Raw genomic sequence first — 72,089 nt, 5'->3', positions numbered from 1 at the left:
AAGCACAAACCATTGTTTATTTTTTATATATTATTTTATTTTCATTTATTATTATTTTTTATTTACCTATCTATTTTTGGTCAATTTCTCTGGTTGGGTGTGATTATTGAAGTTGTCCCCAGTTATACTTATTCTTTCTCTTCCTCTCTATTCTTTCTTTATATGCTATTCCATGTTTCTTATATTAAGACCATGGCGTTTTGTTTTGCTTTTTTGTTTTGTTTTGTTTTGTGTTTTTTCTGTATGTTTTTGTGGGTTTTTTTGTTTTGTTTTGTTTTTGGTGCTTATCGTTATTGTTGGAGTCCTCACTGGATATTTGACACTTCTATTTGTACTGGTGGAATGTTTCACCTTTTTTCTCTCCTTCGTTTCTCAAACCGATGATGAGAGCCTCTAGAAGAATTCTGCTTATTTTCGGCATATTAGACTTTTACCCCAGTTTATGACTTTTCTCTTTTTCAAACAAAACCACGTAACTTGAACTAGCTAGTCCTGCCCCCCCACCCAGTTAGAGGGGGAAATAAGGGAGGCACCAGGACCAAACAGGTGCAAGACTATTAAGTAGTAGGCTAGATACAGAGGAGACCACATATTCTAGCAACCCTAGGGGTGAGGGAAGAGGATATGGGAGGTAGGACAAAAACGGAGGTGTAGGGAGGACAATTTGGTGATGGGAACCCCCCTGATTTTATGTAAATATGTACCTAAAATATTATTGTCAACAATATGTAAGCCACTATGATCAAAATAAAAATTATATTAAAAAAATAACCCTTCACCAGAGCAACTTTCCCATCCCCAATAGCTCAATTTCCAGATTTTGAAGTAATCTCCATATCACTTTCCATAGAGGCTGTACTAGGCGGCATTCCCACTAGCAGTCGATAAGAGTTCCTTTCTCTCCACATCCCCGCCAGCACTGATTGTTCTAATTCTTTGTGATGTGCGCCAATCTCTGCGTTGTTTTGATTTGCATCTCCCTGATGATTAGTGATGAGGAGCATTTTTTCATGTGCGTTTTGGCTATTTGTATTTCCTTTTTATCAAAGTGTCTGTTCATTTCTTCTCCCCATTTTTTGATGGGATTAGATTTTTTTTTTTGTAAAGTTCTGTGAGTGCCCTGTATATTTTGGATATTAGCCCCTTATCTGAGAGGTGTTGGATGAATAGTTTCTCCCACTCAGTGGGTGACTCTTGTATCTTGGGCACTATTTCTTTTGAGATGCAGAAGCTTCTCAGTTTAATGTATTCTCATCTGTTGATCTCTGCTTCCACTTGTTTGGAAAATGCAGTTTCCTCCTTGAAGATGTTTTTAGTCTCAATGTCATGGAGGGTTTTACCAACGTGTTGTTCTATATACCTTATGGTATCTGGTATGATATCAAGGTCTTTAATCCATTTGGATTTTACCTTCGTACATGATGTTAACTGTGGTCTATGTTCGCTTTTTTGCAAGTGGCTGACCAGTTTTGCCAGCACCACTTGTTGAAGAGATTTCCCTGCTCCACTTAGATTTTCTTGCTCCTTTGTCAAAAATTAGGTAATTGTATGTCTGGGGACTGTTCTCTGAGAACTCAAGCCTATTCCACTGATCTGAGGGTCTGTCTTTATTCCAACACCATGCTGTTTTGATAACTATTGCTTTGTAGTACAGTTTAAAGTTTGGGAAAATAATGCCTCCCATTCTCCTTTTCCCTAGGAGTGCTTTAGCTATTCGATGGTGTTTATTGTTCCAGATGAACTTCAAAAGTGTTTGATCCACTTCTTTGAAGAATGTCATGGGTATTTTTAAGGGGATCACATTAAATCTGTATAATGCTTTGGGGAGTATTGCCATTTTAATTATGTTAATCCTGCCAATCCATGAGCAGGGTATGTGTTTCCATTTCCATGTGTCCTCTCTTATTTCTTGGATCAGGTCTTTATAGTTTTCTTTGTATAGGTCCTTCATGTCTTTGGTTAACTTGACTCCAAGATATTCGAGTTTGTGTGGCACTATTGTGAATAGGATTGCCTTCCTGACTTCCATCTCTTCCCTATCATTATTGGTGTATAAAAGGCCATTGATTTCTGTAGGTTGATTTTGTAGCCTGCCACCTTGCTATATAAATCTATTGTTTCTAGAAGCTTTTTGGTAGAGTCTTTAGGGTTTTCTAAGTAGAGTATCATGTCGTCTGCAAACAATGAGAGCTTTTCCTTTCCTATCTGGATTCCCTTGATATCTTTTTCTTGCCTGATCACTATAGCAAGCACTTCCAATACTATGTTGAAGAGGAGTGGTGAGAGCAGACAGCCTTCTCTTGTACCAGAATTTAGAGGAAAGGCTTTTAGTTTTTCTCCATTGAGGATAATATTTGCCATTGGCTTGTGGTAGATGACTTTAACAAGATTGAGAAAGGTTCCATCCATTCTATTCTTGCTGAGAGTTTTGATCAAGAATAGGTGTTGGCCAAAAACCAAAAAAAAAAAAAAAAAAAAAAAAAAAAAGAATAGGTGTTGGACCTTATCAAATGCTTTCTCTGCATCTATTGATATGATCATGTGATTTTTATTTTTCTTGTTGTTGATGTTGTGTATGATGTAATAGATTTATGGATGTTAAACCATCCTTGCATTCCTGAGATGAAACCTACTTGGTCGTAGTGTATGATCTTCTTGATGATGCATTGGATCCTATTTGCCAGGATTTTGTTGAAGTTCTTTGCATTAGCATTCATCAGGGATATTGGTCTGTAATTTTATTTTTTGCAGGGTCTCTGTCTGGTTTTGGTATCAAGGTGATGTTGGCTTCATAAAAGCTGTTTGGGAGTATTCCTGTTTTTCAATTTCATAGAAGAGCATGGCTAGGATTGGAAATAGCTCCTCTTGAAAGATTTAAAAAAAATTATTAGGAAAACCATCTGGGCCTGGGCTTTTCTTTTTGGGCAAATGTTTGATTAAAGTTTCTTTTTTTTTTTAACACCACCCATCACCAGTGCAACATTCCCATCACCAATGTCCCAAGTCTCCCTCCTCCCCACCCGACCCCCGCCTGTACTCTAAACAGGTTCTCAATTTCCCTCATACATTCTCATTATTAGGACAGTTCAAAATGTAGTTATTTATCCAACTAAACTCATCACTCTTTGTGATGAGCTTCCTGAGGTGAGCTGGAACTTCCAGCTCTTTTCTCTTTTGTGTCTGAAAGTTATTATTGCAAGAATGTCTTTCATTTTTCTTAAAACCCATAAATGTGTGAGACCATTCTGCGTTTTTCTCTCTCTCTCTCTCTGACTTATTTCACTCAGCATAATAGATTCCATGTACATCCATGTATAGGAAAATTTCATGACTTCATCTCTCCTGACAGCTGCATAATATTCCATTGTGTATATGTACCACAGTTTCTTTAGCCATTCGTCTGTTGAAGGGCCTCTTGGTTGTTTCCAGAGTCTTGCTATGGTAAATAGTGCTGCAATAAATATAGGTGTAAGGAAGGGGTTTTTGTATTGTATTTTTGTGTTCCTAGTGTATATTCCTAGTAGTGTTATCGTATAGGGTATATGTACCACAGTTTCTTTAGCCATTCGTCTGTTGAAGGGCCTCTTGGTTGTTTCCAGAGTCTTGCTATGGTAAATAGTGCTGCAATAAATATAGGTGTAAGGAAGGGGTTTTTGTATTGTATTTTTGTGTTCCTAGGTTATATTCCTAGTAGGTGGATCGTATGGGAGCTCGATTTCCAGTTTTTGGAGGAATCTCCATATCGCTTTCCATAAAGGTTGAACTAGACGGCATTCCCACCAGCAGTGGATAAGAGTTCCTTTCTCCCCACATCCCCGCCAACACTGTTTATTCTCATTCTTTGTGATGTGTGCCATTCTCTGTGGTGTGAAGTGGTATCTCATCGTTGTTTTGATTTGCATCTCCCTGATGATTAGTGATGTGGAGCACTTTTTCATGTGTCTTTTGGCCATCTGTATTTCTTCTTTGTCAAAGTGTTTGTTCATTTCTTCTCCCCATTTTTTGATGGGATTAGATGTTTTTTTCTTGTAAAGTTCTGTCAGTGCCTTGTATATTTTGGAGATTAGCCCCTTATCTGATGGGTATTGGGTGAATAGTTTCTCCCACTCAGTGGGTGGCTCTTGTATCTTGGGCACTATTTCCTTTGAGGTGCAGAAGCTTCTCAGCTTAATATATTCCCATCTGTTAATTTCTGCTTTCACTTGCTTGGAGAGTGCAGTTTCTTCCTTGAAGATGCCTTTAGCCTCAATGTCCTGGAGTGTTTTACCTACGTATTGTTCTATATATCTTATGGTTTTGGGGCTGATATCGAGGTCTTTAATCCATTTGTATTTTACCTTCGTACATGATGTTAGCTGGGGGTCTAAGTTCAATGTTTTGCAAGTGGCTACCCAGTTTTGCCAACACCACTTGTTGAAGAGGCTTTCTTTGTTCCATTTAGGATTTTTTGCTCCTTTATCAAAAATTAGATGATTGTATGTCTGGGGAACATTCTCTGAGTATTCAAGCTTATTCCACTGATCTGAGGGCCTGTCTTTATTCCAATACCATGCTGTTTTGATAACTATTGCTTTGTAGTAAAGTTTAAAGTTGGGGAAAGTAATTCCTCCCATATTCTTTTTCCCAATGATTGCTTTAGCTATTCGAGGGTGTTTATTGTTCCAAATAAATTTCAAAAGTGCCTGGTCCACTTCTTTGAAGAATGTCATGGGTATCTTTAGGGGGATCGCATTAAATCTGTACAGTGCTTTGGGGAGTATTGCCATTTTAATGATGTTATCCTGCCAATCCATGAGCAGGGTATATGCTTCCATTTATGCGTGTCCTCTCTTATTTCTTGGAGCAGAGTTTTATAGTTTTCCTTGTATAGGTCCTTCACATTTTTAGTCAAGTTGATTCCAAGATATTTGAGTTTGTGTGACACTATAGTGAATGGAGTTGTTTTCTTAATGTCCATTTCTTCCTTATTAGTATTGGTGTATAGGAAGGCCATTGATTTTTGTGTGTTAATTTTGTAGCCTGCCACCTTGCTATATGAGTCTATTGTTTCTAGAAGCTTTTTGATAGAGTCTTTGGGGTTTTCTAAGTAGAGTATCATGTCATCTGCAAACAGTGAGAGCTTGACTTCTTCCTTTCCTATCTGGATTCCCTTGATATCCTTTTCTTGCCTAATCGCTATAGCGAGTACTTCCAGTGCTATGTTGAATAGGAGTGGTGAGAGAGGACAGCCTTGTCTTGTGCCAGAATTTAGAGGAAAGGCTTTCAGTTTTTCTCCATTGAGGACAATATTTGCCTCTGGCTTGTGGTAGATGGCCTTAACTATATTGAGAAAGGTTCCCTCCATTCCCATCTTGCTGAGAGTTTTGATCAAGAATGGGTGTTGGACCTTGTCAAATGCTTTCTCTGCGTCGATTGATATGATTATGTGATTTTTATTTTTCTTGCTGTTGATGTTGTGTATTATGTTGATAGATTTACGGATGTTAAACCAGCCTTGCATTCCTGGAATGAAACCTACTTGATCGTAGTGGATGATCTCTTAATGAGGCATTGAATCCTATTTGCCAGGATTTTGTTGAAGATCTTTGCATCTGCATTCATCAGCGATATTGGTCTGTAATTGTCTTTTTTCGTAGCATCTCTGTCTGGTTTATGTATCAAGGTGATGTTGGCTTCATAAAAGCTATTTGGAAGTTTTCGTTTTTTTTCAATTTCATGAAAGAGTCTTGCCAGGATTGGTAGTAGTTTCTCTTGAAAGGTTTGAAAGAATTCATTAGTAAATCCATCTGGGCCTGGGCTTTTGTTTTTGGGCAGACATTTGATTACTTTCTTAATTTCCTCAATAGTAATGGGTGTGTTTAGATATGCTACATCCTCTTCATTCAATCGTGGAAGATTATAAGATTCCAAAAATTTATCCATTTCTTCCAGGTTTTCATTTTTAGTGGCATAGAGTTTCTCAAAGTAGTTTCTGATTACCTTTTGAATCTCTACCATATCACTAGTGATCTCTCCGTTTTCATTCCTAATACGAGTTATCAAGTTTCTCTCTCTTTCTTTCTTAGTTTTGCCAGTGGTCTATCAATCTTGTTTATTTTTTCAAAGAACCAACTTCTGCTTTCGTTGATCTTTTGGATGGTTTTTCTGGTTTCCACTTCATTGATTTCTGCTCTCAGCTTTGTTATTTCCTTCTGCCTCCCTATTTTTTGGATCCTTTTGTTGAGCACTTTCTAATTCTATGAGCTGCGTCATTAAGCTATTCAGGTATGCCCCTTCTTCTTTCCTGATGTGTGCTTGCAAAGCTATAAATTTTCCTCTCAGTACTGCTTTTGCTGTGTCCCATAGGTTCTGATAAATTGTGTCTCCATTGTCATTTGTTTTCAGGAAGGTTTTGATTTCCTCTTTGATTTCATCTCGGACCCACTGATTATTCAGTATGAGGCTATTTAACTTCCAGGTGTTAAAATTTTTCTTCTGTGTCCCTTTGTAGTTTATATATAATTTCAGGGCTTTGTGGTCAGCAAAGGCAGCCTGCAAAATTTCTATCCTCTTGATATTATGGAGATATGTTTTGTGTGCTAACATGTAGTCTATCCTAGAGAATGTCCCATGTACATTAGAGAAAAATGTGTATCCAGGCTTCTGGGGGTGGAGTGTCCTGTATATATCTACTAGGCCTCTTACTTCCTTTTCTCTCCTCAGGTCTAGTATATTCTTGTTGGGTTTCAGTCTGGTTGACCTGTCTAGTGTTGACAATGCCGTGTTGAGGTCTCCCACAATTATTGTGTTGTTATTGATATTATTTTTTAGATTTGTCAACAGTTGTATTAAATATTTTGCTGGCCCCTCATTCGGTGCATATATGTTTAGGAGGGTGATTTCTTCCTGCTGTACATATCCCTTGATTAATACAAAATGTCCATCTTTGTCCCTTACAACTTTCCTAAGTATAAAGTTTGCATCATCTGATATTAATATGGCCACTCCTGCTTTTTTTTGGGTGTTGTTTGCTTGGATGATTTTCCTCCAGCCTTTTATTTTGAGTCTATGTTTGTTCTGACTATTCAGGTGCGTTTCCTGTAGGCAGCAGAAGGTTGGATTGAGTTTTTTGATCCATTTAGCCACTCTGTGTCTCTTAACTGGTGCATTTAGTCCATTGACATTGAGAGAAAGAATTGTCCTGGGAGTTAGTGCCATCTTTATATTAAAGTTTGGTGTGTCTGTTGGTAAGCCTTGTCTTAAAGTATGCCGTTCAGTTTTTCTTTTAAGAATGGTTTTGAGTCTGTGAAGTTTTTGAGCTGTTGTTTGTCTGTGAAACTATGTATTGTTCCTTCAAACCTGAAAGTGAGTTTTGCTGGGTGCAGTATTCTAGGCGAAGCATTTATTTCATTGAGTTTTGTCACTATGTCCCACCACTGCCTTCTGGCCTTGAGTGTTTCTGGTGACAGGTCTGCAGTAAATCTCAAGGATGTTCCCTTAAATGTAATTTCTCTTTTCGATCTTGCTGCTTTCAGAATTCTGTCTCTATCTATGGGATTCGTCATTGTGACTAGGATGTGTCTTGGGGTGTTTTTTCTGGGGTCTCTTTTAGTTGGCACTCTTCGGGTATGCAGGATTTGATCACATGTATTCATTATCTCTGGTAGTTTCTCTTTAATGATGTTCTTGACTGTTGATTCTTCCCGGAGATTTTCTTCCTGAGTCTCTGGGACTCCAATGATTCTTAAGTTGTTTCTGTTGAGCTTATCATAGACTTCTATTTTCATCTGTTCCCATTCTTTGAGTAATTTTTCCATTGTTTGATCATTTGCTTTGAGGCTTTTTCCCAATTTCTTCTGCTGTATGTAATTGTTATGTATCTCATCTTCCAGTGTACTGATTCTATCCTCAGCTGCTGTTAACCTGTGGGAAATCTCAAACATGTTTTTCTTCAATTCATCTACTGAGTTTCTCAGACCTGTTATTTGATCTGAAATTTCCGTTTGGAGTTTTCTCATTTCTATCTTCATATTCTCCTGATTCTTTTTAGTTTTCTCTTCTATACTTTGTTTGAGTTCTTTGAACATGTTCCATATTGCAACTCTAAACTCCTTATCTGAGAGACTGACTAGGTGGTTGATCATGTTCAAGTCATCAGAGTTGCCATCTTCATTCTCTATGTCTGGCACTGGCCCATGTTGTTTCCCCATTGTCACACTAGTACTGCGTGTTTTTCTACGTGTTGTGATTGTATTCATTGGCTAAATGCTGTGCACCGTCGCGAAGGGGAGCGGAGCAACCGTGCTCCTCTGGCTTCTCCCTTTCTGGGCGTGTCGACTCACCTCCACGGAAGGCTCACAGGAAGGCAGGCTGGCAGATGGGCCACACCCAGGATGAAATCAGGCCAAAAATGCAGGACAGCAGAGTAGAGAGGCAGAAGGGTGCTGGCATCTGAGATCCAGCGAAGTTCAGTGGCTCCTCCCTTTCTGGGTGTGTCGACTCACCTCCACGGAAGGCTCACGGGAAGGCAGACTCCCCGGAAAGTTCACAGGAAAGCAGGCTGGCTGATGAGCCACACCAAGGGTGAAATCAGGCCGAAAATGCAGGACAGCAGAGTAGAGAGGCAGAAGGGTTCTGGCATCTGAGATCCAGCAGAGTCTGATTACAGTTTCAATTTCCTCAGTAGTGATGGGGGTGTTTAGATATGCTACATCCTCCTTACTTAAATGTGGAAGGTTATAAGTGTCCAAGAATTTTTCCATTTCTTTAGGTTCTCATGTTTTGTAGCATAAAGTTTCTCAAAGTAGTCTCTGTTTACCCTTTGGATCTCTGCAATTTCTGTCGTGATCTCCCCCTTTTCATTTCTAAAACGGATTATCAGATTTCTCTCTCTTTCTTTGTGAGTTTTGCCAATGGTCTATCAATCTTGTTTATTTTTTCAAAAAATCAGCTTCTGCTTTCGTTGATCTTTAGGATTGCTTTTTGGTTTTCCACTACATTGATTTCTGCTTTCAGCTTTGTTATTTTCTTCTGTCTCCCTATTTTTGGTTCCTTTTGTTGGTCATTTTCTAATTTTTTGAGCTGCGCCATTAAGTTATTCAGGTATGCTCCTTCTTCCTTCCTGATGTGTGCTTGCAGAGCTAAAACTTTTCATCTCAGGGCCGCTTTTGCTGTGTCCCATAGATTCTGGTAGTTTGTGTCTTCATTATCTGCTGTGAGCCAATTCTGTTTGCAAGACGCCAGTGCCTGCAAACAGATCCTTTATGTGGTTCGGGAAAAAATCCTCGGGGAGAGAGTGGGCACACGGAATGGCGAATGATGGAACAATATTGTAGAAATGAATGAAACCACACAGATTGTATGGGGACTCGCATCTAAACAGATGAAGACAAATTTATTTTTTTGAGCTGGCTGCTTTTAAAAGGCTGAGGCAGGGAAAGCAGGTGCAAATTCTTGACATCAAAGAAACTGGGGAAAGAATGAAGGACCCTGGCTTAAATTAGCATATTAAAGAGCCGATACTGAAGGTGAAAAGGCAGTTTGTTTTGGGTTCGCTTTGTTTTGGGTAAATAGAAGAAACCAGGTAATTTTCAGGGAAGTGGGAAGAGAGAGGAATGTTTTAGAGTTTTAGGGAGAAAACTGAAAATTACCTTGTTTTGAGTAAACAGGGGAAAGACTGAAAATTGCTTTACTATGAGCTAAGTTTTGGGAAAAACCTGATCTTGGCTCCAAAGTAGGAAAAATTACAGGGAGCTGTTAAGAGGGAGACTTTTGGCGGGATTGTACTGTCCTCATGTGTTAGAAAGAATTTACTAAGGCCTAATTTCTAATATAGGTTAAAAATAAAGAGAGAGATAGTTACAGCCACTATTGGAATTATGGCCAAACAATCCACGCAAAGGGTCAAGTGATTTTGACTGCTCTAAGCGGGCCTTTTTGGCAAATAATTCCTTTTCAGGAGGGCACTATACCTTGTGGTGTGTGCCTCTCCTGAGTGGGATGTGGCATTTCACACTTTTTTTTTTTTTTTTTGCGTGGGCACCTGGTGGCAATTTCAAGCTTTTATTGGCTGTGAGTTCAGAATAGCCTTTTGCACACTAGGGACCAAATAGGAGTTCGAATTACTGTTTTGCATGCGAGGCAAAACGCCTTACGTATGCTATTTTTTGTTATAAGTTCAATTAGAAAGAATAGAGACAGTACCAAAAGAGCCAAAAATTATAAGTATTTTTTGTAAGGTGGGATTAGGAGTATGATACACTTAGCTAAATAGGGTATAAAGTATATACTATTTTATGAAAATTAAAATATAGGAAGGTTATTGTAAAAATAAAAATTGAGAATGTGCACTGGCACTGAGGAATAAAAAACAAATAAGTAAGATACTATAAGTGAGAGAATTGTAAGGAGAAGGAGGATTAAGTAATACTACATTATTAAGAAAAGTTAGAAATAAGCATAGAAAGGTTGGAAATTAGAGGACAATTTAAGCAATAATAATAACATGGCATATATGAAACAATTTTCCTGGGAAATATTTGGAAGGGGAATTGCTGGTTTGCAAATTATAAACACATATAAAAAATTTTTTTGTTACAAATTACAATGATAATAAAAGTTTTGTTGCTGCTTTCAAGAAGGTAGGCTAAACAGGAAACATATACTTAGAAGAATAAAAGATGATATTTTGTTGAAGAGTTTATAAGTTCAGTTTTTAAATTTTTAAGAGTTCGTAAATTCAGCTGCGGGTGTGACGTCATCTGTTTCCAGGCAGTTTTCAGGGGTCAGCAGTGCTGGCGTTTTTGCAGAAGTCACAGGACTGGGGGTTGAAAATGCAGCTGGAGTTGTCAGGTGAAGTCAGCAGGGGTGCTGAGTCTGTGAGCTTGTCAGCTTCTGCAAGAGGGAGACTGATTTCTCAGGCAGACAGCGCTTCAGCATTAGTAGTTTCTGTGAATTTTTTTGAAGAAACTGGAAAACTTAAGTGAAAAATTTAGTGGGGGCATGGTAATTGTTTTACTTTGACTGGGTTCCAGAGAAACTTTTTAGACCTGTAGGGAAATTAAATAGCTTTTAATTATGCCTTGGGGGAGCTATATGCTTCCCTTTTGGACTTTATGTTGTAGAAGTTCTATAAAACAAAGGTTGTTAGGAGAAAGTGAGGGTAGAGAATTTGCATTATTTGTTTTTAGGATGTTAAAGGAGCTGTATTTCTTGCCTATAAGAAAGGAAGAAGGAAAGATTTTTGTTACTTTGATTGCAAGGGAATGCAATTGACTGGTATAATTTTGCAGTTTCAATTCCTGAAAAGGATTAAATTGATTAGTGGGATTTGAGCAGATTAGATTTAAAAACTCTAAGATTGTCTTAGAGGTGCACGTGTTTTTGTTTCTGTGGGAGGATAAAAGTTAATTTGCAATGAAAAATACGAAAATTAAGTAAAAGCAATTACAATATTAATTAGTACAGATTGGTTATAAAGCAAGGTAAATTATGTATGGTTATAATATTTAAATGCATTTTATAAGCAAGTAAATAAGGTAGTGGTGGTAGGTATTTTTAGAGGCTAGAAATATAAGGAAAAATAAAAGAAGCAAAACTTTTAACATAGTAGCAATAAGATTATGAAGTAATGATTTTATACTTAAAAAGAAGAGAAAATGTTTAAGAAAACTACGTAATTGACCTGATTATACTATATACATATTGAAATAAAAGAAAACAAATTTATAGAAAAAATTATAGAAAGAATAGAGGGAAAATATTTTTGAGTTATGTAAATGAAAAGTTATGCAGCAAACAAGATGTAAAAATTGATGTAACTTATTTTGATTGGCATTTGTGTGAAGGCACACCTCCAGTTTTAGGAAAAAAAACTTTAATGATTTTCTGGGAGAAAACACAGCTGAATATAACTGTTAATTTGTTTACTATAAATTTTTGGGTAAGAGTTACCGTGATAAGGTAGAGTAATTAGTACATGAATAAAGTTTGTTACTAATGACCAGTTTTTTGTAGTTATTAAGTAACTTTTACTTAAGTATTTTTTAAATGCATATAAAACAAATACAGAAAGTAGTTACCAAATACATGTTAACTAAAAATTTTTATTTTAGATAGTTGAAAATTAAAATTATATTTTTAAACATATATATTTTTAAGATTGGAGAAAATTTTTCTTTTTGGGGCAGCCACTGAAGGCTGTCTGCAAATGTGGTTTGCAGAGAAGGCATTCTTGTTTATACATATGCAAATTAAGGTAGCCATTGAGTATAAACAAAAGATAAATTTAAAGATTTTAAGAGGCTGAAAGCACAGAGCAACAAGTAAATTTTTGAAATTGCAATTAGTAATTTAAGTTACAATAAGTTATGTAGCTCTGATTTTACGAGCACTGTAACATGAGGTTAAAAACATGCTTTATTACTAGAATTTTACCATATAAAGCATTAGATTAGTGTTTTGAAAATAATTTGGCACTAATAGACTGACAAATGAAATGGCCTGATTAATTAATTGTTAAAGTTGTAGACTTTTGGGAATAAGTCCCCTTTTACCAATTAAAGGTACTAAAATTTGTGAAAATTTGAGGGCATTCTTTGTACATGAATTACACCTCAACTAAATTGAGACCAGTGCTGACAGGTGGTATATGCCAGCTATTTGTTAACATTTGAAAACTTTTATTAAGGCTTAAAGATGGAAATGATGAAAATTACTTTTAATTATTATAAAATATAAGTAAATAAAATGCTAGATGTTATTAAAGATGATTGAAAATTAGTTTTTAGATGCATTATTATTTTTGATAACAATAAAGAATTAACACAATTTGATACCAGTTTTAATATTATTATGACCAATGATAATATCACACAGTAATAAATTTATGTGACCAAGAAAAAAAATTTTTTTCTTAAAATTAAGTTGTAAAAAATATTAAGCATACACAAAATTAATATTATGGTTAAATCTTAATTAACTGTAACATTAGACAATTTTGATTTATTAAAAACCTTTTAGAAAGAGAAAATTTGGAAACCTTGAGAAATTCAGACCTTATTCTGATGATCAAAATGGGCTCTGTGGGGGGGAGGGTTCCTTCCCCCTCAGGGCCTAGAAGCCACTTGAATTCAAAGCGCAAACACATTTTTTTTTCTTTGCTTTTCTCTGAGGCGAGGTTTGACCTAGGAAAAGGCTGTTTTTTCAAAATTGCACATTTGTAATATGCTCAGTTATATTAAAGAAGCACACATTGTCTTCAGACACACAATTTTCAGACATACAATTTAAATGCACACTTAGACAAACTTTTAGATTCACACAGCACATAAATTGACAAACATAAAGGTGAGTTGCAGGTAAAAGATGAGATGAGAAAAATTGTGGGAAATTTTTGGACGTCTCCAAATTATTCCCGCCAGATTTTTGCTGGCTATTAATAAAAAAAATTGTTTTAGGAAAAGATAAGAAAAGGCCTTTTTAGAAGAAAATAGAAGAGTCGACTCTTAGTTAAAAAGGGAGGTTTTTGAAGAGAAATAGAAAAAATTAAGTGCATTTGTTTACCTCTATAAATTTCTAGTCGGCAAATTTCTACTTTTGGTGCATTAGATATGACCTACAACTTTTACGGATACACACATATTTATTATTATTTAAAGAAAACATTTGAGCAGAGACTTATGAAAAAAATTTATGCATTAGATATGCAAAAATGTTATTAATCATGATTTTTAGACAGTTTTAAGCACATCTTTTCCCCATATAGTATACGATGAGTGAGGTAGAATATAGGGCTGGAAATTTCCTTTGCTTACACCATTTTTCCAAGGTAGGACAATAGCACTTTTTAGAACACTTTTAGGCAATCCTAGACCCCTCAAAGGGAATGGAACGTGTTCCACCGCCCAAGAGTGGGGCCAGTCTTTTCCAGCGATGCAGGAAAAGTCTGCTCCAGTATCCACTTGGCCTAAAATATCTTTGTCCTGAATTCTTATAGATGTTACAAGTGGTTCTGAGGTGTTCTCATATTTCTCAAACATTACAGGAGAACAAGACTCAGTAGCATGAGAAGATGCAGCATACAGATTGTTTAGTTCTAAAAATTTTTTAACTTTTTGCACAGGAGAAACAGTAGCCAAAGCTAATTTTGATTCATTTTTAACTTGGTGTCTTCTGGGGGATTCTTTTGTCTCTAAGTTTAGAGATGCTATAGAAGGAAACGGCTCTTCAGTTGTTAAAGGTTCTGAGCTGTCCTTTCCTCTATCAAACCCCTGATCGCTAGTTGTCCTGTTAAAAGTTATATTGGTCTTCTGCTTGGACTGCTGACCATGATTATATTCCATCTCTGCCCTGGTAGTTTGGGCTGATTCTTTTCTATCATCAATCACCTCCATAACCTCTGTCCAAATTGTATAGATAAGATTTAGGTGGGCATCAGGACCATACATTTCATATACATCCTGGATATCCTGCTGTACTTGTAGCCAATCTTCCAAACATAGAGTACCTCTCTCAATAAACCAGAGGCTATAAGTTTCTAAGAATAGAATAAATTGCTGTGTCTGCTGTGGAGATATGGCATAACTCTTAGCTCTTAGAATATAGTTTATAGTATCAGAAAAAATTTGTTGCTTAGAATAATTTTGACCCATGTTCTCGTATACCTTCTTGCCTTAAAACCTGGTAATTTCCAGGGGTTCCTAGGCAACCTTGACGAGGTCCAGTTCCGTGTCCTGAAATATGAAAAAGAGAAGGAAAAAAAAACGATAGAAGAAAAGACCAGAGATAGCTTACCCTCTCCGAATGGCCCCTCGTTGAAGCACCAATTGCTGTGAGCCAATTATGTTCGCAAGACGCCAGTGCCTGCAAACAGATCCTGCAAACAGGGAAAAAGTCCTCGGGGAGAGAGTGGGCACACGGAATGGCGAATGATGGAACAATATTGTAGAAATGAATGAAACCACACAGATTGTATGGGGACTCGCATCTAAACAGATGAAGACAAATTTATTTTTTTGAGCTGGCTGCTTTTAAAAGGCTGAGGCAGGGAAAGCAGGTGCAAATTCTTGACATCAAAGAAACTGGGGAGAGAATGGAGAATCCTGGCTTAAATTAGCATATTAAAGAGCCGATACTGAAAGTGAAAAGGCAGTTTGTTTTGGGTTCGCTTTGTTTTGGGTAAATAGAAGAAACCAGGTAATTTTCAGGGAAGTGGGAAGAGAGAGAAATGTTTTAGAGTTTTGGGGGAAAACTGAAAATTACCTTGTTTTGAGTAAACAGGGGAAAGACTGAAAATTGCTTTACTATGAGCTAAGTTTTGGGAAAAACCTGATCTTGGCTCCAAAGTAGGAAAAATTACAGGGAGCTGTTAAGAGGGAGACTTTTGGCGGGAATGTACTGTCCTTATGTGTTAGAAAGAATTTACTAAGGCCTAATTTCTAATATAGGTTAAAAATAAAGAGAGAGATAGTTACAGCCACTTTTGGAATTATGTCCAAACAATCCACGCAAAGGGTCAAGTGATTTTGACTGCTCTAAGCGGGCCTTTTTGGCAAAAAATTCCTTTTCAGGAGGGCACTACACTTTGGTGTGTGCCTCTCCTGAGTGGGAAATGGCAATTATCATTTGTTTCCAGGAAAATTTTGATTTCCTTTTTGATTTCATCTCAGACCCACTGGTTGTTCAGTAGCAGGGTGTTTAATTTCCAATTGTTAAAGTTTTTCTTCTGTGTGCCTTTATATTTTACATCTAATTTCAGAGCCTTATGGTCAGCAAAGATAGTCTGCAAGATTTCTATCCTCTTGATTTTATGGAAGTATGTTTTATGTGTCAGCATTTAGTCTATTCTGGAGAATGACCCATGTACATTGGAAAAGAATGTGTATCCAGGATTTTTGGGATGGAGTGTTCTTTATATATCTACTAGTCCTCTTTCTTCCATAACTCTTTTCAGGGCTAGTATGTTTTTGTTGGTTTTCAGTCTGGTTGACATATCAAGTGTTGACAGGGCCGTGTTGAAATCTCCCACATTGATTGTGTTATTATTGATTTCTTCTTTCATATTTCTCAGTAATTGTAGTAGATAATTTGCTGGTCTCTCATTGGGTGCATATATGTTTAATAATCTGATTTCTTCCTGTTGCACATATCCCTTGATCAGTACATAGTGTCCATCTTTGTCCCTTACCAGTTTTCTGAGTATAATGTTGGTGTCATCAGATATTAATATGGCCACCCCAGCTTTTTTGAGGGTATTGTTTGCTTGGATGATTTTCCTCCAGCCTTTGATTTTGAGTCTAAGTTTGTTCTGACTATTCAGATGTGTTTCTTGTAGGCAGCAGAAGGTTGGATTCATCTTTTTGACTCATTTTGCCACTGTGTGTCTTTTAATTGGCAAATTTAGTCCATTGACATTGAGGGAGATGATTGTCATAGGATTTAATTTTATCTTTGTAGATAAGTTTGCTGTGTTTGTTGGTCTCTCTTGTCTTAGAGTAGACTTGTCAGTTTTCCTTTAAGGCTGGTTTATCATCTATTAAGTTTCTGAGCTGTTGTTTATTCATGAAGCTGTATATTCTTTCTTCATACCTGCACATGAGTCAGGCTGGGTGCAGTATTCTCGGTGAGGCATTTATTTTATTCAGTCTTGTCACAATATCCCACCACTGTCTTCTAGCCTTGAGAGTTTCTTGTGACATGTCTGCTGTAAGTCTCAGGGATCCTCCTTTGAATGTAATTTCCCTTTTTGATCTTGCTGCTTTCAGTATTCTATCTCTATCTATGGGATTTGTCATTGTAATGAGGATATATGTCTTGGGGTGTTTTTCTTTGGGTCTCTTTTAGCTGGTATTCTTTGGGCATGCAGGATTTGATTGCATGTAGTCTTTATCTCTGGGAGTATCTTTTTGATGATGTCTTTGACTGTTGATTCTTCTTGGAGATCTCCTTCCTGGCTTTCTGGGACTCCAATGATTCTTATGTTTTTTCAGTTGAGTTTATCAAAGACTTCTATTTTCATCTGTTTGCATGCCTTAAGTACTTTTTCCATTGCCTGTTCATTTGTCTTAAGGTTCTTTTTCAATTTTTTCTGTTGTGTTGAGGTTTTCTGCATCACATCTTCCTTCCAGTACACCAATTCTCTCCTCAGCTGCTGATACCCTGTTGGCGAAGCTATCCATTGAGGTTTTCAGTTAAGCAACCGTGTTTTTCAAATCTGTTATTTCAGGTTCGAGTTTTCTGATTTCTGTCTTTGTGTTCTCTTCAGATTAATCTATGCCCTTTTTGAGTTCTACGAACATACTCCATATTTTGATTCTTCTTTTTGAAACACATTGATTACATACATGATTGTGTTTGGGTTTCAGTCATGTAAAGAACACCACCCATCACCAGTGCAACATTCACATCACAAATGTCCCAAGTCTCCCTCATTCCCGCCCGACCCCGGCCTGTACTCTAAACAGGCTCTCCATTTCCCGCATACATTCTCATTATTAGGACAGTTCAAAATGTACTTATTTCTCTAACTAAACTCATCACTCTTTGTGATGTACAGGAAAATTTCATGACTTCATCTCTCCTGACAGCTGCATAATATTCCATTGTGTATATGTACCACAGTTTCTTTAGCCATTCGACTGTTGAAGGGCATCTTGGTTGTATCCAGAGTCATGCTATGGTAAATAGTGCTGCAATGAATATAGGTGTAAAGAAGGGGTTTTTGTATTGTATTTTTGTGTTCCTAGGGTATATTCCTAGGAGTGGTATAGCTCGATCATATGGGAGCTCGATTACCAGTTTTTGGAGGAATCTCCATATCGCTTTCCATAAAGGTTGAACTAGACGGCATTCCCACCAGCAGTGGATAAGAGTTCCTTTCTCTCCACATCCCCGCCAACACTGTTTATTCTCATTCTTTGTGATGAAATCAAGGAGGAAATCAAAAGGTTCCTGGAAACAAATGACAATAAAGACACAAACTATCAGAACTTATGGGACACAGCAAAAGCAGTAATGAGAGGAAAATTTATAGCTTTGCAAGCACACATCAGGAAGGAAGAAGGAGCTTACATGAGTAGCTTAATGACACAGCTAATAAAACTAGAAAAGGCTCAACAAAAGGACCCAAGATAGGAAGACAGAAGGAAATAACAAAGCTGCGAGCAGAAATCAACGAAGTAGAAACTCAAAAAACAATCCGAAAGATCAACGAAAGCAGAAGTTGGTTCTTTGAAAAAATAAACAAGATTGATAGACCACTGGCAAACCTAACAAAGAAAGAGAGAGAGAAACTTGATAACTCATATCAGGAATGAAAAAGGAGAGATCACTACTGATATGACAGAGATTCAAAGGGTAATCAGAAACTACTTTGAAAAACTCTACGCCACTAAAAATGAGAACCTGGAAGAAATGGATAAATTCTTGGACTCTTATAATCTTCCACGGTTGAAGGAAGAGGATGTAGCATATCTAAACACCCCCATCACCATTGATGAAATTAAAACAGTAATCAAATGTCTGCCGAGAAACAAAAGCCCAGGTCCAGATGGATTCACTAATGAATTCTATCAAACTTTCCAAGAGGAACTACTGCCAATCTTGGCAAGACTCTTTCATGAAATTGAACAAACAGAAACACTTCCAAATAGCTTTTATGAAGCCAACATCACCTTGATACCTAAACCAGACAGAGATGCTACCAAAAAAGAAAATTACAGACCAATATCACTGATGAATGCAGATGCAAAGATCCTCAACAAAATCCTGGCAAATAGGATTCAATGCCTCGTTAAAAAGATCATCGACTACGATCAAGTAGGTTTCATCCCAGGAATGCAAGGCTGGTTTAACATCCGTAAATCTATCAACATAATACACAACATCAATAACAAGAAAAATAAAAACCACATGATCATATCAATAGATTCAGAGAAAGCATTTGATAAGTTCCAACACCTATTCTTGATCAAAACTCTCAGCAAGAGGGGAATTGAGGGAACCTTTCTCAATATAGTGAAGGCCATCTACCACAAGCCAGTGGCAAATATTATCCTCAATGGAGAAAAACTGAAAGACTTCCCTCTAAATTCTGGCACAAGACAAGGCTGTCCTCTCTCACCACTCCTATTCAACATAGCACTGGAAATACTTGCTATAGCGATTAGGCAAGAAAAGGATATCAAGGGAATCCAGATAGGAAAGGAAGTAGTCAAGCTCTCACTGTTTGCAGATGACATGATACTCTACTTAGAAAACCCTAAAGACTCTACCAATAAGCTTCTAGAAACAATAGACTCATATAGCAAGGTGGCAGGCTACAAAATTAACACACAAAAATCAATGGCCTTTCTATACACCAATAGTAATAAGGATGAAATGGACATTAAGAAAACAACCCCATTCACAATAGTGCCACAGAAACTCAAATATCTTGGAATCAACTTGATTAAATATGTGAAGGACCTATACAAAGAAAATTATAAAACTCTGCTCCAAGAAATAAGAGAGGACACACGGAAATGGAAATGCATACCCTGCTCATGGATTGGCAGGATTAACATAATCAAAATGCCAATACTACCGAAGGCATTATACAAATTTAATGCGATCCCTCTAAAGATACCCGTGACATTTTTCAAAGAAGTGGATCAGACACTTTTGAAATTCATTTGGAACAATAAACACCCTCGAATATCTAAATCAATCATTGGGAAAAAGAATATGGGAGGAATTACTTTCCCCAACTTTAAACTGTACTACAAAGCAACAGTTATCAAAACAGCATGGTATTGGAATAAGGATAGGTCCTCAGATCGGTGGAATAGGCTTGAATACTCAGAAAATGTTCCCCAGACATACAAGCACCTAATTTTTGATAAAGGAGCAGGAAATCCTAAATGGAGCAGGGAAAGCCTCTTCAACAAGTGGTGTTGGCACAATTGGATAGCCACTTGCAAAAAATTGAACTTAGACCCCCAGCTAACATCATGTAAGAAGGTAAAATCCAAATGGATTAAAGACCTCGATATCAGCCCCCAAACCATAAGATATATAGAACAGCACATAGGCAAAACACTCCAGGACATTACAGGCATCTTCAAGGAGGAAACTGCACTCTCCAAGCAAGTGAAAGCAGAGATTAACAGATGGGAATATATTAAGCTGAGAAGCTTCTGCACCTCAAAGGATATAGTGCCCAGGATACAAGAGCCCCCCACTGAGTGGGAGAAACTATTCACCCAATACCCATCAGATAAGGGGCTAATCTCCAAAATATACAAGGCACTGACAGAACTTTACAAGAAAAAAACATCTAACCCCATCAAAAAATGGGGAGAAGAAATGAACAGACACTTTGACAAAGAAGAAATACACATGGCCAAAAGACACATGAAAAAATGTTCCACATCACTAATCATCAGGGAGATGCAAACCAAAACAATGATGAGATACCACGTCACACCCCAGAGAATGGCACACATCACAAAGAATGAGAATAAACAGTGTTGGCGGGGATGTGGGGAGAAAGGAACTCTTATCCACTGCTGGTGGGAATGCCGTCTAGTTCAACCTTTATAGAAAGCGATATGGAGATTCCTCCAAAACCTGGAAATTGAGCTCCCATACGATCCAGCTATACCACTCCTAGGAATATACCCTAGGAACACAAAAATACAATACAAAAACCCCTTCTTTACACCTATATTCATTGCAGCACTATTTACCATAGCAAGACTCTGGAAACAACCAAGATGCCCTTCAACAGACGAATGGCTAAAGAAACTGTGGTACATATACACAATGGAATATTATGCAGCTGTCAGGAGAGATGAAGTCATGAAATTTTCCTGTACATGGATGTACACGGAATTTATTATGCTGAGTGAAATAAGTCAGAGAGAGAGAGAGAAAAACGCAGAATGGTCTCACTCATCTATGGGTTTTAAGAAAAATGAAAGACACCCTTGTAATAATAATTTTCAGACACAAAAGAGAAAAGAGTTGGAAGTTCCAGCTCACCTCAGGAAGCTCACCACAAAGTGTGATGAGTTTAGTTAGGGAAATAACTACATTTTGAACTGTCCTAATAATGAGAATGTATGAGGAAAATGGAGAGTCTGTCTAGAGTACAGGCGGGGGTTGGGTGGGGCGAAGGGAGACTTGGGACATTGGTGATGGGAATGTTTCACTGGTGATTGGTGGTGTTCTTTACATGACTGAATCCCAAACACAATCATGTATGTAATTAAGGTGTTTAATAAATTAAATTAAAATCAAAAAAAAAATAGCCAATTCTTGGAACCAACCTCGATGTCCAACAACAGATGAATGGATCATTAAAATGTGGTATCTATACACAATGGAATATTACATGGCAGTCAGAAATGATACAATTACAGACTTTGCAGCAACATAGATGGATCTAGAACATGTTATGTTAAACGAAGTAAGTCAGAAGACAAAGATAAACACAAAATGATACCACTATTCTGAAGCACCTAGAACATACATCTTATACACAACTAACACTCATCAATCAAATAATAGGGTTTACCAGGGTAGAAACTCTAAACACTGTAATAGTCAACATATACTCGAGAGCAGTGCCCAACATACATGAAAAAGGAACAAAGCAAACTCTTGACCGCATTATACCACAAAGAAAACAACAACATATTTCAATTGTCTGTTTTATATATACATATGTGAACACATACATTTTAATCCTACTTTTTTTTAATCTTTTTTGGGTGTGTGACTTGTTTCGGTTTTCCTTTTAGTCCGCCCCCAAATGCACCAACAATATAACGTAGCACCATTTCTCTCTGCAAAGGCACACTAAAAAAAGGGGAAATCTTACACATAAAAAAGAGCTTTTATCTATTAGAGATAGGAACTCATAGTTGTTTACAATACAGGGATAACTCCTACCTTGAAAATATGTCATATGAAATCAACTTAGACCTCAGGAGATTAGATCCCGTCCAGTCAGCCTTGAACCTTGGATCCCAGACACAGAAATGGTACAGTTCTTCACAACAACTGCAGGAAACAAACCCCATCCGGGACTACCTTAATACTACTGGAACACCAACAAGTGCCAGTACTAATATGATATCCTGAAAACGAGGAAGATGGAAACAACATGACCTAAGAACAGGTTATCCTAACTTTTACAGCCATCGATAAGTCAAAATCAGAAGTCTTGTCATCCGTTGGTAGGTCCAAAAACCAAGATCGCGATTTACAAATGACTGGCTACTAGAACCACGACCAGACTGTATATATCTTGGGACCAATAAAAAAGCCCTAGTCTAGGGTTTGAACTACAACAATCATGATCCCCAGTCCCAAAGGTCTGGCAGAGACAACTGTAACAGAATGAGGCTTCTGGAAACACAAGGAAAGGCATTATCCTAGGTGCCAAGACCAAGACCACCAACCACAGAAGATGGATTAAAATGACACTGAGGGAACGAAACTTCTAGAACCACAAAGACTGACTTCATCATAAGTCCCATCCCTGGAACTATGCAGATACTGAGATCGATAGATACAGAGGTCTGAATATATCACCTAGGATGGAACAGAAGTATTCCAAACAACACAAAAACACCACATTTTACAATAATCCTCAGAGACAAAGAAAGGAAGGCTGAAAGATCCATCTCATGACATGAAGCTCACCACAAAGAATGGTGAGTGCAGTTAGAGAAATAACTACATTGAGAAATATAATATATATTATATAAATATAATATAATGTGAATGAATGAGGGAAGTGGAAAGCCTGTCTAGAGTACAGGTGGGGGTGGGGTAGGAAGGAGGGAGATTTGGGACATTGGTGGTGGAAATGTTGCATTGGTAAGGGGGTGTTTTTTACATGACTGAAATCCAACTTCAATCATGTTCGTAATCAATATCTTTTATTTTTCTTAGAACCCATAGATGAGTGAGACTACTCTGTGCCTATCTCTCTCACTCTAACTTATTTCACTCAGCATAATAGATTCCACGTACATCATGTATAGGAAAATTTCATGACTTCATCTCTTGATGTCTGCATAATATTCCACTGTTTATATGTACCACAGTTCCTTTAGCCATTCATCTTTTGAAGGGCATCTTGGTTGTTTCCAGAGTCTGCATAGTGTAAATAGAGTGGCAATGAATACAGGTGTGAGGAAGGGATTTTTGTATTGTATTTTTGTGATACCCATGACATTCTTCAAAGAAATGGATCAAACACATTTGAAGTTTATTTGGAACAATATATACCCCAAATAGCTAAAGAAATCCTTGGGAAAAGAAAGATGGGAGGCATTACTCTCCCCAACTTTAAACTCAATAGTTATCAAAACAGCCGCCTGATATTGGAATAAACACAGACCCTCAGATCAGTGGAATAGGCTTGAATACTCAGAGAATGTTCCCCAGACATACTATCACCTTATTTTTGATTAAAAAAGCAAGAATCCTAAATAAACCAAGGAAAGACTCAACAAGTGATGTTGGCACAACTAGTTAGCAACTTGCAAAAAAGCGAACTCAGACTCCAAGTTAACATCATGTATGAAGGCAAAATCCAGGTGGATTAAAGACCTTGATATAAGACCTAAAACCATAAGGTATATAGAACAACATGTAGGTAAAACACTCTGTGACAATGAGAGTAAAGGCATTTTTAAGGAGAAAACAGCACTCTCCAGACAAGTGGAAGCAAAGATAAACATAAGGGAATATATTAAGCTCAGAAACTTCTGCACCTGAAAGGAAATATTGCCCATGATACTTGAGCCACCCACTGAGTGGGAAAAACTATTCACTCAATACCCATCAGATAAGGGGCTAATATCCAAAATATACAAGTCACTGATAGAACTTTACAAGATAAAAACATCTAAACCTATCAAAAAAATGGGGAGAAGGAGTGAACAGACACTTTGACAAAGAAGAAATACAAATGGCCAAAAGGCACATGAAAAAAATGCTCCACATCACTAATCATTGGGGAGATGCAAAGTAAAAAAAAAACTGAGGTACCATCTCACACCACAGAGATTGGCACACATCACAAAGAATGAGAACAAGCAGTGCTAGCAGGGATGTAGAGAGAAAGGAACTCTTATTCACTGCTGGTGGGAATGCCATCTAGTCCAACCTTTATGAAAAGCAATATGAAGATTCCTCCAAAAACTGGATATTGCCCTCCCATAGATCCAGCTATATATATCCAGGATATACCCTAGGAACACAAAATACAATAAAAAAATTCCTTCCTCACACCTATATTCATTGCAGTGCTATTTACAATAGCCAGACTCTGGAAACAACCAGGATGCCCTTCAACAGATGAATGGCTAAAGAAACTGTGGTATAATAGAATATTATGCAGCCATCAGGAAAGATGAAGTCATGAAATTTTTCTATAAATGGATGTACATGGAATCTATTATGCTGAGTGAAATAAAACAGAGGAAGATAGATAGATGCAAAGTAGTCTCACTAGTATATTGGTTTTAAGAAAAATAAAAGACATTTTGCAATAATTCTAAGAGACATAAGGAAGGTCTAGCTCATTTCATGAAGCTCACCACAGAGAGTGATGAGTACAGTTAGTGAAATAACTACATTGAGAACTATCATAACAATGTGAATAAATGAGGGAAGTAGGAAGTCTGTCTAGAGTACAGGCGGGGGTGGGGAGGGGAGGAGGGAGATTTAAGACATTGGTGATGGGAATGTTGCACTGATTGGGGGGGGGGTGTTCTTTACACGTCTGCAACCCAACTACAATCATATTTTTAATCAAAGTGTTTAAATAAAGATATTGGTGAAATAAAAAAAAGGAGAATCAGCTGAGAGAATCAGAATCAGCAAAGAAGCAGCAGCAGTAGCATCAGAAAAGGCAGTCAGTCACCAACGAATCCTGAAGACCATCGAAAGGGAGATAGAGGCAGAGAGAGTCAGAGAAAGAGCATAGAAGTGACTTCTTGGAAAAGGTTAGCATAGAAGCCATGTGAGGAAATGTATATGTTAGGTTCGGGCCATAAAATAAAGCTGGCTGACTCCTCAAACTTTGTCTTACTGCTTTGTAATTTTTTCTGCCAGGCCATAGGGGCTGCAGGAGCTGGGCTAAGCCGAGCTGAGAAGGACCTCACCAACACCACACCAACACTAAGACTATTTATTTTATACTAAAACAACAGCTTGCTGTTTGGAAATTGGGATCTCTTTATTTCTGCAGTTGCTCTTCTTTGGGAGAATTATCTTGGAGATCAAAGTATAATGTAGGCAGGCAGCTACTATTAATCAGGGTATGAAACCTAAAGACATCAGCAGAGAGAATCTTGCAAAGCCTGTAGATCCTGGGGAGAAAATGAATGTGAATCCAAAGTGTGACGTGCATCTTCTAGTTTAGTTTCTGCTCTTCAGTGCACTAATATGCCATGTAGATACTAGATTGGATCATCCTGATGAATGGCGCCTGCATGGAGAGGAAATTATCAGAGAGACAGTGAGGGTGTGGTATTAAAATATGAGGAAGACACAGGAGAGCTACATCCAGATGAAAAGAGAAACAAGTTTAAAGCATGTCAGAGGCTTCTTCTTCTTCTTCTTCTTCTTCTTCTTCTTCTTCTTCTTCTTCTTCTTCTTCTTCTTCTTCTTCTTCTTCTTCTTCTTCTTCTTCTTCTTCTTCTTCTTCTTCTTCTTCTTCTTCTTCTTCTTCTTCTTCTTCTTCTTCTTCTTCTTCTTTTTTACTGAGAGCTGCTTTTGGAGGGCAGAAAGTTGCTCCAAAGGGGAGTGTATGTGTGCAACTTCTTTTTTATTTTATAAATGGTGTAATTAAAATCGTGTTGCAGCTTTACAGGAGAGCACCATCATTCTCTTCTGCCAACCTTTTGACAATAACACCTGAACTCAGCACCATCAAGTCTCTATAGCTCACTGCTGAAAGACATTTTGTTTTGAATGCTATTAATTATGCCATGCTTTTCTTCCTTCATTCTTTGCTTGCTTACTTTTTTCCTTCCTTCCTGCCCTCCTTCCTTCCCTCCTTCCTTTCTCTCCCCTTCCTTCCCTTCCTCCCTTTCTTCACTCCTTCCTTCCCTACCTCCCGCCTTACTTCCCTCCCTCCTTCCTTTTTTCCTTCCCCCTTCCCTCCCTTCTTTCTATCTTCCTTCCCCCTTTCTTCCCTCCCCCATCATTCCTTCCCTCATTTCTTTCCTCCCTCCTTCCTTTCGTTTCCTTCTTTCCTTCTCTTCTTCCTTCTTTCCCTCCTTTTCTTCCTTACTTTCCTCCCTCCATTCCTCTGTCTCTCCTTTTTTAAACTCTCTTTTTTCTTTATTCTTTCATCTCCCTCACTCCATTTTCCTTTCTTTTTCCCCTTCTCCTCCCTTTCTTTCCTGACACACCTAGCATTGCTTAGAGGACCATGTGTAAATCTGAACCATTGTTGCAGCTACAACTGTTTGCTAGGCAAGTGCCTTAATCTCTGTACTATCTTCTTAACTTTCTTAAATCAGAAAACTAAACAGGAGTAACTCTGTGAGCATATCAGATTTAAACAAAAGTCAAATTAAATTTGTGGATTTAAACAATATTAAATATTATATAACAGGTTGCATGCTGTATTGATTTTTCTATTATTGCCAAAACAAATTATTATACATTCAGCAGCTGAAAAAAATCATACCAACACTCAAAGCCATGTAGTCTTGAAGTCCAGAGGCTGCCTTTTCATTCATCTAGGTGGTTGATAGAATTTAATTTTTTGTTGCAATAGATCTGACACCCCAGTTTCATTCATGGTGGTTTAGAAGTTACTTGAATTTCTTCTCTTGTGTCCTCCTTATTCTGTCCTCAGAGCTAGCAAATTTGGTTCTCTCAGGCTTCTTTACTTGTCACAGTTTTCAGGGACTCTTCATGCTACCTTGACCACCAGGTTCTGCCAAGGAATCCAGAATAACCAATTTAGTTTAAAGTTAGCTAGTCAGAAGCCTTAATTTTATTTGCATAATACTATGAATAGTATTCTGGAGGTTAGAGATTGGATTTATCTGGAGAGAAAGGCACTAGTTAGCCCACCACACTTGCTTACAAAAATATTTTAAGAACATTATACTTAATGGGTACTGGGGCCCAGAGGCTCAGAGCCCTACATGGCAGTGTTCAGAGGGCAATCCTACCAACATCTGTGGGAACACAGGAAGTACTGTGGATTAACAAATCTGGGTTACCTGTGTTCAGGACAAATGTATTAGCTTCTGTAAGCTCAAGACTGATTCTTTTTTTTTTGTGAAGTAGCACACACAATAATGTCAGTCAATATTGCTTTCATGTTAAACTCTTCCCTTTTGTTATTGTTTTTAGACTTATCTAGAAAGGAGCTAAATCCCCATTTGGCTTGTTTCAGTCCCTGACATTTTTTAGGGGACAAATAAAAACAGTGATTAGAAAACCAAAAAAGAATTGTTTGACATTTGTAACTGATTCACTTATTCTCATTCACTTATTAAATTTGTACAAAAATGCCCCCAATGGTAGGAAATTCAAATGTATATTGTGTCTTAAAAGTCAGTGATGTAGTGATTTTTAATCATTCTGTAGGTTGTAAAGATAAATAGGCTGGGGTGGGGGTGTGGGACTTGAGTAACCCAAGCACCCCTCTACCGCCTTGCTCCAGATCTCCAGGGCTTCCCCAGGCCACATGCCTGGGCAAGCCAGTGAGTTGGGCCCCTTGGTGGAGCTTGAAGGTACCCTAGGCTTTCTCCCATTATTCATTCAGCTCCTTAGGGAGGGTCTGGGTGGGGCTCTGAACTTCTGGCCTCCCGGCTTCTTGAAGGATCTCTCTCCTTCCTGGGAGCCAGAAGTCTAGCAGTATGGGGTTCAGCAGGCCTCCGCCATGTCAGAGGCCTTCTTAATCAGGCCTGGGGGGGTGCGGGACTTGGGTAACCCCAGCACCCCTCTACCACCTTGCTCCAGAACTCCAGGGCTTCCCCGGCCACATGCCTGGACAAGCCAGTGAGTTGGGCCCCTTGGTGGAGCTTGAAGGTACCCTAGGCCTTCCCCCATTATCCATTCAGCTCCTTAGGGAGGGTCTGGGTGGGAATCTGAACTTCTGGCCTCCCAGCTTCTGGTAATCTCTTTCCAGTCTATATTTTCAAAATCGAGTGGGGGTGCTAGCCTGGAGGCAATCCTCTACCAGGGAAGACCCTACAGCTGCTCTGACATCGATCTACTCAAAAGAGACTTCCCTTAACACTGAGAAGACTTAACAAGAACAAGATACATTAATAGTACTCACTATCATTGAATTATGTTTTTATGTATGCAGAATATCCATTTTCTACTCTGCCCTTTTGCACTCCCCTACAAAAGATCATCTTTCTCTTTAACTTCCTTAACCCCTCTCATCATTACTCCTCATTTACCCTTTCTAACTTAAGTAAGGTAGGGTCCTAAGTCACAGACCAAATTGGAGCCCTGGAGTTAACACCCACCCAACTATTCCAAAAGGCATAAAAAGGACACGTATATCTTTTCATCATTTTATGTGTGTTTTCTTTGACGGCTATAACCTTTGCTGAATATTTTCTTATACAGTGACGGTCCCCCCCTTTTTTTTATCTTCTCTTTGTGAACTGCTCAATATGGAATTTGGTGTGAAGAATCCCTCAGTTTAATGCTTATGTTTGAACCCAGTCATGGGTATTGTTAGACGTGTTCTTACGCCCCCATTTACTCAGATAACATCACGTGGTTTTATTTCTTGTTTGCTTAGGCACACTAAAACGGGAAAATACTACATACCAATAAGTTCTTATCTAATAGAGATGGGAACACACAAATCTTGTAGTGCAATGGGACCTTACACCCTGAACATTGACACAAAGACCTTGCACAGACCTCAGAAGAATGGGCATTCTCCATTCACCCCTGATTTAGAGACGACATCTACAAAACATCCAAGGTTGTCTATAACATCACCTGGAGGCAATCCTCTACCAGAGAAGACCCTACAGCTGCTCTGACATTGATCTACTCAAAAGAGACTTCCCTTAACACTGAGAAGACTTAAAAAGAACAATGACCTGCTTACTGGACAGGGTTTGCTGTATTTGCTTAATTGCGAGGTGAAACTAGAGGATACGCCACACCAGCCTGACTTCAATGTAGGATGTGCAGATTCCAGGATCTTTAATGCAGAAACCTGATGCCAACAATAGGACTGCGTGAAAAATAAAAATGTATTTGCATACAAACAATGACTTGGATTGAATAAACTAGTTTGCCTGTAGCCTAGAGTTGGTCTTATGCCAGGAAACTTCAGGGGTAGTGGTCTCCTTGTATTTAGACCAAGGCTATTCCTTTCTATGACCCCCATATTTTGGTGGGCCTATGCAAACAATATTTGCCACTCTAACACTGTTTTTCCTGTGCCCTTTTGACTAACCCTTAAAAAAAAACCTCTTAAAATTTTGATGTTAACTTAAACTAATATGGATGTGCATGAATATATAAAAATACTATGTCTTCAAAGTTAAGGAGTCACATAAATATCATGGCTTTAGGTTGCTTTGTGTACTGCTAAGAAATGTTATTATGTACTACAATCTGGGGACTTGTGGACAATGTAATTGTACATGGGTTCTGCCTTATTTTTCTTAATGTTTATTTTTACTGTAAGTTAAATATTTAGGTGTCAGCAAGGGGATTTCTTCTGATAACTCTGTTTATGGGTGATTGTTCTTTCACTGTAACTTTACTTTGTCCTCTTTGCATCATTGTTCTCATAATTAAAAAAAATTTAAAAAAAGATAAATAGGCTGGGAAAATAAAAATTTGAATCTGGAGGCAGAATTAGACTCTTTGGTGAACATAAATCCTAGGAACAAAAAATATACAGAGTTTGTCTTTAATAGAGGTATCACCAATCTTGGTCAGTCTGTTCCATTGCTCTGTTTCATTGCTCTCCATATTTGTAAATTCAAGTTTAAAATTGCGTTTTTTCTCTCCTATAAACCTGTGAATAGTGTCATTAATTAGTTTTATCCAGGGAAATGACACAGTAACTGTTCTCTGGCTTGGATAAAATTGATAACATGTCTCTCAGGTCTAGAGATAAAGATGTTAGCAAAATTATGATTTACAAATATAGATTCCTGTGAATTTTCTTCCAGTATTCCACAGTCATACATTCTGCGATTAGTCTCTTGCTTTGAACTGTGGGAACATACATTCAACATGTCAGACATAAAACCATACACAATTTTTGCAATAGAAAAGGACTCTGTGATCATTTTAGAGCATTCCATATTCTGAGGGCTAGATAAATGTAATTATGATAAAATTTGCTAATGACTAATACTTATGTGCAAAAGTTTATGGAGAATTATAATAGGAAACAGCACTTTAAAGTACCTTAATTAAATTAATAAAGCATAAGAATTAAAGACTAGGAATAATTGGTATGAACTCCATGGTAGAGGGCCTATAAAACCAAACATCTCTAACTTACTGGAATATAAAATGAGGGAAAACATACACTATTTTTAAAATGGGATTGGAGCTATAGTACAGCTGAGAGGGAGCTTTTCTTCCACACAGCAAACTTGATGTGTGAGTCCAAGAGCATGGCTATGAAATGCCATGCCCTGGGGCCCATGAACATAGCAAGGGTTACAGTCTGTGCTTTGCATGTGCCCAACTTGGGTTTGATTCCTGGCAGCACCTACATCCTGAGCATTGTCCAGGTGGCTCTGGAGAACCCTGGGAACTCTGGGAAAAGCCTGGTAGTTCCTCACACTTCAGGACACAGCAACAGAGCATCCTGGGGTCCTACCACTGAACTACCAAATGTTATCAAGATTGACTACTGGGTCTCCCCAAAATTTTTTGAAAGACCACATATTAATTTTGTGAAAATGTGAAAGCATCATAGTATATGTATGGTGGGGGAGAAAGAGAGAGAGACTTCCAGTCATCACAATAACAATGAGAGGAAAGTGAAGAAGGTGTATATAGAAAGTAAATTGCACTATAAAATAAGAGTTCGACATGATTTCTGTTTTTTCAATTCATTACGTTTCATTCAATGTAAAAAGTGTTATTATAAAAGTTCAAATGTAATGCAACTACAAGAAACTTCTAGAAACAATTTTTTTTTTCTGGCACCAAAAGTTGATGAGTGTTTCTGTCCAACATAAAGTAATTATACTGTCAAACAGTCTTTTGTTTGACTAACTTTGTCTTCATCTTGTAAAATGATTGATTCTCTTTAGGCATATTTCCAGTAAAACTCCTATGCCTTGGATAAAAATTATGTAATAATTATAAAACTTGCCAGAATGCTTGCCTTATAGAAATTTGTTTAGGCAATGACTAAAAATAGGATGTACTGTTTATTTAGTTACATTAAAATTTTAAACTATAAATGATGCAATTAATTTTTTGTTTTGTTTTTGGGGCCACACTTGGTGGTGCTCAGGAATCCTCCTGTTCTCTGGGAATTAGTTCTAACAGGCTAAGGGGGGGTCATAGAGGGTGCCATGGTCAGCCACATGCAAGGCAAGTATTTTATTTACTGTATTATATTTCCTGTCCTGATGCAATGAACATTAAATGAGAATTCCAAAGTAATTGAAAATATAGAGTTAATGACTTTTGGGGAATGATCTCAATAGAATTTAAGGTTTCAAGAAATATTTTAGGTTCCAAGTTTATCTTTTGAAAATCTACTTTAATAAACTCATAACTATTCCCTGGTAGTGTTTCTGTTTAATTTAGCATCATAGTATTTTTATTTTATTTTTTAATTTACTCTTAACCATGGTAATTAGAGTTTACAATTTTTTTTATTTAACTTTCATCACAGCCCTGTGATGACTAAGCAAAGCAACATTGCAAAATGTTGAGATTAAAGAGTTTCAGAAGCACCAAAGCCATCAGACTGGATGAGAACTGATGACTTAAAGGAGAGATTTAGCCCAGAGAAGGAATTTGTGGTCACTTGAGGAAGGTCATAGAAGGAATCACAACAGTGGCTATCACAACAGTTCATAGCAAACTTCCAAAGATAAAATTTCTGAAATAGTGCAGAGCACTGGCTCTCAGAATTCGGTTCCCCGAAACAAACGTTAACTGGGTGGATGTTAGAAACAAAGCCCAGGGCCCGGAGAGATAACACAGCTGCATTTGCCTTGCAAGCAGCCGATCCAGGACCAAAGGTGGTTGGTTTGAATCCCGGTGTCCCATATGGTCCCCCGTGCGTGCCAGGAGCTATTTCTGAGCAGATAGTCAGGAGTAACCCCTGAGCACCGCCGGGTGTGGCCCAAAAACCAAAAAAAAAAAAAAAAAAAAAAAAGAAACAAAGCCCAGACCTCCCAACCCTAACCCACAGAAGCCAAAATTCAAAGAAGGGGCCCACTCATCTTTGGTGTGGGTTATCTTGAAGGACTCCAAAACAAAGTTAGAGAACATGGTTTATATGTTGAATGCTACCTAGGATGTGAGTAAAATATGATCATGTGTGTCTATTAGATAAAAACTATGGGCAATTGTTATGTAAGGGACACAAGCATACCCATGAGTCCTTCTGGTGTATTTATAAGGGGTGATGTAAAAGCAATATGGCAGGAGTATGCAAGAAAATTTTATTTCTAGTCCTCAAATTGTGATGACTAGAACACAGAAAGAGCTGCTTTAGAGGGACCTCTTACTCTAGACTGCATATATTTCTAGGACTCTAAAGACAGTTTCATATAGTAACAAAAACTTTGTGGTCACAGATGTAATCTGATAAGACAATAATTTAAGTCCAAAGAAGTCACATATTGGTGTCATTAGTAGGTTTTGGAGCAATATCCCGTGTTCTTTGAGTGAACTTAACCCTGATTCTTTCCTAAAAAAAAAAAAAGTCAAACAGATAAAAAAAGTCACTTAAGTAACCCAAAAGACAGTAGTTGTGTCATTAGTATGTGATCATGAAACCAAGCAATTAGAAATAAAAATTTGACTTTTCCAGAAGGAAGTAAAAAGGTATGTTATTTCAAAATGATGTGGGGCCAGAATTTGATATTTTAGTATGGGGGGGAAATAGGCCATACTTGTGTGCTGAAGAGAATGATCTAGTGGGGAGAAGATGTTAGTATGAAGAGTGGAGAGGGGAGAGTGAAATTAGCTAAGATGTGTGAGAAGATGGATAGCAATGGCAGCTGGAGAATGCAGACTGGTGATTATTGTGAAGGTGAAAGAAGAGAAGCAAGAGGGGTCTGGATACTGTAGATTTCAGTCCTACCCAAGAACTTGATAATCCTGTGGTTTGCTCTTTTTTCCTTCTAAGGATCAGTGGAAGTATAATTCAAGTAGTTACTGGTACTTTCTAGACTATGATGTGGACAGTTTCCTGTCTATGAGAAGTCAGAGGCATAAACAGGTATTAATCAACTTCACAGAGGACTTTGCTCATCTGCCCAATGAAGACACACAATTGAAAGCCTTCCCTCTTGACATTTTCTTCCTTCTCTTTTCTCCTATTTACATACAGAAGATGAATTAGAGGAAAAATGACAGACTGTAGTGGTAAGGAAATAATAAATGATTATTGAAGACTAATTTTGGAGAATATTCTAGAGGTATGCTAAGCCTCATTGGAGGTTATATAGCATAGTTGGAAATAACCTAACCACAGAGTGAATATAAAAGTAAAAAAAAGTGCACATGGCTAGATTACTTCTTTAGTGGAAGCAAATAAAATTCTGGGAATGTATACTTTATCTTTAAAGAAAGTAATTCTTTTACTTTCCCCAATAAATTGTAGGCCTCCATAATGTAATATTAAGGAAAATGCATCTTAAGTGCTGTTTTATAGTGCCTTGTGTGTGCTGTGGCTTGTTTTTATAGTGATTTATTGAATGTGATAAGTGAAAATAAGCCGTAACACAGCCTGACAGAACCATCTTACTAACAATTATAAATCATGTGTAGCCACTTGGAACATAAAACACTATATCTGAGTGAAATACAACTGTACAAGCCATTACCCTTTCTCATTATGTAATATTTATAGAAAAGTAACAGCACCTCAAGCATGAGATAAAGTCTTCATCCTCCATTATTTTACATTTCAGTGCTCTAAATGCTGAAACACAAATTAAAGTGCAGAGTTCTTTGATGTTTAAATCAAGCTCTCTGTAAAAGTTCAATGACCTAAGGAATGAACAATGAAGATTAATAGTCTGCGATAGTTCGAAATAGTTACTTTCTCTCAGATAAAGAGTTAACTATTTCCACAGTGTTTGCCACAATAGTTAAGAAGAAGAATCTAAAAAAGAAGAAGAAGAAGAAGAAGAAGAAGAAGAAGAAGAAGAAGAAGAAGAAGAAGAAGAAGAAGAAGAATCTTCCTCTCCTAAGAATTTGATAATCATAGAACCATGCTGGCTGATCTGCCATAAATTTAATGCTGACTATTTTCAATGGATTCTCAAAGTTACTTGACAATCTTATTATTCATTGCAAGGTGATAAATTATTCTAATCCCTATAACTAGAGTTCTTAATTTCTCATCTTCTCTATTCTTTTCACCTAATTTCTCTACACACACTAGATCTTTGGGTACATTTGACCTTTGACTTTTTGCTTATTAAAGACATTACAAAATTAAGCTGGTGGTCCAATTTTATTTATTTTTCTATCTTTTAGAAATTCTTTTTTTTACAGGGAAGAAATAATCTGTTTAACTCATGAATTCATATAGCACTATATTTCACTGAAAGGTAACAATCTATGTTCAAGGTCGATTTTTGTAGGTAAAATTTTCTATCATTAAGTTATGTTAAATAATATTGAATCCTCTAGATTGACGTTGTATATTGGATCATTAAAAAATAAGAGGACCTCAGTTTAACCCATGGGGCACAGTGGTAGGGCATCTGCCGAGCAAGTGGCCAACCAGAGAGGGACCCGGTTCAATTCCCAGCATCACATATGGTCCTGCAGCCTGTCAGGGGCGATTCTGAGTGCAGAGCCAGGAGTAACCCCTGAGCGCCGCTGGATGTGGCCCAAAAACTAATCAATTAATCAATAAATAAAGTTTGGAAAAAAGTTAAGAAAAAGAGGATCTCAGTTACCCCAGATTTCCTAGGGAATGAAACATTTTATTTTGTAATCTATGTAAATATATGATTGGAAAATTCTACCTCAAAGAAACTTGGAGAAAGTGTTGTTGTTTTAATGGCTATTGGATTACATATGTAGATAATCTTAGAGCTCTCTGCATACCATCAGTTAGCTGAGATATTCCAGACTTCCTTAAGCACCAACTATGTATGAATCAGCTTCTCATAAACATTGTGATTACTTACAAATAAAATGGAGACCTGGCTTCATCCATGAATTACTGTTTTTTTTTAAAGATGTGAATAAAAAGTAAATTTAAGCAGAGCTACAGGATGCAACAAGTTCTCCTTAGAGAAAATAACATGTTAAAGATAGCTTGGTGAGAGGGTAAGGCAAATGTGAGATCTGTGTAGCTAGAGGCACAAACCCATATGGATGTGTAGACACAGTTCTGGATGGACAACCTCAAGTGTATTACTGAGTCAGATCAGGCTTAGCACCTTTTTGGTGGTTGTTTTATTTCTGGGAACCATCCAAGCAATACTTATGATGCTTCATGATTTTCAGTATACTGAACCTACTGATTCTAGAACTGCTCATAACCTATGGTGGTGAGGATTACCCTTGTAGGTGCTCAGACCTTATGGTGTCAAGGATCAAACTGGTGTAGGCAGCAATGCAATGGCTCCTTAACCATTTTGTTGTTTCTCTAGCCCCTGGGCCAAGCTTTTTAAAGTGGGTGGAGGGTAGCTTCCATACCTGGGATTGTGTCTGTCTTTGATTCATTATTTCAATTAGCATCAGCCCTCAAATTCCATCCATACTGTCACAGAAGACAGGATAATAATGTTACTAAATATAGACATGTTATATTCTTTATCCTTTCATCTCTCAGTATACAATCAATTGCTTTCCTATCTCAGGCATTGTAAATAAAGTTACAGTGAATAAGAAGTCAGGAGGCTGTGATGGCTGAGTGGTTAAGGTGTTGGGCTCAAAATCCAATGGGGACTCCCCACACAGTTTCAAATCCTGCTCACAGTATAAATTGGTGTTTTCCCGCTGTGATAATCCAGTTTCAAAAAAAAGAAAGAAGGCAGAAATTTTTTTAATAATTTTTATTTTGACCAAAGTGAATAATAAATCTTTATTTAATATTTAATATTTAAGGTACATAGAGACAATAAATCAGGGCTATTCCCACCACCAGTGTTGTTCTCCTTCGACTTCTTTTCCCAGGATGTGTCCGATATCACCCTCCTTTATCCCCTGGAGTGCTATTGAAACTGTTCCCTTCTGTGTATAGCTTGTTATAGATAGGGTATTGATTCTGTTGTTGTTGACTTTATGTTTAGTGTTTAAGTCTGATCAGTTTTTCTTTCCACTCAATGCTCATGAGGCTGTTTGGTCCTGGTACTATTCATTTTTATTTCCCCCTCAATTTATGAGGCAGAACAAGATGATTCAAGTTGGTAGAAGACAGAAAAAAAGACATAAAAAAGAAGAAAAACATAACAAAAACCAACAAACAACAATGAAAAAATTAAAAAGAAAAGGCAGTAACCACCAAATAAAAGCACCCAGCAACAAAAATAAATCACCAAATAATAACCACAAGAGTAAAAAAGAAAGAAAAAATTAATTAATTAATTAATTAAAAGGAAAATAAAAAGGAGTGCTGATGTGGCAAGGATTTGTGCTTCCTTATTTTTCTTTTTGGCATAAGCACAGTAAGTATTGGGGAAATAAGTAAGGGAGGGAATTACCTTGGCCTAAGAGATTCAGGGTTTCTCTGCCCTTGAAGCATACTGCCATGGGAACAACTACTGGCTCCGTACATGCTCTTTATCACACCCAAGGTCTTTTTATGGTGCCAGGAAACTTTCCACTCAGTTGTGAATGATAACATCAGGCCTCTGTAGCTAGAGATCTTGGTATTTGCACAGGTCATAGGACAAAGTCTAGGATAGAGTCTTTCTTTACAGTTCTAGAAGTTCTGTTCCATCATTGTTGTTGTAATCAGTCTTCTATAATAAGTGGTCTTGGATTTTGCTCAGATCCTAGGTCGAAGCCTAAGATAGAGTCTTTCATTATGGTTCCAGAAGTTCTGCTCAGTCTCACTTGTCAGAATCAGACCTCTGGAATTAGAGATCTTGACTTTTGTACAAATCCTAGGCAGAAGCCTAGGCTAGGGTCTTTCTTATTGGTCCCAGGATAAGTTCTGCCTAGTCCTGGTTTTTTAATTAATTTATTTAAAGAAAATATATCACATAGTTGTCATAACTGATATAATACACTTGTTTCAGGATGACAGAAGCAAAGTTAGTAGAAAAATAAAAATAGAAAATAGCAAGCAATTATTTGTGAAAATGTTTGTAACTCCAGTAAAGCCATTATAACACTAGAAGAGGGTTTAGTATGACTCCCCTTTTTTAAAGTTAGGAGATACAAGAATACACTAAAAAAGATATGAGTGTGTAATGTGTGTGTGTGTGGCAGTTGTTGTTTGCAGAGGCACAGCAAAATATGGGAGAAATAGAAAGGAAAAACCTTTGGCCTATGAGCATGGACACCTTACACATGAAGCACTCTGGCATAAGACCAACTCCTGGGGCTGGAGCCATGGCACAAGTGGTAAGACATCTGCCTTTCCTGCACTAGCCAAGGACAGACCACAGTTCTATTCCCCAGAATTCCATATGGTCCCCCAAGCCATTTCTGAGCGATTTCTGAGCACATAGCCAGGAGTAACCCCTGAGCATCACCAGGTATGACCCCAAAACCAAAAAAAAAAAAAAGACAGACTTCAGGCCTCCAGGCTCTAGGCATACTATGTTTTTCAACCCAATAATCATTGTCGATGGTCCCAATAAGAGCTCTTTACCATGATGGTTGTTGCTGTCAGATTTCTGTAGTTATAGGTCCTAGTTTCTGTACAGATCCTATGTAGAAGTTCGGTGACATATAGTGTCTCACCAGTCCTAAGAAGCAGACTGTTGCTGTTACCAAGTCATCAGGTTGTCATAAGGACCCTCTTCAGTGTAAGTCAGTGCCATTCAGTAGTAGGGCCTTCCTTAGTAGCTTTTTTAATTCCTTGTCATGGTGCAGAAAACTGATTGTTTCCACAGATGGTATCCATGGGTCAGTGGTAAATGGTCAATGTCTTACCTACTGACTGATAAACCAAGTCACTGTGCCAAGTTTACAGTGTCCTACTGCAGTATAAAATTTGTGTGTTCCCATCACTATTAAATAATAACTTGTTTGCATAAGTAAGTTTTGCCCCATTTTAATGTGCCTGCTCAGAGAGGACCAATGCCACAAGGTATTATTGATGCAGGTGGGAGTCGAAATAACAAGTCAAAGTAACAAGCCCAACAATCACCTTAATCAGTTTCTGACATGAGCTCTAAACAGAGAATTATCTACTAGTTCCATGTAGAATATAAGCCCTGGAAGGGGCAGGATGGAGGTGGATGATGGAGCGGCCTCCTCCAGCTCAGGCCATGCGTCTGCAATCCTCTCCAGCCAGCGGGTCTGAGGGTTCAGAGTGGCAACAAGGAAATCATTCATTGCAGTCAGATTTCATGAAACATCAGCTTTATTCAAGGCCTTAGCCACCACATGTGTGGCCTATCATAGCCTTCCAAGCCATCTCCATTATTGGCCCTGTCATCCCAACATGTTTCAGACAGCTCCATTCTGCCACCTCTCCTTGATCAATCTCTCCCAATCTCCCCTCCAAAATTTCTCTCCATCCCTCGGGTGATTTTCTTCATACCTCTCAAAGACCCCTTCCAGAAACAAGCAGGTCTTACCCTAAGAAGGTGGAGGATTGGGTAACATTCTATTTTGGAGGGGATCTCAAGTTGTTTATTTACACGGGGAGGTTTTCAGCCTAAAACATTTTGTTTTGGTTTGTAACTTAAGCTCCCATCTATAAATAATTGACCATACTTGGTACATCAATTTCAGACCTCCTATGGACTTCTGCCTGAACTAAGAACTTGGATTAAGTTCAGATACCTATTGATCGTCATTACAGTTGCCCCCCCACTCAGCAGGGGGTGTGCCCCTCCTCCAAAGTAGGGGCCTAATTTACTGCCCCCAAATATAGACTTTCTGGTCAACCTGGATATGAATGGAAAATGTGCTTCATCCTGCCTGCTACACAGCCTTTCTAGCATCTCTTCAAAGGATCTCTGTCTACAGATTATAATTGGGCTTTCTGATTGCCCGGGGAGCTCATCATATCTATTACAGATGGGCATTAGTGGTGTAGTGACCACATATACTCATGTACATACAATGCAGACACAGAATCCATGGGTTACATTTACAAAGCTGACCCAAGTGATATGGGATAAAACACTTAAAAAGGGAAAAAGAAAAAAAAGAATATATAAAGTTGGCAAGTCTGATGTAAAGATTTTCCACTTGTTAGGTCAATCATGATTGGTGATGTTGAACTTTACTGGATAAAGGCTTCATGTATTAGGTTGTGTATAAATAATTCTAGAGAACGTGATATGTATTGAGCACTGTATAGGGAGTATACACAGTGGAATATTATACAGCTGGTCCTGAGCATCCCATTTCCTTTCCCAGAAGCCATCCAAAATTATGTGCATTATGGTATCATAATACAATAAACCACCTATAATTTAACTACATAAACTATAACTTCCTACAGTTTTTTATACACTAGGACCCTCGTGTTTTGGAAGGACTGATGTGAGGGAAGGAAAGCTGTTTGGGAAGGCTGCTTGGACAGTGTACCTTTCGCCCACAAAACCTTGGGACCCATTTGTCTGGCCCCCAGGAGCTGGAGTGAAGAAACTGCTCCATTGCCCCGTTGAAGGCCTTTGGTCTGGGGCCTAGTTGTCCTCCCGCCCCTCGCCCAGGACAAGGCTTTCCTGTTCCCAAGTAAAAGAATTTCAGGTTATGGTGCTGGGAATTGAAAGCCAGAAGACAGGAATTTCTTTAGCATGGTACAATTGTTTCTTTTTATTACATATGTATCAGTGCTATATCTATGGTAGTTCTAGTGTTCACTTTTTATTTATTTATTTTACTGTTTATTCATACTCCACAAATGAGTGAGAAAATCTGGTATTTGTCTAGTGTTAATTTTTAAAAGAGTTTCTAAACTATTTTCAGTAGTGTCCGTGCAAATTGAGGATCCTAATAAATAGTGAACTTGAGTTCTTGTTTCTCCGTAATTTTGTCAGAACATGTTCTCTCTCTCTCTCTCTCTCTCTCTCTCTCTCTCTCTCTCTCTCTCTCTCTCTCTCTCTCTCTGGATAAAGATGTTCCAAGAAAGCAATAACCTGAATAAAGGAAAGACAATTACACTTAGATTAGATTATGGTGGGGTTTGGAGGCTACACTCAGCAGTACTCAGATTTTTTTTTCTGCTCTGTGCTTGGGGTGCTAGCAATGCCTGGGAGATGTTATGGAAAACACCTTTATTCCTGGAATATTTTTCTGGACTGAACAAAAATAAACCAAGCTAAAATTGATGGAAATTAACAAAGAAGAATGTGGTATAAAGACAAATGAGTAATTCCATCAAGGTCTGATAATTGTAAATGTTTATTCAGTCAGCCGCAGGTCACCTAAGTATATAAAACAAATATTTAATAGAACTACATGGAAAAAATTCACGTAATACTTTGAAAATTTCATACTCCACACTTGACCATGATTGTCAGATCATCCAGATAGAGAAATAACAAGGAAAGGTGACTGTGTTTGATTTTACTTCCATTTGTCTCCAAATATTTTTTTCATCTCTGATCTATTGGCTGTTCAGTAGTATATTGTCTAATATCTGTATATGTATTGGTTTTCCAGTTCCCTTCTCCTAACTGATTTCTAGATTCTTGACCTATATGATTGGAAAAGATGTTTAATATGATTGATCTTCTTGAAAATGGTGATACTTTTCTTTGTGGTCTCATATAAGATCTATGCTGAAGAATCTTTCAGGAGGTTTTTTGTTTGAGGTTTTAATTTGGGGCCATGACCAACAATAACAGAGATTACTTCTGGTTCTCTATTCAGAAAACTCTCCTGGTGGTGCTCAGGAGACCAGATAAGATGCCAGGGATCAAACCAGGGTGGGCTGCTGAGTGCAAGGCAAGAACTTTACCTGCTGTACTATCACTCTGGCCCCAAATAATCTTCCCTTGATATTCTTAGAAAGAACATTCTAGATTTATTTGTTAGATTAATTAGATCAGCTGTGCGGGTTGCGTTGATGTTCATTCATGTCATGATGTGGGCTTGTCTTTAAGATGTGTCATGGTCTGGGTCTTACTCTGGGTAGTACTCTGGTAACTGAGTTTGACTGAGCTTAAGGCAAGGGTTTTTTCTTGTCTGGTTCTCTGAAAGGGAAGGGCCTCTCACTTTGCTCTGTGTCTGGTTGTAGCTGGAGACAATTGATTTATTTGCCAGATACCCTGTCCAAGTAGGGCATAAATTGGATTGAGAAGTTGGGTGGAAGCCAGGCTGGATTTCCTGTCTCAGGAATCCTGCAGGTTTGTTAGCTGGGCTGGGAACTGGGTGGGGCTATAATCTGGCCTCAGTGGCTAGAAGGTACTCTGATATTGTCCAGTTGACATAGTCAGAAAGTCAGGGTTGCTGACTTGATTTCTGCCCCAAAATGGGGCTCTCAGTCAACAACCTTCCTGAATGAGAGGTTGGAATCTGGGCTCTTGCAACAAACTAGCTTCTCTATGGCTGGGTAGATCTGGCCTGCTGAAATTAACCCAGCAATGAAATGATTCAGTGGATGAGCCAATGTTACAACTGCCATTAATTAATGCATTTTGCCTGTTTTGAGCTATGCCTGGCCATGTTCAGAGCTTATTCTCAAATCAACTCGGGAATTATTCTTGACAGTGCTCAGAGAACCATCTTGAATGCTAAGGATTGAACCTAGATTGGCTATGTGCACTCTGCTCACAATGCTTCTGCCCTAATGATTTTTTCAAAACAAGTCTTTTCAAATTATAAAATTAAGAATCTCCTATAGCATTAGTAAAATCTTTATATTAGGAGATAGAGAAAATTAGAAGGTAGAAAGTCAACATGTTATGCTTCTGTATGTTAGAACCTTCAGTTCCATTCTGGAAGATCTACAGATTTTCAGCTATATTTATCTATTAATGTATTTTTGCCATTCTTCAGAAATAGGATATAATAAAAAACAATATTATATAATTGTTTTGAACATTAAGAAAAATTAGAGACATTTTGTCACTTTTTTTTTTATTTTCTTGAATGACCCATGGAAGCACCCTGAAGATCACATAGGGTTCTGCTCAGAGTCTTCAGCATTTTACCTTTTACTACCTGCTTTTGTCCTGCCTGAAGGGGTTTCTGCCAAGTTCAGAACAGGGGCCAATGCACCAATATTTCAATGACGGCAATGCACACTCAGTCCAACTGAAGGAGGCCATGGTGATTATCCACCAGAGGGTCAAATAACTCACTGTCATTGTGGTTTTCTCTGGTCCTCAGGATGCTGTCCTAGCACCAGTTGCAAAATAAATCCCCACATTGTGAAATCACTTCACATGTGTATTTCCATCCCCAGGCAGATGAGCCTGATGTAGGTAGCTGCTAAGGATTAATAAGCGAAGCCAGTCAGGAGAGAGGCATAGATTTATTCTGTGCCTTATGGTCTCTCTGACTGACCCAACAAAGCCAAATGCTCTTTCTTGAATGTCCCAGAACAACATCCACCAGTGAGGGCAATGTAGAGTGATCCAGGTGGGATTTTACATTACAAAGGGCTATGTTTAAAGAAAAGAGAAAGATGGGGCAATGCCTTTATTTTGGATTAATAGCTGGGTGTCATCTTACAATCAATTTAATGACTGCATAATTGTACGCAAAACTATGTTAAATGTTGATTCTTTGCAGTTTAATGATGCTGCTATCTAAATATTCATATGGTACATTTTTCACTGTCGCAAACACCTCCACAAATATTTGTTGACTTTTATCTTGAAGCATAAGACTTCCAATGAGGCCAAGATTCGTTATTCTAATTTTATTCTGTTTTCTTTTTTGATAAATGATCATATGACAGAGTCTGCTTTACTGGAATTGGAGCTTCATGGTAATTCTTCCTAGTGATGGGAAAGCAACAACCTGCACAGCTGCTGGGCTTCGTCTTCCAGAATGTTAACATTAAATTAGCATTAACAAACACTTCCTGGATAGTCATGTTTACTATTTGAAATAAAATCAAATTCAGTGGATTGTCAGCAGAAGACAATATTTCATGACTAATTGCACTGGGTAGTCAGACCAAAATTAATGCCACTAATAATACTCAGCTTCTCTGTGTGTATGCATGGACACACATATACATGTTCAGACTTTAGTTGTGCTCTTCTGGTAGATGTTGAAATAATAACTTTCTTGAATATAAAATTGTTCTATAATTTTATTGGACTTTTCTCCCCCAACTGAATTAATTTCCAACCTTACTTTTCCTAACAAAATTACTTCCTTCTTCCTCTACAATCAATAACTTGCTCCCCAGTCCTAGCTGCCCCTTTTACTTTGGGTCATTGGGTTTCTGTGATGTTCACATAACTGGTAGAGTCACCCTAAGCAATAGAGAAAGTGGCAATTTATTGTGCTCTAGCACCACAGATTGAAACAGTGGTTATTCAGTAAAAACATTCTTTACAGGCTTTCTTTACTACTTATTTTGCTTTCTAGCTCTGCCTTTTTGCTTTTTCATATTATATCTCCAAATTAACCTTGTGCACTCCTTTACCATATGCTGACATTCAATAAAACTGAGACTGATAAACAGTGACATATAAAAATGTAAGATGGGCTGAAGATAGTTTGGCAGGTAAAACACTTGCCTTGTGGCCAACCAGGATTCAATCCCCAGCATACTATATAGTTCCCTCCCACCCCACAAGCAATGACAGCATAATTCCTGAGTGCAGAGCCAGGAATAACCTCTGAGCATCATTTATGTCCCAAAAGCTAAAAAATAAGTAGGAGTATACATAACCTGTACTTGTCATTCTAAGGATTGGAACTTCTTTCAAGGTGAAAAAGAGAAAATGAGACAGACATAAGATAGGGACCCAACTATAAAAGATACGCCATTCATCTCTAGTTTTAGAATGTTGCAACCTTAATGTTTGCATTAAAAATTGTTCTTATAGCTCATTTTACAAAGTCCTTATTATGATGGTCTTATGAAACTTATAACCAAGTTTTAACATTGTTATTAAGCAAATATCTAAGTAAAGATATTCCTCAAGGCCCTTGTCTTATGATGCTTTAAAAGGGCAGTCATAACTTTAAATAAATGTGTATGCTTTGTTTACAGACATGTATTAATTTCACTAGAAAATAAAATAAGTATTTTTAATTTATGGGTAACTTTGAAACTCAATGGAAATTTCTCAGAACCCATGAATAAAAGGTATGTATGTGTCGTGATTTTTATCACTGCATTTAATGCCTTATTAAATTAAAATATATGAATGTAACAAAATTCTTCCCAAACTAGAAATTTTACATATTCATTATCTTTATAAAAACAAAATATTAGTGGTAATTTTTTGTTTTATTAAAGAATCAAAATATAGGAATTTGGTCATTAATCTTTAGGATTTGACAATTGATTACCAAGAAAATTTTTATAGCTTAATAATTTTTTGATTATTAGGTCACACCCAGCTGTGCTCAGGCTTCTGGCCTAAGCTCAGAAATCGCTCCTGGCAGGCTAGGGGGATCATATGGGATGCCGGGATTTGAACCTCCGTCCTTCTGCATGCAAGGCAAACACCTTACCTCTATGCTATCTCTCCGGCCCCCAGCTTAATAATTTTAATATCACTGTTACATTAAGTATTTCTGTAGAAACAACATAAGCAATATGTAAAAGTCTACAAAAAAGGATTTTAAAAGCAGTTTACATGGGATGACCAATTTCCAAAGAGTTAACCAAACTCCCTTTCAAATGTAGATAATGAAATTTTTCATTGTCAGTGAAATTCAGCTTTTAGTAACTTTTTACAAAAGTGAAATATAAAAATAATTCAAAGTGGTGGATGAAGAAGATGAGATACTGGGGCCAGAGAGACAGTCAAGCTGTTAGGGCTGCATCCCATATGGTTCCCCCAAGCCCCTCCAGAGTGATAGCTAAGCACAGAGCCAGGAGGAAGCCTTGGGCATTGCCAGGATTTCTCCCCAAAACAGACAAACAAAAATAGATATGGCACATATTCACAGTGGAATACAACTTCACTATGAGAAAAGATAAAATCTTGCTTTTTGCATCAACATATATGAAACTGGAGGGAGTCATACTAAGGAAAATAAATCAAGAGAGAGACAAATGCCAGATGCTTTTATTCATATAAGGAAGATAGAAAAGAAAAATAAAAAAAAAAAACAGAAGCAAAGTGAAACATACCCTTCGGATTGAGACCCCAGAATTAGGGTCACCAGAAATTAGGGGTCCATAGACTGTGCTAGCAGGATATTGGCATTTTGGTGGCAGGTGTCTTATTATAGCATTTTTAAGAGATGTAAAATTGTGCCTCTAATATATATTATATAATATCATATATCTAATATATATTATTTATAAAAGTAAAAATATATGTATATTACTCTGTAAATAATGACCCTCCCCCAAAAATAAGGCTTGAGAGATACTACAATGTGCAAGGTGTTTGCCTTTCTTGTGGCAGACTATAGACAATCCCCAGCACCACCTGTGTTCTGTGTTCTCCAAGTACCATTGGGGGGGGGGATTCTTGAGTACAGAGCTAAGAGTACATCCTGAGAACTTCCAGGTATAGTCCCCCAAACCAAAATAAACACATCAATCAATAAAAACTAAAAATCTTCTTATCAAGATTAAAAGAAAATTATCAATGATAGAATTCTTAGTTTTAGATTTAATTATTCATTTGAAAGGGTTGTGGGGCATTCAGGTAGTAAGATGCTCAAGGAATGACTCCTAGCTCCATGCTCAGGGAAGACTTGTGACTTAATGCTCAGGGCTAACTCCTGGTTCTGTGCTCAAGGAAAATCCTTGGTACTGCTCAGTGGACCATATGTTGTTTCAATGTTCCCTATGAGAATGTCAAATGAAAAAAGCCAGCGCTTCAAACTAGCCTCTGCCACTTCATTAGAAACCTCAACATCCCAGGAAAAGATCCACATAGGATTCTTGTTCCATAGAAATTGCCCAGACCTTTGTGATGTGCTCCAATCTCTGTGGCGTGAGATGGTACATCATAGTTGTTTTGATTTGCATCTCCCTGATGATTAGTGATGTGGAGCATTTTTATGTGTTTTTTAGCCATTTGTATTTCTTCTTTGACAAAGTTATTTCTTCTCCCCATTTTTTGATGGGATTAGATTTTTTTCTTGTAAAGTTTTGTCTGTGCCTTGTACATTTTGGATATTAGCCCCTTATCTGATGAGTATTGGATGAATAATTTCTCCCACTCAGTGGGTTGCTCTTGTATCCTGGGCACTATTTCCTTTGAGGTGCAGAAGCTTATGAGCTTGATATATCTCTGATTCCACTAGTTTGGAGAGTGCTGTTTCCTCTTTGAAGATACTTTTAGTCTCAGTGTCATGGAGTGTTTTGCCTACATGTTGTTCTATATACCTTATGGTTTCAGGTATGATATCATGGTACTTAAATATTTAAATTTTACCTTCATACATGGTGTAAGTTGGGGGTCTAAGTTCGCTTTTTTGCAAGTGGCTAATCAGTTGTGCCAACACCACTTGTTGAAGAGGTTTTCCCTGCTCCATTTAGATTTCTTGTTTTTTTTTTTTTATCAAAAATTAGATGATTGTATGTCTGGGGAACATTCTCTGAGTACTGAAGCCTATTCCATTGATCTGAGGGTCTGTCTTTATTCCAATACCATGCTTTTTTGATAACTATTGCTTTGTAATACTGTTTAAAGTTGGGAAAGTAACGACTCCCATATTCCCTTTCCCAAGGATTGCTTCAGCTATTCGATGGTGTTTATTGTTACAAATGAATTTCAGAAATGTTTGATCCACTTCTTTGAAGAATGTCATGGGTATCTTTAGAGGGATCACATTAAGTGCTGGCAGGGATGTGGAGAGAAAGGAACTCTTATCCACTGCTGGTGGGAATGCCGTCTAGTCCAATCTTTATGGAAAGCGATATGGAGATTTCTCAAAAAACTGGATATTGATCTCCCAGACTATCCAGCTATACCACTCCTAGGAATATAACCTAGGAACACAAACAAATACAAAATACAATACAAAAATTCCTTCCTCACCCCCATTTTCATTGCAGTGCTATTTACAATAGCCAGACTCTGGAAACAACCAAGATGCCCTTCAACAGATGAATGGTTAAAGAAACTGTGGTACATATACACAATGGAATATTATGCAGCAGTCAGGAGAGTTGAAGTCATAAAATTTCTCTAAACATAGATGTACATGGAATCTATTATGCTGAGTGAAATAAGTCAGAGGGTGAGAGATAGATCCAGAATAGTCTCACTCATCTACGGGTTTTAAGAAAAATAAAAGACATTTTTACAATAATTTTCAGAGACAAAAGAGAGAAGGGCTAGAAGTTCCAGCCCACTACATGAAGCTCACCACAAAGAGTAGTGAGTGCAGTTAGAGAAATAACTACATCGAGAACCATCATAACAATGTGAATTAATGAGGGAAGTAAAAAGCCTGTCTAGAGCACAGGCGGGGGTGGGGTGGGGAAGAGGGAGATTTGGGACATTAGTGATGGGAATGTTGCACTGGTCAAGGGGGGGGGTGTTCTTTTCATGACTGAAACCCAACCACAATCATTTTTGTAAGCAAGGTGTTTAAATAAAGATATTTTTTAAAAAAAGTTTGCCCAGACCAAAGCACAAAAGGGTGGGGAAAGAGGGAAAGGCCTGAACTGAGAGCTGTGCAGTGATATCAGTCTAATTTGGGAAAAACTTAAGTCCAGGAAAGAGAAGTGAGAATGGGGAAGAAGAAATACTTTACCAACCAAGACATTTCCAAAGTGTCTTTTGAAAGCTGAACCATAGGTCCAAAAAACTTGAGACATACCCAGCAGGTTGCATAGCAAAAAGTACTATTGGGAGAGAAAAAAAAAACTAACCTAAATGTTGGTATTTTTTCTTTCAATTGCTAAAGCTCTTTACTTTTAAATGTCAAAGTCTTCTTGCATTTTGGAGTAGTGACAAGGCTGTTTCCTTATGTACTTGGCAGTATTCTAGAAGAAGCAGGATAGTTGGGAACTTACTGCTTGTCCAACATTTGAGAAATAGTTCAATAAGTCATCTTTGAACCATTCCATGAAATCATCTGTAACCATAAAAGTGAATGAACTGACTAAACAAGATGTCCTTGTTCTCCTTCTGGCTCCTTGGTTTTCTGGACTGACTCAATCTATTTTCCTCTTTTGACATATCCAAGTACATATGAATATTTAAATAATATGTACACACACTGGGGTCCAGAGCAGTGGTGCAAGCTGTAGGGCTTTTGCTTTGCATGTACTAACCTAGGATGGACTCAATTGATCCTCCCTATATCCCATATGGTCCCCCAAGCCAGGATCAATTTCTGGGCAAATAGACAGGAGTAACCCCCGAACATCACCAGGTGTGCCCCCCAAACAAATAAACAAACATAAATAGATAGATAGACATAAATGCTTGTTTCTTTGAACTTTTGCCTGTGTTACATATGGAGTTGATTTATGAAATTTGGGGTTGTATTTACCCAGATGAACCATCAGGAGATATCATCATTGTGTTTTTATATTTTATCATTGCAAAGAACATTTTTGAGCTTTTTTGGGGGGACACACCTAGTTGTGCTCTATTCTTAAAGACCCCTCATGGAAATGTTTGAGGAATCATATGTAGTACTAAGAATAGAATCTGGGTAGACTGTATAAAACGTAAATACCTTAACCTCTGTGCTATCTCTTTGACACCTAGAGATATTATCATATCTAAATATTTTTGGGGTCACATCCACTGCACTCAGCATTATTCCTTGTTCTTCACTAAGAAATTACTCCTGGCAGGCTCAGGAGACCATATGGGATGCTGGGGATCAAACCTAGATCAGCCATATGCAAGGCAAATGCTCTACCTGCTGTGCTATTGCTTCAGCCGTGTAAAAAAAAAAAGCTTTGAATGGTGCTGTATGGTGATGGAGGGTGAAGCCTTTCTCTGCAGCCACAAGTCTGCAACCCTCTCCAGCTGGCTGGTCTGAGGGTTCAGGGTAGCAGGAAGGAAATCATTTACTGCAGTCAGGTTTCAGGAGACATCAGCTTTAGTCAGCCCTGGCCAACCTGAGTGGCCAATCATAATCTTTCAAGCCAGATACATAATCAGCCCTGCAATCAATCTCTTTCAGCCGTCTCTCCTCCTCCTTGCTGAATCTCTCCCAATCCCTCCATCAATCCTCTTCCTGCCCCTCAGGTAATCTTATTTATACCTCCCAAGGAACCCTCTCAGAAATGTCAGGTCTTATTAGCAGGTAAGGTTACAAAGGAAGAATGGGGTATGGGGATAACACAGCCCCATATTTAGTTTTACTTATTAATGATTTTAAATACTAATAATTATCCTCATTGTTTTTGTATTTTGTTTGTATTTGTGTAGTAAATCATTTCAACTTCTTTTATGTCAATCTTTTTAGTCTCTTTTAAATGTACTGGCTAATTTTATAACTTTGACTAATACCCTAAGAGTACATCTTGTCACATATGACAGAATTTACTTCATTTTGAGGCCAAATAATATTTCATTGTTGATAACTCACATTTAAAAATTTTGTCTCTTAATGAAAATTTAGGGTTCCTCTCATATATTGCTTATTATGAGCAATGTAATAAAAAATAAAGGTGTTACTAAATATTCAGATTTCTCCATTTCAATGGCTTTTGTTAAATAACCAAAAGCAGTACTGCTAAACTGTATGGTGTTTCACTTTGCATTTGTTTTAGGAAATTCCAATTTTTTTCAATAAGGCTCATACCATTTAGCATTCCTAATATTAATGTTTATAAAACCTGACATTTCTTTAAATTCCCACAAACAATAGTGATTATTAGGCCGGAGAGATAGCATGGAGGTGGGTCATTTGCCTTGCATGCAGAAGGATAGTGGTTCAAATCCCAGCATCCCATATGGTCCCTGATCCTGCCAGGGGCGATTTCTGAGCATAGAGTCAGAAGTAACCCCTGAGCGACCTCCCCCCCCAAAAACAGAAAAGAAAAGAAATGTTATTATCAGGTATGTGTGATATAACCAAGGTGAGATATTATTACCTCTCAGGGTAAGAAGTGATAGCTAAACTTTTGGCTTTCATTTTTTAATGATTAGTCATGTTGAATATATTTCCATGTATTTATTGTCTATTTGCAGATCTTCTATGGTATATATAAAGTCTTTTGCCCATTTTTTATTTACTTTTTTTATTTGAACAACTTTATTACATACCTGATTGTGTTTGGGTTTCAGTCATGTAAAGAACACCACCCATCACCAGTGCAATATTCCCATCACCAATGTCCAAAAACTCCCTCTTCCCCACTCAACCCCTGCCTGTACTCTAGACAGGTTTTCTGTTTCCCTCATACATTCTCAGTATTAGGATAGTTCAAAACTTAGTTATTTCTCTAACTAAACTCATCCCTGTTTGTGGTGAGCTTCGTGAGGTGAGCTGTAACTTCCAGCTTTTTTCTCTTTTGTGTCTGAAAGTTATTATTGCAAGAATGTCTTTCATTTTTCTTAAAACCCATAGATGAGCGAGAACATTCTGCCTCTTTCTCTCTCTCTGACTTATTTCAATCAGCATAATAGATTCCATGTGCATCCATGTATAGGAAAATTTCATGACTTCATCTCTCCTGACAGCTGCATAATATTCCACTGTGTATATGTACCACAGTTTCTTTAGCCATTCATCTGTTGAAGGGTATCTTGGCTGTTTCCAGAGTCTTGCTATGGTAAATAGTGCTGCAATAAATATAGGTGTAAGGAAGGGATTTTTGTATTGCATTTTTGTGTTCCTAGGGTATATTCCTAGGAGTGGTATAGCTCGATCATATGGAAGTTCGATTTACAGTTTTTGGAGGAATCTGCATATTGCTTTCTATAAGATTGAACTAGACAGCATTCCCACCAGCAGTGGATAAGAGTTTCTTTCTCTCCACATCCCCACCAACACTGCTTGTTCTCATTCTTTGTGATGTGTGCCAATCTCTGGGGTGTGAGGTGGTATCTCATAGTTATTTTGATTTGCATCTCCCTGATGATTAGTGATGTGGAGCAATTTTCATGTGTCTTCTGGCCATTTGTTTTTCTTCTTTGTCAAAGTGTCTGTCCATTTCTTCTCCCCATTTTTTTATGGGATTAGATGTTTTTTCTTGTAAAGTTCTGTCAGTGCCTTGTATATTTTGGAGATTAGCCCCTTATCTGATGGTATTGGGTGAACAGTTTCTCCCACTCAGTGGGGGGCTCTTCTATCCTGGGTACTATTTCATTTGAGGTGCATAAGCTTCTCAGTTTAATATATTCCCATCTGTTAATCTCTGCTTTCACTTGCTTGGAGAGTGCAGTTTCCTATTTGAAGATGCCTTTAGTCTCAATATCCTGGAGTGTTTTACCTATGTTTTGTTCTATATATCTTGTGGTTTCGGGTCTGATATCGAGGTCTTTAATCCATTTGGATTTAACCTTAATACATGATGTTAGCTGGGGGTCTAAGTTCAATTTTTTACAAGTGGCTAGCTAGTTGTGCCAACACCACTTGTTGAAGAGGCTTTCTTTGCTCCATTTAGTATTTCTTGCTCCTTTATCAAAAATTAGGTGATTGTATGCCTGGGGAACATTTTCTGAGTATTCAAGCCTATTCCACTGATCTGAGGGCCTGTCTTTATTCCAATACCATGCTGTTTTTATAACTATTGCTTTGTAGTACAGTTTAAAGTTGGGGAAAGTAATTCCTCCCATATTCTTTTTCCCAATTATTGCTTTAGCTATTCTAGGGTATTTATTGTTCCAATTGAATTTCAAAAGCGCCTGATCCATGAAGAATGTCCTGGGTATCTTTAGAGGGATCGCATTAAATCTGTACAATGCTTTGGGGAGTATTGCCATTTTAATTATGTTAATCCTGCCAACCTATGAGCAGGGTATGTGTTTCCATTTCCGTGTGTCCTCTCTTAGTTCTTGGACCAGAGTTTTATAGTTTTCTTTGTATAGGTCCTTCACATTTTTAGTCAAGTTGATTCCAAGATATTTGAGTTTATGTGGCACTGTTGTGAATGAGGTTGTTTTCGTAATGTCCATTTCTTCCTTATTACTATTGGATAGAAAGGCCATTGATTTTTGTGTGTTAATTTTGTAGCCTGCCACCTTGTTATATGAGTCTATTGTTTCTAGGAACTTTTTAATACGGACTTTAGGGTTTTCTAAGTAGAGTATCATGTCATCTGCAAACAGCGAGAGCTTGACTTCTTCCTTTTCTATCTGGATTCCCTTGATATCTTTTTCTTGCCTAATCGCTATAGCAAGTACTTCTAGTGGTATGTTGAATAGGAGTGGTGAGAGAGGACAGCCTTGTCTTGTGCCAGAATTTAGAGGGAAGGCTTTCAGTTTTTCTCCATTGAGAACAATATTTGCCTCTGGCTTGTGGTAGATGGCCTTAACTATATTGAGAAAGGTTCCTTCCATTCCCATCTTGCTGAGAGTTTTGATCAAGAATGGGTGTTGGATTTTATCAAATGCTTTCTCTGCGTCTATTGATATGATCATGTGATTTCTATTTTTCTTGTTGTTGATGTTGTATATTATGTTGATAGATTTACGGATGTTAAACCATCCTTGCATTCCTGGGATGAAATCTACTTGATCGTAGTGGATGATCTTCTTAATGAGGCATTGAATCCTATTTGCCAGGATTTTGTTGAGGATCTTTGCATTTGTATTCATCAGCAATATTGGTCTATAATTTTCTTTTTGGTAGCATCTCTGTCTGGTTTAAGTATCAAGGTGATGTTGGCTTCATAAAAGCTATTTGAAGGTGTTCCTGTTTTTTCAATTTCATGAGTCTTGCCTTGTATGATAGTAGTTCCTCTTGAAAGGTTTGAAAGAATTCATTAGTAAATCCATCTGGGCCTGGGCTTTTGTTTTCAGGTTGACATTTGATTTACTATCTTAATTCCCTCAATAGTGATGTGTGTGTTTAGATATGCTACATTCTTTTCATTCAAGTGTGGAAGATTATGAGTCCAAAAATTTATGCATTTCTTCCAGGTTTTCATTTTTAGTGGCATAGGGTTCCTCAAAGTTGTTTCTGATTACCATTTGGATCTCTACCATATCAGTAGTGATCATTCCTGCTTTTACTTTTTAAAATTTTTTTATATATTTTATTAAACACCTTGATTATATACATGATTGTGTTTGGGTTTCAGTCATGTAAAGAGGAGCACCCATCATGAGTGCAAAATTCCCATCACCAATGTCCAAATCTCCCTCCTCCCCATCCGACCACCGCTGTACTCTAGACAGGCTTTCCATTTTCCTCATACATTCTCACTATTAGGACAGTTCAAAATGTAGTTATGTAGTTATTTCTCTAACTAAACTCATAACTCTTTGTGGTGAGCTTCCTGAGGTGATCTGGAACTTCCAGCTCTTTTCTCTTTTGTGTCTGAAAATTATTATTGCAAGAATGTCTTTTGTTTTTATTAAAACCCATAAATTAGTGAGACAATTCTGCATCGTTCTTTCTCTCTGACTTATTTCACTCAGCATAATAGATTCCGTGTACATCCATGTACATGGTTTTGATTCGTATCCTTTGTGAATACTGCTTTGTTTTTTGTATTTTCTCATCTCATCATTTGATTCACCTGAATTCTTTAAGTCTTTTTTCTTAAAAGTTCTTTGCTGAAGCTTGAACATTTGTGCAGTGATCTTTCTGTTTTTCCTGTTCTGTTTTTTATACGTTTGTTTTCCATGTGCAAAATTACTCATTTGAGAGCTGAAAATGGTGTGCTCTTCATGAAACTTTTTATTAATTTTTTTAGTTTGTTGTGCCTTTCTGTTCTCATCAATTGTGAATACTGCTTTGTTATTTGTATTTCCTCATCTCATTATTTGATTCACCTGTGTTCATTTAGTCTTCTTCTTTCTTGAAAGTTCTTTGCTACAGCTTGAACTATTGTGCAGTGATGCTTGAGTTTTTCCTACTGGGTTCTCTATACTTTTGTTTTTCATGTGCAAAATTACTCATTTGACAGCTGAAAACAATGTGTTTTTCATGAATCTTCTTATTCATTTTTGAGTTTGTTGTGCTTTTGTTTTATTCTAATCCTTTGTGAATACTGCTTTGTTTTTTTTTGTATTTATTCATGTCATTATTTGAATCACCTGTGTTCTTCAAGTTTCTTCTACTTCCTTGAAAGTTCTTAGCTGAATCTTGAACACCTCTGCAGTGATCTCGGAGTTTTTCTATTGGTTTCTTTATACCTCTACATTTTGCATGCAGAATTTCTCATTTGGGAGCTGAAAATGTTGTGCTCTTCAAGAATCTTCTTATTCAAGTTTGAGATTGTTGTGCTTTTGTTTTTATTCTATTCCTTTGTGAATACTGCATTGTTTTTCATATTTACTCATCTCATTATTTGATTCACCTGTGTTCTTTAAGTCTTCTCCTTTCTTGAAAGTTCTGTGCTGAAGTTTGAAAAATTATGCAGTGATCTTTGTGTTTTTAACTATTGCGTTATTTATACCTTTGTTTTCTGTGTGCAAAATTACTCATTTGAGAGCTGAAAATGGTGTTTCCTTCATGAATCTTCTTATTCACTTTTGAGTTTGTTGTGCTTTTGTTTTTATTCTAATCTTTTGTGAATACTGCTTGTTCTTTGTATTTCTTCATGTTATTATTTGAATCACCTGTGTTCTTCAAGTTTCTTCTTCTTCCTTGAAAGTTCTTTGATGAATCTTGAACAATTCTGCAGTGATCTTTATGTTTTTCTTACTGCTTCTTTAGACTTTTACTTTCTGCGTGCATAATTTCTCATTGAAGAGCTAAAAATGTTGTGTTCTTCATGAATCTTCTTATTCATTTTTGAGTTTGTTGTTCCTTTGTTTTTATTCTATTCCATTGTAAATACTGTTTGTTTTTGTAATTCCTCATCTCATTATTTGATTCACCTGTGTTCTTTAAGTCTTCTTTCTTGACATTTCTTTGCTGATGCTTGAACAATAGTGCAGTGATCTTTCTGTTTTTCCTATTGTGTTGTTTATACTTTTGTTTTCCATGTGCAAAATTGCTCATTTGAAAGCTGAAAATGGTGTGTTATTCATGAATCTTTATATTCATTTTTTGACCAAAGAACTTTCAAGAAAGAAGACTTAAAGAACTCAGGTGTAACAAATAATGAGATGAGGAAATACAAAAAACAAAGAGTAATCATAAAGAAATAGAATAAAAACAAAGGCACAATAAACTTACAAATGAATGAGAAGATACATGAAGAACACAACATTTTCAGCTCTTAAATGAGAAATTATGCACAGAGAAAGAAAAAGTTAAAAGAAGCAGTAAGAAAAACACAAAGATCACTGCAGAATTCATGAAGACCACACCAATTTTTAGCTCTCAAATGAGCAAGTTCGCAGAAAAAAACATAAGTATAAAGAAAGCAATAGTAAAAACAGAAAGATCACTGCACAAAAGTTCAAACTTCAGCAAAGAACTTTCAAGAAAGAAGACGTAAAGAACACAGGTGAATCAAATAATGAGAAGAGGAGATAAAAAACAAAGCAGTATTCACAAAGGATATTAATAAACACCAAGGCAAACAAACCCCCAAAAAATAATAAGATTCATAAAGAACAAAACATTTTCAGCTCTCAAATGATAAATTCTGCACACAAAAAGTAGAAGTATAAAGAAACCAATAAAAACTCAAAGATCACTGCAGAATTGTTCAAACTTCATCAAAGAACTTTCAAGAAAGAAGACTTAAAGAACAGAGGTGATTCAAATAATGACATGAAGAAATACAAAAAACAAAACAGTATTCACAAAGGATTAGAATATAAACAAAAGCACATCAAACTCAAATATAAATAAGAAGATTCATAAAGGAAACACCATTTTCAGCTCTCAAATAAGGAATTTTGCACACGAAAACAAAAGCATAGAGAATGCAATAGTAAAAATACAAAGATCACTGTATACTTGTTCAAACTTCAGCAAAAAACTTTCAAGAAAGGAGAGGACTAAATGAACACAGGGGAATCAAATAGTGAGATGAGGAAATACAAAAACGAAAGGTATTCACAATGGAATAATATAATACAAAAATAATACAAAAAACAAGCAGCATTCAGAAAGAATTAGAATAAAAACAAAAGCACAACAAACTCAAACATGAATAAGAAGATTCATGAAGAACACCCATTTTCAGCTGTCAAATGCATAATTTTGAACACGGAAAACAAATGTATAAACAACACAATTGAAAAACAGAAAGATCACTGCACAAATGTTCAAGCTTCAGCAAATATCTTTGAAGAAAGAAGACTTAAAGAACTCAGGTGAATCAAATGATGAGATGACGAAATAAAAAAAACATTTTGCACGCATAATTAGAAGTATAAAGAAACCAATAGGAAAAATTCAAAGATCACTGCAAAAATGTTCAAGCTTCAGTAAAGAACTTTAATAAAGAAGACTTAAAGAACACAGGTGAATCAAATAATGAGATGAGGAAATACAAAAAACAAAGAGTATTCACAAAGGAATAGAATAAAAACAAAGGCACAACAAACTTAAAGATGAATAAGAAGATACATGAAGAACACAACATTTTCAGTTCTTCAATGAGAAATTATGCACGCAGAAAGAAAAAGTTAAAAGAAGCAGTAAGAAAGACACAAAGTACACTGCAGAATTGTTCAAGATTCATCAAAGAACTTTCAAGGAAGAAGAGGAAACTTAAAGAACATAGGTGATTCAAATAATGAGATGAAGAAATACAAAAAACAATGCAGTATTCACAAAAGATTAGAATAAAAACAAAAGCAAAACAAACTCAAAAATGAATAAGAAGATTCATGAAGGACACAACATTTTCAGCTCTCAAATGAGTAATTATGCATGAAAAAAGCAAAAGTAAATAGAGAGCAATAGGAAAAACTTGCAGATCACTGCAAAGTTGTTCAAGCTTCAGGAAAGAACTTTCAAAGAAGAAGAAACTTGAAGAATGTAGGTGAATCAAATAATGAGATGAAAACAAAAAAACTAAGCAGTATTCACAAAGTATTAGAATAGAAATGAAGACACAACAAACTCAAAAATGAATAAGGAGATTCATGAAGAACACAACATTTTCAGGTCTCAAATGGGTCATTTTGCACGCGGAAAGCAAAAGAAAAAAAAGCAATGGGAAAAACACAAAGATCACTGTAGTATTGTTCATGCTTCAGCATAGAACATTCAAGAAAGAAGAAAACTTAAGGAACACAGGTGAATAAAATAATGAGAAGATATACAAAAAACAAAGCATACTCACAATATACTAGAATAAAACAAAGGCATAACAAACTTAAAAATGAATGAGAAGATTCATGAAGAACACAACATTTTCAGCTCTTAAATGATTCATTTTGCATGCAGAAAGCAAAAGTCAAAAGAAGCTGTAGGAAAAACACAAAGATCACTGCACAGTTATTCATACTTCAGCAGAGAACTTTCAAGGAAGAAGAAGAAACTTAAGTAACGCAGGTGAATCAAATAATGGGATGAAGAAATACAAAAAGCAAAGCAGTACTCACAAAGTATTAGAAGAGAAACAAAGTTACAACAAACATAAAAATGAATAGGAAGATTCATAAAGAACACAACATTTTTAGCTCTCAAATGAGTCATTTTGCATGCGGAGAATAAAAGTCATAAGAAGCAATAGGAAAAACATAAAGATTTCTGCAGTATTGTTCAAGCTTCAGCATAGAACATTCAAGAAAGAAGAAAACTTACGAAACACAGGTGAATCAAATAATGAGAAGAAGAAATAAAAGAAACAAAGCATATTCACAAAGTACTAGAATAGAAACATAGGCATAATAAACAAACATAAAACTGAATAAGAAGATTCATGAAGAACACAATATTTTCAGCCCTCAAATCAGTAATTAGGCATGAAAAAAGCAAAAGTAAATAGAGAGCAATAGGAAAAACTTGCAGATCACTGCAAAGTTGTTCAAGCTTCAGGAAAGAACTTTCAAAGAAGAAGAAGAAACTTGAAGAATGCAGGTGAATCAAATAATCAGATGAAAACAAAAATATAAGCAGTATTCACAAAGTATTAGAATAGAAATAAAGTCACAACAAACTCTAAAATGAATAAGGAGAGTCATGAAGACACAACATTTTCAGCTCTCAAATGATTCATTTTACACGCAGAAAGCAAAAGAAAAAAGCAATGAGAAAAACATAAAGATCACTGCAGTTGTTCAAGCTTCAGCATAGAACATTCAAGAAAGAAGAAAACTTAAGGAACACAGGTGAATCAAGTAATGAGAAGAAGATATACAAAAAACAAAGCATACTCACAAAATACTAGAATAGAAACAAAGGCATAACAAACTTAAAAATGAATAAGAAAATTTATGAAGAACACAACATTTTCAGCTTTTAAATGAGAAAATATGCACAGAGAAAAAGTTAAAAGAAGCACTAAGAAAACACAAAGATCACTGCAGAATTCATGAAGAACACACCATTTTCAGCTCGCAAATGAGCAAATTCGCAGAAAAAACATAAATATAAAGAAAGCAATAGTAAAAACAGAAAGATTACTGCACAAATGTTCAAACTTCAGCAAAGAACTTTCAAGAAAGAAGACATAAAGAACACAGGTGAATCAAATAATGAGATGAAGAAATACAAAAAAACAAAGAAGTACTCACAAAGTATTAGAAGAGAAACAAAGTTACAACAAACATAAAAATGAATAGGAAGATTCATGAAGAACACAACATTTTCAGCTCTCAAATGAGTCATTTTGCACATGGAAAATAAAAGTCATAAGAAGCAATAGGAAAAACATAAAGATCACTGCAGTATTATTCAAGCTTCAGCATAGAACATTCACGATAGAAGAAAACTTAAGGAACACAGGTGAATCAAATAATGAGAAGATATACAAAAAACAAAGCATACTCACAAAATACTAGAATACAAACAAAGGCATAACAAACTAAAAAATGAATAAGAAGATTCATGAAGAACACATTTTCAGCTCTGAAATGTTTCATTTTACACGCAGAAAGCAAAAGTCAAAAGAAGCTGTAGGAAAAACACAAAGATCACTGCACAGTTATTCATACTTCAGCAGAGAACTTTCAAGGAAGAAGAAGAAACTTAAGGAACGCAGGTGAATCAAATAATGAGATGAAGAAATACAAAAAACAAAGCAGCACTCACAAAGTATCAGAAGAGAAACAAAGGCACAACAAACATAAAAGTGAACAGGAAGATTCATGAAGAACACAACTTTTTCAACTCTCAAATGAGTCATTTTGCACAAGGAAACTAAAAGTCAAAAGAAGCAATAGGAAAAACACAAAGATCACTGCAGTATTTTTCAAGCTTCAGCATTGAACATTCAAGAAAGTAGAAAACTTAAGGAACACAGGGGAATCAAATAATGAGAAGAAGAAATACAAAAAACAATGCATATTCACAAAGTATTAGAATAGAAACAAAGTCATAAGAAACTTAAAAATGAGTAAGAAGATTCATGAAGAACACAACATTTTCAGCTCTGAAAAGATTCATTTTGCACGCAGAAAGAAAAAGTCAAAAGAAGCTGTAGGAAAAACACAAAGATCACTGTACAGTTATTCAAACTTCAGCAGAGAATTTTCAAGGAAGAAGAAACTTCTTCTTAGAGTATTAGAATAGAATATTCTAATTTGAGCCGGCCCACAGCCTCAGTTTATTCACGGGTCGTGGAAAGGGCCTTCACCTGTAAAGAGAATGGGAGAGAAAGAGGGACCACCAAGGCAAAACTTCTGATCAAGGTGGCATTTATTTTCAGAACTAACAAAGATTATATAGTAAGGAATCACAAAGGGAGGGTCACGTGTGCAATACTTTACACTCTTTCCAAACATTCCACGTTAGCCCGTACCTAGTACAACCTTAACAGCTCCTGTGTTAAAGTTGTCCAGAACATCCCATTAGGGAGTCCCTAGATGCTATCAGTGAATTTCTCAGGCTTGCAATTAGTGGTCTGCATTGTTTTATGGCCATCTGACATGTATTCAAGTTACAGTTCAAATAGAGGACAGGCTTGCAGCATAATGGCTGCTGTAGTCTAAAAATGGCTGTGCTCATGTCAAGCTTCTGAAAAGAAGCACTGGCTCCCAACACTAATTATTCTAATATTCTTATATTCTCATAGTAATAATAAAAGTAATTATTAATTATTATATATAATTATAACATTAATCATTAATTATTAATAATATTAATTAATCATAATATTCTAATATTATCATACTCTCATATTAATAATAATTATTATGATTAATAACTAATAATTATAATATTAATAATGAATTAATATTGATAATATTAATTAATCATAATATTCTAATATTCTATTCCAATATTCTATTAGAATAGAATAGAAGAATTAGAATAGAATCAAAGGCAAAATGAACATAAGAATGAATAAGATATTCATGAAGAACATAAAATTTTCAGCTCTCAAATGAGTAACTATGCATGTAAAAACCAGAAGTAAATAGAAAGCAATAGGAAACTCACAGATCACTGCACAGATGTTCAAGCTTCAAGAAAGAACTTTCAAGAAAGAAGAAGAAACTTGAAGAATGCAGGTGAATCAAATAATGAGATGAAAACATAAAAATACTAAGCAGTATTCAAAAAGAAATAGAATAAAAACAAAGGCACAACAAACTCAAAAATGAATCAGAAGATTCATAAAGAACACAACATTTTCAGCTCTCAAATGAGTAATTTTGCACGCGGAAAGTAAAATTGAAAAAAAGCAAAGGGAAAAACACACAGATCACTGCAGAATTGTTCAAGCTCAGGAAAAAACACTCAAGGAAGAAGAAACTTAAAAAACACAGGTGAATCAAATAATGAGATGAAGAAATACAAAATACAAAGCAGTATTCACAAAGTATTATAATAGAAACAAAGGCACAACAAATTAAAAATGAATAAGAAGATTCATGAAGAACATAAAATTTTCAGCTCTCAAATGAGTAACTATGCATGTAAAAAGCAAAAGTAAATAAAAAGTAATAGGAAAAAAATCACAGTAATAGGAACAACTGCACAGTTCTTCAAGCTTCAGGAAAGAACTTTCAAGGAAGAAAAAACTTGAAGAACACAGGTGAATCAAATAATGAGATGAAAACATAATAATACTAAGCAGTATACACAAAGGAATAGAATAAACACAAAGGCACAACAAACTCAAAAATGAATAGGAAGATTCATGAAGAACACAACATTTTCAGCTCTCAAATGAGTAATTATGCATGAAAAAAGCAAAAGTAAATAGAAAGCAATAGGAAAAACTCACAGATCACTGCACAGTTGATCAAGCTTCAGGAAAGAACTTTCAAGGAAGAAGAGGAAACTTGATGAATGCAGGTGAATCAAATAATGAGATGAAAACATAAAAACACTAAGCAGTATTCACAAAGGAATAGAATAAAAACAAAGGGACACCAAACTCAAAAATGAATAAGAAGATTCATGAAGAACACAACCTTTTCAGCTCGCAAATGAGTCATTTTGCATGTGGAAAGTAAAAGTCAAAAGAAGCAATACGAAAAACACAAAGATCACTGTAACATTGTTCAACCTGCAGCAAAGTAATTTCAAGAAAGAAGAAGCTTAAAAAACACACATGAATCTAATAATGAGATGAAGAAATACAAAATATAAAGCAGTATTCACAAAGTATTAGAATAGAAACAAAGGCAAGACAAACTTAAAAAAGAAAAAGAAGATTCATAAGAACACAACATTTTCAACTCTCAAATTAGTCATTTTGCACACGAAAAGCAAAAGAATAAAAAAGCAATGGGAAAAACACACAGATTACTGCAGAATTGTTCAAACTTCAGGAAAGATCTTTCAAGGATAAAGAAGAAATTTAAAGGACGAAGGTGAATCATATAATGAGATGAAAACAAAAAAGAACAAAGGAGTATTCACAAAGGAATAGAAGAAAAACAAAGGCAAAACAAATTTTAAAATGAATACAAAGATTCATGAAAAACACAACATCTTCAGCTCTCAAATGAGTAATTATGCATGAAAAAAGCAATAGTAAATAGAAAGCAATAGTAAAAACTCACAGATAACTGCAAAGTTGTTCAAACTTCAGGAAAGAACTTTCAAGGAAGAAGAAGAAACTTGAAGAACACAGGTGAATCAAAGAAGGAGAAAAAACATAAAAAACTAAGCAGTATTCACAAAATAGAATAAAGAGAATGGCACACCAAACTCAAAAATGAATAAAAAGATTCATGAAGAACACAACATTTCCAGCTCTCAAATTAGTAATTATGCATAGAAGAAGCTGAAGTAAATAGAAAGCAATAGGAAAAACTCACAGATCACTGCACAGTTGTTTCAGCTTCAGAAAAGAACTATCAAGAAAGAAGAAGAAACTTGAAGAATGCAGGTGAATCAAATAATGAGATGAAAACATAAAAATATTAAGCAGTATTCACAAACGAATAGAATAAAAAAAAAGGGACACCAAACTCAAAAATGAATAAGAAGATTCATGAAGAACACAACCTTTTCAGCTCTCAAATGAGTCATTTTGCACACGGAAAGTACGAGGCAATGAAGCAATATGAAAACACAAATTTCACTTCAACATTGTTCAACCTGCAGCAAAGAACTTTCAAAAAAGAAGGAGAAACTTAAAAAACACACATGAATCAAATAATGAGATGAAGAAATACAAAATAAAAAGCAGTATTCACAAAGTATTATAATAGAAACAAAGGCACAACAAACAGAAATAAAGAAGAAAATTCATGAAGAACATAAAATTTTCAGCTTTCAATTGAGTAACTATGCACGTAAAAAGCAAAAGTAAATAAAAAGTAATAGGAAAAACTCACAGTAATAGGAACAACTGCACAGTTGATCAAGCTTCAGGAAAGAACTTTCAAGGAAGAAGAGGAAACTTGATGAATGCAGGTGAATCAAATAATGAGATGAAAACATAAAAATAATAAGCAGTATTCACGAAGGAATAGAATAAAAACAAAAGGACACCAAACTCAAAAATGATTAAGAAGATTCATGAAGAACACAATTTTTTCAGCTTGCAAATGAGTCATTTTGCATGCAGAAAGTAAAAGTCAAAAGAAGCAATATGAAAAACACAAAGATCACTGCAACATTGTTAAGAACGCAAGTGAATCAAATAACGAGATGAAAACATAAAAAACTAAGCAGTATTCACAAAAGAGAATAAAAATAAAGCACAACAAACTCAAAAATGAATAAGAAGATTCATAAAGAACACAACATTTTCAGGTCTCTAATGAGTCATTTTGCACACGGAAACTAAAAGTCAAAAGAAGCAATAGGAAAAACACAAAGATCACTGCAGTATTTTTCAAACTTCAGCATAGAATATTCAAGAAAGTAGAAAACTTAAGGAACACAGGGGAATCAAATAATGAGAAGAAGAAATACAAAAACCAAAATATATTCACAAAGTATTAGAATAGAAACAAAGGCATAAGAAACTTAAAAATGAATGAGGAGATTCATGAAGAACACAACATTTTCAGCTCTGAAATGATTCATTTTGCACGCAGAAAGAAAAAGTCAAGGGGCCGGGTGGTGGCACTGGAGGTAAGGTGCCTGCCTTGCCTGCGCTAGCCTAGGACGGACCACGGTTCGATCCCCCGGCGTCCCATAAGGTCCCCCAACAAGCCAGGAGCAACTTCTGAGCGCATAGCCAGGAGTAACCCCTGAGCCTCACAGGGTGTGGCCCAAAAACCAAAAAGAAAAAGTCAAAAGAAGCTGTAGGAAAAACACAAAGATCACTGTACAGTTATTCAAACTTCAGCAGAGAATTTTCAAGGAAGAAGAAACTTATTCAATTATTATTCAGTAATTATTCAAATTATTCTAATATTCTAATATTCTCATAATAATAGTAATTATTAATTATCATAATTAACAATTATAACATTAATTATTAACAAATATATTAATAATACTCCAATATTCTCATTTGCTCATATTAATATTAATTGTTAATTATTATAATGTTAATTAATCAAAATATTCTGATATTCTAATATTCACATATTCTCATATTAATAATGTTAATTATTGATTATAATATTAATAATTATAATATTAATTATTAATTATTAACAAATGTATTAATTGATGATACTCTAATATTCTCATATTCTCATATTAATGATAATAATAATTATAATTGATGACTAATAATTATAATATTAATTACTATTAGTAATAATATTAATTAATCATGATGTTCTGATATTGTAATATTCTATTAGAATAGAACAGAAGTGGAATAGAATCAAAGGCAGAACGAAATAAAAATGAATAAGATATTCATGAAGAACATAAAATTTTCAGCTCTCAAATGAGTAACTATGCATGTAAAAACCAGAAGTAAATAGAAATCAATAGGAAAAACTTATAGAACACTGCACAGTCGTTCAAGCTTCAGGAAAGAACTTTCATGAAAGAAGAAGTAACTTGAAGAAAGCAGGTAAATCAAATAATGAGATGAAAACATAAAAATACTAAGCAGTATTCACAAAGGAATAGAATAAAAACAAAAGGACACCAAACTCAAAAGTGAATAAGAAGATTCATGAAGAACACAACCTTTTCAGCTCGCAAATGAGTCATTTTGTGCACAGAAAGTAAAAGTCAATAGAAGCAATATGAAAAACACAAAGATCACTGTAACATTGTTCAACCTGCAGCAAAGAAATTTCAAGAAAGAAGGAGAAGCTTAAAAAAACACACATGAATCAAATAATGAGATGAAGAAATACAAAATATAAAGCAGTATTCACAAAGTATCCAGGTGATGTTGGCTTCATAAAAGCTATTTGGAAGTGTTTCCGTTTGTTCAATATCATGAAAGAGTCTTGCCAGGATTGGTAGTAGTTTCTCTTGGAAAGTTTGAAAAATTCATTAGTGAATCCATCTGGGCCTGGGCTTTTGTTTTCTTTTTGATTACTGTTTTAGTTTCACCAATGGTGATGGGGGTGTTTAGATATGCTACATTCTCTTCCTTCAAACATGGAATATTACAAGAGTCCAGAATTTATCCATTTCTTCCAGGTTCTCATTTTTAGTAGCATAGAGTTTCTCAAAGTAGTTTGTGATTACCCTTTGAATCTCTGTGATGTTAGTAGTGATCTGTCCTTTATCCATTCCTAATATAAGTTATCAAGTTTCTCTCTCTCTATTTCTTTTTTAGGTTTGCCAGTGGTCTATCAATCTTGTGGAAAGCAAAAGAAAAATCAATGAGAAAAACACAAAGATCACTGCAGGATGGTTCAAGATTCAGGAAAGAACTTTCAGAGAAGAGAAAAGTCACAGACCATGTCACAGGAGTTTCAGCTTCAACAAAGAAATTTCAAGAAAGAAGAAGAAACTTGAAGAACACAGGTGAGACAAATAATGATATGAAACATAAAAAAACGAAGAAGTATTCACAAAGTATTAGAATAGAAACAAAGGTACAGAAACAAAGGAATAGAATGAAAAGAAAGGCAAAACAAACTGAAAAATGAATAAGAATATTCAGGAAGAATAAAACATTTTCAGTTCTCAAATGATTAATTATGCATGCAAAATGCAAAAGTATATAGAAAGCAATAGGAAAAATTTACTCCACTGCAAAATAGTTTCAGCATCATCAAAGAACTTTCAAGAAAGAAGAAATTTGAAGAACACAGGTGAAACAAATAATGAGATGAAACATAAAATAACTAAGAAGAATGTACAAAGTATTAGAATAGAAACAAAGGCACAACAAAATTAAAAATTAATAAGAAGATCCATGAAGTTCACAACATATTAAGGTCTCAAATGAGTAATTTTGCACGCGGAAAGCAAAGGTATTAAGAAGCCATAGGAAAAACACAAAGATCACTCCAACATTGTTAAAAATGCAACAAGGAAATTTGAAAAAAGAAGGAGAAACTTAACAACACAGGTGAATGAAATAGAGAGATGAAGAAACATGAAAATCAAGCAGTATTAACATAATATTAGAGTAGATACAAAGGCACAAAAAACTTAAAAATGAATAAAAAGATTCATGACGAACACTACATTTTCAGCTCTCAAATTGGTAATTATGGACGCAAAAAGCAAAAGTATATAGAAAGCAATAGAAAAACTTACATCACTGCAAAATAGTTTCAGTTTCATCATAGAACTCTCAAGAAAGAAGAAACGTGAACAGCACAGGTGAGACAAATAAAGAGATGAAAACATAAAAAAACGAAGCAGTTTTCACAAAGGAATAGAATGACAAGAAAGGCACAACAAACTCAAAAATGAATAAGAACATTCATGAAGAATACAACATTTTCTGCTCTCAAATTGGTAATTATGCACTCAAAAAAATAAAGTATATAGAAAGCAATAGAAAAACATACATCACCGCACAACTGGTTCAGATTCATCTTTGAACTTTCAAGAAGAAGAGGAAACGTGAACAACACAGGTGAGAAAAATAATGCTATGAAAACATAAAAAAAACAAAGCAGTTTTCAGAAAGGAATAGAATGAAAAGAAAGGCACAACAAACTCAAAAATGAATAAGAACATTCATTGATAATTGAACATTTTCACCTCTCAAATGAGTAATTATGCACGAAAAAATCAAAAGTACATAGAAAGCAATAGAAAAACTTACTTCACTGCACAATTGTTTCAGCTTCATCAAAGATCTTTCAAGAAAGAAGAAACTTGAAGAATACAGATGAAACAAATAATGAGATGAAAACAAAAAAGAAGCAGTTTTCAGAAAGGAATAGAATGAAAAGAAAGGCACAACAAACTCAAGAATGAAAAAGAACATTCATGAAGAATAGAACATTTTCACCTCTCAAATGAGTAATTATGCCCGAAAAAACAAAAAGTATATAGAAAGCAAGAGAAAAACTTACTTCACTGCACAATTGTTTCAGCATCATCAAAGATCTTTCAAGAAAGAATCAACTGGAAGAACACAGGTGACACAAATAATGATATGAAAAATGAAATAACTAAGAAGTATTGAAAAAGAATTAGAATAGAAACTAAGGCACAACTAACCTAAAAATTAATAAGAAGATTTATGAATTACACAACATATTATGGTCTAAAATGAGTAATTTTGCACACGGAAAGCTAAAGTCTTCAGAATGAATAACAAGATAATATATGAATTACATACATGAATAACAATAATAATGATGAATAACAAGATAAATGAATAACAAGTTTCATAACTAACACAACATTTTCAGCTCTCAAATTGGGAATTATGCACGCAAAAAGCTAAAGTATATAAAAAGCAGTAGAAAAACTTACGTCACTGCACAATTGTTTCAGCTTCATCAAGAATATTTCAAGAAAGAGGAAGAAACATGAAGAACACAGGTGAGACAAATAATGAGATGAAAACATAAAAAAACGAAGCAGTTTTTACAAAGGAAGAGAATGAAAAGAAAGGCACAACAAACTCAAAAATGAATAAGAACATTCATGAAGAATACAACATTTTCAGCTCTCAAATGAGTAATTATGAACGAATAAACCAAAAGTACATAGAAAGCAGTAGAATAACTTACATCACTGCACAATTGTTTTAGCTTCATTCGAGAACTTTCAAGAAAGAAGAAACTTGAAGAACACAGACGAAACAAATAATGAGATGAAAACATAAAAAAACGAAGCAGTTTTCACAAAGGAATAGAATGAAAAGAAAGGCACAACAAACTATAAAATAAATAAGAACATTCATGAAGAATACAACAGTTTCAGATCTCAAATGAGTCATTATGCCCAAAGAAACCAAAAGTATATAGAAAGCAATAAAAAAACTTACCTCACTGCACAATTGTTTCAGCTTCATCAAATATCTTTCAAGAAAGAAGAAGAAACTGGAAGAACATAGGTGAGACAAATAATGAGATGAAACATGAAATAACTAAGAAGTATTGACAAAGAATTAGAATAGACACAAAGGCACTACAAACCTAAATATCAATGAGAAGATTCATGAAATACACAACATATTAAGGTCTCAAATGAGTAATTTTGCACTCGGAAAGCTAAAGTATTAAGAATGTATAACAAGATAATGTATGAATTACATATATGAATAACAAGATAATAATGAATAACAAGATAAATGAATAACAAAATTCATGAATAACACAACATTTTCAGCTCTCAAATTGGGAATTATGAACGCAAAAAGCAAAAGTATATAGAAAGCAATAGATGAACATACATCACTGCACAATTATTTCAAGTTCATCCAAGAAATTTCAAGAAAGAAGAAAAAACTTTAAGAACACAGAAGAAACAAATAATGAGATGAAAACATAAAAAAACGAAGCAGAGTTCACAAAGGAATAGAATGAAAAGAAAGGCACACAAACTCAAAAATGAATAAGAACATTCATGAAGAATACAACATTTTCACCTCACAAATGGGAATTATGCACGAAAAACCAAAAGTACATAGAAAGCAATAGAAAATCTTACTTCACTGCACAATTGTTTCAGCTTCATCAAAGATCTTTCAAGAAAGAAGAAACTTGAAGAATACAGATGAAACAAATAATGAGATGAAAACATAAAAAAACGAAGCATTTTTCACAAAGGAATAGAAAAAAAGAAAGGCACAACAAACTCATAAATGAATAAGAACATTCATGAAGAATACTATATTTTCAGCTCTCAAATTGCTAATTATGCACGCAAAAAGCTAAAGTATATAGAAATCAATAGAAAAAAAACATCACCGCACAACTGGTTCAGATTCATCTTAGAACTTTCAAGAAGAAGAGGAAACGTGAACAACACAGGTGAGACAAATAATGCTATGAAAACATAAAAAAAACAAAGCAGTTTTCAGAAAGGAATAGAATGAAAAGAAAGGCACAACAAACTCAAGAATGAAAAAGAACATTCATGAAGAATAGAACATTTTCACCTCTCAAATGAGTAATTATGCCCGAAAAAACAAAAAGTATATAGAAAGCAAGAGAAAAACTTACTTCACTGCACAATTGTTTCAGCATCATCAAAGATCTTTCAAGAAAGAATCAACTGGAAGAACACAGGTGACACAAATAATGATATGAAAAATGAAATAACTAAGAAGTATTGAAAAAAAATTAGAATAGAAACTAAGGCACAACTAACCTAAAAATTAATAAGAAGATTTATGAATTACACAACATGTTATGGTCTCAAATGAGTAATTTTGCACACGGAAAGCTAAAGTCTTCAGAATGAATAACAAGATAATATATGAATTACATACATGAATAACAATAATAATGATGAATAACAAGATAAATGAATAACAAGTTTCATAACTAACACAACATTTTCAGCTCTCAAATTGGGAATTATGCACGGAAAAAGCAAAAGTATATAGAAAGCACTAGAAAAACTTACATCACTGCACAATTGTTTCAGCTTCATCAAAGAACTTTCAAGAAAGAAGAAACTTGAAGAACACAGATGAAACAAATAATGAGATGAAAACATAAAAAAACGAAGCAGTTTTTACAAAGGAAGAGAATGAAAAGAAAGGCACAACAAACTCAAAAATGAATAAGAACATTCATGAAGAATACAACATTTTCAGCTCTCAAATGAGTAATTATGAACAAATAAACCAAAAGTACATAGAAAGCAGTAGAATAACTTACATCACTGCACAATTGTTTTAGCTTCATTCGAGAACTTTCAAGAAAGAAGAAACTTGAAGAACACAGACGAAACAAATAATGAGATGAAAACATAAAAAAACGAAGCAGTTTTCACAAAGGAATAGAATGAAAAGAAAGGCACAACAAACTATAAAATAAATAAGAACATTCATGAAGAATACAACAGTTTCAGATCTCAAATGAGTCATTATGCCCAAAGAAACCAAAAGTATATAGAAAGCAATAGAAAAACTTACCTCACTGCACAATTGTTTCAGCTTCATCAAATATCTTTCAAGAAAGAAGAAGAAACTGGAAGAACATAGGTGAGATAAATAATGAGATGAAACATGAAATAACTAAGAAGTATTGACAAAGAATTAGAATAGACACAAAGGCACTACAAACCTAAATATCAATGAGAAGATTCATGAATTACACAACATATTAAGGTCTCAAATGAGTAATTTTGCACACGGAAAGCTAAAGTATTAAGAATGTATAACAAGATAATGTATGAATTACATATATGAATAACAAGATAATAATGAATAACAAGATAAATGAATAACAAAATTCATGAATAACACAACATTTTCAGCTCTCAAATTGGGAATTATGAACGCAAAAAGCAAAAGTATATAGAAAGCAATAGATGAACATAAATCACTGCACAATTATTTCAAGTTCATCCAAGAAATTTCAAGAAAGAAGAAAAAACTTTAAGAACACAGAAGAAACAAATAATGAGATGAAAACATAAAAAAAACGAAGCAGAGTTCACAAAGGAATAGAATGAAAAGAAAGGCACACAAACTCAAAAATGAATAAGAACATTCATGAAGAATACAACATTTTCACCTCACAAATGAGAATTATGCACGAAAAACCAAAAGTACATAGAAAGCAATAGAAAATCTTACTTCACTGCACAATTGTTTCAGCTTCATCAAAGATCTTTCAAGAAAGAAGAAACTTGAAGAATACAGATGAAACAAATAATGAGATGAAAACATAAAAAAACGAAGCATTTTTCACAAAGGAACAGAATAAAAAGATAGGCACAACAAACTCATAAATGAATAAGAACATTCATGAAGAATACTATATTTTCAGCTCTCAAATTGCTAATTATGTACGCAAAAAGCTAAAGTATATAGAAATCAATAGAAAAAAAAACATCACCGCACAACTGGTTCAGATTCATCTTAGAACTTTCAAGAAGAAGAGGAAACGTGAACAACACAGGTGAGACAAATAATGCTATGAAAACATAAAAAAAAACAAAGCAGTTTTCAGAAAGGAATAGAATGAAAAGAAAGGCACAACAAACTCAAGAATAAAAAAGAACATTCATGAAGAATAGAACATTTTCACCTCTCAAATGAGTAATTATGCCCGAAAAAACAAAAAGTATATAGAAAGCAAGAGAAAAACTTACTTCACTGCACAATTGTTTCAGCATCATCAAAGATCTTTCAAGAAAGAATCAACTGGAAGAACACAGGTGACACAAATAATGATATGAAAAATGAAATAACTAAGAAGTATTGAAAAAGAATTAGAATAGAAACTAAGGCACAACTAACCTAAAAATTAATAAGAAGATTTATGAATTACACAACATGTTATGGTCTCAAATGAGTAATTTTGCACACGGAAAGCTAAAGTCTTCAGAATGAATAACAAGATAATATATGAATTACATACATGAATAACAATAATAATGATGAATAACAAGATAAATGAATAACAAGTTTCATAACTAACACAACATTTTCAGCTCTCAAATTGGGAATTATGCACGCAAAAAGCAAAAGTATATAGAAAGCACTAGATAAACTTACATCACTGCACAATTGTTTCAGCTTCATCAAAGAACTTTCAAGAAAGAAGAAACTTAAAGAA

At 35.8% G+C, this 72,089-nt stretch overlaps 1 non-coding gene across 1 annotated transcript; it reads left to right on the top strand.

Moving 5' to 3' along the window:
* The first annotated feature begins 36,062 nt into the window (after window positions 1-36,062).
* On the top strand, window positions 36,063-36,144 carry TRNAL-CAA (transfer RNA leucine (anticodon CAA)). Its single transcript has one exon. It is a non-coding gene; the product is annotated as a tRNA-Leu (tRNA).
* The last annotated feature ends 35,945 nt before the right edge of the window (window positions 36,145-72,089 follow it).

The sequence above is a fragment of the Suncus etruscus genome, chromosome 14 (genome assembly GCF_024139225.1).
Source record: "Suncus etruscus isolate mSunEtr1 chromosome 14, mSunEtr1.pri.cur, whole genome shotgun sequence".
Classification (NCBI taxonomy): domain Eukaryota; kingdom Metazoa; phylum Chordata; class Mammalia; order Eulipotyphla; family Soricidae; genus Suncus; species Suncus etruscus.
Note: the sequence above shows the minus strand (reverse complement) of the source record. Positions and strands in the feature narration are given on the sequence as shown.